Source organism: Phyllostomus discolor, chromosome 7 (genome assembly GCF_004126475.2).
Source record: "Phyllostomus discolor isolate MPI-MPIP mPhyDis1 chromosome 7, mPhyDis1.pri.v3, whole genome shotgun sequence".
Lineage (NCBI taxonomy): Eukaryota > Metazoa > Chordata > Mammalia > Chiroptera > Phyllostomidae > Phyllostomus > Phyllostomus discolor.
Window position 1 is genome coordinate 75,329,383 of NC_040909.2, and position 72,089 is coordinate 75,401,471.

Genomic DNA, 72,089 nt, shown 5'->3' on the forward strand with positions numbered 1-72,089 from the left:
CTTACGTTTTCTGGCAGGGATGCCCATAATAAGACTGTCCATATGTGGTCAAGTGTGGTCAGCTTTGGGGGAAATGGTGACCTAAGTAGTGTTGTCTTATGTGGTCCCATGTATTCTTCATGCACTTCCCTTGGTGCACGATCAGCAGGAAGGTCACATGTACTGAATAGATAGATGGTACATTTTATAAAATAGTCTCTATGCTAACTTCTTTTAAAAAGAAATGTCAATTTGCTGTTCTACTAGTTTATGTGTTCATTGGTTGATTCTTGTATGTTTCCTGACTGGGAATAGAACCTACAACCTTGGCATATTGGGTTAACATTAACTAACTTGAGCAACCCAGGCAGGCATATATGCTAACTCATTAAATGTTGGCATTTTAAGATTTTTACCACTTATTTAAAATAAAAATTCATTCCCATACATGATTTTCAGCTATAATCAAAAGACTTCAGCCCTGGCTGGCGTAGCTCAGTGGATTGAGTACAGGCTGCGAACCTTCAAACCATGCTATTTAGATCTGTAGATAGTTATTAAGTACTGGAGTGTGCCAAGTACTGTGCTAGTTTCCAAGTCACAGTTAAGAATAAGACACTCAGACTGTGGAGCTGCCTAAAGTCTTATTGTTTGCCTAGGAGGTAAATCTAATCATGGTTTGCCTCTGTATAGGGGAGGTTGATGGGGAAGCAGCAGAGCCATCATTAGTTCATAGGGAAGATCATTTCAAGTCTGAAGCTGCTAGAAGCTTACAGTTTAAGGAAGGAAAGTACTCCTCTTTCTGAGAAGCAGAGCCTGCCTTCTCAGAATGGGCTCTGGGTCTCGGAAAGATGAACAGGCTGGTGCCATCTCTGTCCTTGGGCTGCATCTCTTCCTGCCTGTTCTGTCCTACATTACCTAGATATATACCTGTTGCCATCTTAGCAGTTAATGTGATTTATTATCTGTCTATAAAAATTATTACATCATGAAGTTGTTCATTATAAAATACTGGAGAGGGCCCTGGCTGGTGTGGCTCAGTGGATTGAGCACCGGCCTGTAAACCACAAGGTCGCCAGTTCGATTCCCAGTCAGGGCACATGCGTGGGTTGTGGACTGGGTCCCAGTGAGGGTTGTGTCAGAGGCAGCCACACATTGATATTTCCCTCTCTCTCTCCCTTCTCCTTTGTCTAGAAATAAAATCTAAAATAAATAAAATACTGAAGAGTGGAAGCAAGAAAAAATTCCTAGTTCTAGAAAAGCCCAGCATTGTTAACATTGTAAAGTTTTCTGTTAAGGTTCATGTTCATGTGTTTTGAGTACATTTTACCTTCTTTAAATGTCTTCTGTTCATGTAACCATTTTGTCACCTGTGTAATGGAGTGAAAAAAACTATTTTAGTATCAGAATACTTATTCAGAAGACAACTTGTTTGTTTAGGGAAAAGAAAAAAAGCTTAAAAACTGAGTGAGAAAGATGACTTCTCAAAAGGATCAGCATGCAGAGGGTATACCACATGATGATTCTTCACTGAAGTCAGTCAGCAGAAACAACTTGGGCCAACATAAGAAGTGTAAGCACATCTCCCCATGCCGCTTCACTAACCTCACCCCAGGCAGAGTGATCTTGGAAAGATTGGGAAGGCTATGAGTTCCCTACTGTCGATGTGAAGGGCATTGAGTCAGTTTTATTTGAGTCTTAAAGGATAGGATGATTCTAGCTGATACCTGGGTTACATCACATAATAAATATACCCTTGGACAACAAAATGTATTGTAATTCTTTTCTTCAATATAGATTTAATTATACTGAAAGAGTGCAGCTTTTGGGAACAAAGGTAACTAAATGGCCATTAGGTACAAATGATAACCTTAGTTTGGAAACAGTTGTTAAAATGGTATTCTGATTTTTTTCATAATACTCTGTGCTTTTGTTGCTTTGAGAATTTCAAACCTTCAGAAGTATGAGAGTACAAGGAGCCAACATGACCAATTTGTGGTCAATATTATTTCAGCTGGACTCTAGCCACTTGCCCTCTGCTTTTACTTGGGAGCATCTCAGACATCATAACCTTAAATACCGAGTTTTGTAACTCTGTAAGATAAGGACTTAGAAAATATAACTGCTATACCATAATACCTAAACCATCTCCCCCAGCATTATTAAGTAGTCTGTTCAAATATCCAATTGTTTTGTAATCCACCTCCCCCCACACATTTTGTTTGGATTAAGATCTAAGTAAAGTTTGCACCTTAGTCACCAATTTTTGACATGTCTTAATACTTTAAACTGGCTCCTTTTTTTTTTCACTTCTTTTTTCCCTCCTTGCAAATTATCTGATGAAGAAACAGTTTGCCCTTTACACATTTTCATGGTGTAGATTTTCTGATTGTATCCCCAAGGTGTAATTCAACATATTTCTCCGTCTTCTGTATTTCCTATAAATTGGTGGTTGGACTTGAAGCTTCGATTGGGGTTTGATTATTTTAGAGAAGACTAATTCATAGATTATGTTGTTTGTCTTATCAGTTATTATGTAAAAAAATGCCCCTTAGCTCTGGCTGGGGTGGCTCAGTATATTGAGTGCCAGCTTGTGAACCAAAGGGTTCAAAGCTGAGAAAGGCAGAGAAACAGATTCTTCCCCTAATCCCTAGAAGGAACCAACTCTGCAGACACCGTGACTTTAGCCCAGGGAAACTGATTGCAGATCTCTGACCTCCAGAGCTGTAAGAATGAATGCATTTGCCTTGTTTTAAGCCACTATATTTGTGGTTATTTGTTCCAGTGGCAATAGGAAACCCATCTTTAGTCAATGGGACTGTCTTCAAATTGGTTACCTAAGATAGGTGTTTCAGGCTCATCATGTACATTTTCTGCCCCAGACCTAGAATCAACAATTTCTCCAGTCTTTGTTCCTTTTAGTGGGAAATAGTATTTCAAGACCACTATGGGCTTTTCCTCTTTTGTTTCCCCTCACTTTTTAAACACATTTCAAAATTATAGTAAAAAAAACAACAACAACAAAAATTTACCATGTTAACCAATTTTAATTGTGCAGTTTAGGATAGTTCAGTGTCATGCTAATTATATTTATGTTTCTATGTAACATCTCTAGAACATTTTTTTAAATCTTGCAAACCTGAAACTTAATACCCAAGGAACAACTCCCCATGTCTTCAGCCCCCAGGGTGTTTTTACCTTTAAAAATTGGGAAAGTCGTACAGTTCTTTAGTGAAAACTTTTACCAACATGTGCGTATTTTCCTCTAAACTTGTGGATTTTTATGCCTCAACTTCACATGCCATTGTAATCCCAGTGTCCTATGATTTCAAGTAGCCAAGAACATAAAGGACCAACTGTTTTCTAGAACTGAATAAGAGTTTTGAAATGAAACAAATGCCACACACGTGATAGTGACCATTTTATTAATACAGCTCAAAATACTTCCTGTAGCTACAGTTTGCTTAAGGAAGTGCACTCAAGCCTGGTGGCATCCCAGCCCCTGAAGCAGAACTACAGGTAGTGTCCATGTTTTGGGGTCTCAGGTGTTTAGGGTCTCCTCCAGCCTGGCTCTGCCCCATGGCTGAACCTGCTACTGAGCAGAAATAGTTTGCATGTTACTATTCAGTTCAGATCTATACACAGTGCTCTGAGCCACGAGCAATTGTTGTGTAAAGAACTTGTGTGGGAGAAGAGCTATGCAGATGGAAAGGGATGCCATCTGTTGGGATCCTAAAGGAGACCTACTGGCTGGTTTTGTTATTGTTGACTGGGAAATACCATGTTTTGTTTTTAAAGCTCTGTGCTCTCATTTGCATCAAGTGTTGGAAAAGAGTACATTCTAAATCATTTTCTTCTCTGCCCTTACAGGAAGTGCTCAAATACCACACACACACACACACACACACACACACACACACACACACGGACAATAAAGAGGAACACAGTTGAATTGGAACTAGGAAGTAATGTGACTAATAACTGAGTTCAATTTTTTTTCTACTTACTGGAAAGGAAGAGGCTGATGATGAGCTACTGATTCTCCTTGTATTTGTGAAGTTTTAGAGATATTAAATCATGTTCCCACTTATGCTCTTTTCCACCCTGTTTTCTTCCACATTTACTGAACCCAGAGAGCAGCACTGGATCTGCAACTCCTCTGATGCGAGTGTTTGGTATAGCTACTGCGGTAAGTACACCAGCAACAAGCAGTTGTAGTGTCAAGTATTTTGAGGCTGCGTTTTCACAAGAACCTCATTTTACTGTGGTGGAAACACAGGAAATGATCGCGTTATCTAGCTGCTGCTAGCAGCAAGAGTGATGGCTGGTGACTTCCTTGTGTGGCTTTTCTTGATGATCCTTTGCAGACCTCACCAGTCTCTAAACTGTTGTACTTAATCTCCATGTGCTTTTGTTGTTCCCTGTGGTAAGCTTTCCCCACCTTCAACCCAGTTTCACATTCCTCCCAGTTTCGGCAGAACTCTCTGCTTCTGAGCTTTGCCTCAGCCCCAAGACTGTTTCTTCTTGAGAAGAACAAACAGTCCTAGCTGACTTCTGGAATTAATTATTATTCTAAGCCAGCGATTTTCAACCAGTGTACTACAAGAATTTTTAAAACATGTGATACCTGACTATTTATTCAATGGCCCTGTCCTCTTTTCCCTTAGACTGTCAAATAAGAAAATGACGACAGCCAACACTGCAATAGCCTTCCTTCTGGTATAAATGAAGCAAAATTATACCTATTTTTTGGTCAAAAAATATAATATTTTTTGGCATGCCACAGAATTTTAGTAATTCGTGTGTGCCATGGGATGAAAAAGGTTGAAAATCACTGCTCTAAGCTGTATTATTATTACTTTTTTAGCACAGTATTGGCATATAACAGATACTCGAGGCTCTTAATTTGGATGTAAGCCTGGTTTTGTCATTTACTGGCTCTATGACCTTGAACAAAATACTTAGCCTCTCTGTGCCCCAGCTTTTTAGTTTGTAAAATGAAAGTGATTTTAGAACCTATTTTACAAGAATTGCTGTGAGATAAAATTTTTAGCACAGATCCACATAGAAACAGTCTTCATTACTTTTTAAAAATATCAGCCATATCCTAATGCTATTAACTATTTGGATCACTGCTCCCCACTCCCTTTCCCTTCTCTGAAAGCACAGCTTCAGGACTTCATCACTGTTTTTCTTCAGTGCTTTCTACTTCGTTGCTCACCATGGGTTGGTTAGATGGCTTTTCTGCCCACTGGCAATATCAGAAAGGTAGACAGGGAGTCTTCCCCAAATATTAGTTCTTTGAGATTCTTTTGGGAAAAGGGATTTATGGTTTAATCATTTTGTGGACAATTATAAGTATACATTGAGGCCTGAGAAGTTTTGCAATGTAGAAACCTATTTATTTTATTTTATTTTTGAATGTGTGTTGAGTATCTGTGAGAAACACTCCAGCAAATGCTGACATAAAGTTAATTCCAGGGAATTAACATAATTGACAGGTGTTAAAACAAGCTGAATTCCCTCTCAACTTGGCTCTGGACTTTCTTTGTTCTACAAGATCAGTGCCATTGCCCGCTTCCAAGAAGGCTTCTCAGTCCACTTGCCCCACATGTTAATTATGCTACCTTCTCTGTGATAAGTTTGAGAAGACCTTTATTAGTAACACTTCATATTATAAGTAGTTTTTAAGCACTTAGTAACAATGATTTGATTTGTCTTTTGATTTTTGTGGGAGGATCTTACCTCTTTCATTCGACTGCTGAGAGATCCCATGGTCCCTCCCTGCTGTCCCATGGATGGCAGGACTGAGAGACAAGCAGGGTTGTGTGTGTGTGTGTGTGTGTGTGTGTGTGTTATAAAAAGCTTGTCAGCTGCCACCTCCAACTCCACACCCCTCCCTTCTCCACCTCAGACAATCCACACTGGTTAAGAAGTCCCAAAATGGAGGAGGTAATTTTATAAAAATATGTCTTGGGGAATGTTTTTCCCCTCACACATAGGTCAAAGTAATTAAATACCTTCAACCTCCACCTTAACAACATAAAGACATTAAAATACTACATTATGGGGAGATATTTTTTTACTTGTCCAGCATCTTAAATTTTACTTTATTGTAGCAAGAGCATTTTACATAACATATACTCTCTTAAAATTTTAAATGTATAGTACATTATTGTTGACAATAGATACAATGTCTCACAGCAGATTCCTACAGCTTATTCCTTCCTTGTGCTTGACTAACACTTTATACCTGTTGATGAGTGACTCTCCATTTCCCTTCCTAATAGCCCCTGGCCGCCACCATTACACTATTTTTAAAAAAAATCCTCATCTATGGATATATTTAAAAAATTGATTTGAGAGAGAGAGAGAGGAAGGGGAACGAACCTGCAACCTTTTGGTATACTGGCGATGCTCCAACCAACCTAACTACCCAGCCAGGGCCCATTCCATTCTTTGATTCTATGAATTTGACTGTTTTAGATACTGCAGATAAGTGGAATCATATTGTATGTGTCCTTATGTAACTTATTTCCTTTAACATAATGTCCTCAAGATTCATTCATGTTGTAGCAAATTTTAAAATTTCCTTTTTAAAGGCTGAATAGTATTTCACTGTATGTATGTGCCACCTTTGCTTTATCTATTCATCTATCAATAGATGTTTAGGTTGTTTCTATACCTTGGCTATTATGAATAATGTTGAAATGAACATGGGAGTGCTAGTATCTCTTTGAGATCCTTATTTTAATTCTTTTGGATAATTACTCAGAAGTGGCATGGGTGGATCATATGGCATTTCACTTTTTCAATGGAATCTCTAAACTGTTTTCTATGATTGGTGGCACCATTTTAGCATTCTGAATAACAGTATATAAGTGTTCCAATTTTCCACATCCTTGCCAACACTTTTTTAAAAAAATAATAACCATCCTGACAGGTAGGTGACATCTCATTGTGGTTTTGATTTGTATCACCCTGATGCTTAGTGATTTTGAGCATTTTTTAATATACCTGTTGGTCACTTGCATCTCTTCTTTGGAGAAATGGCCACTCAAGTCCTTATCCCATTTTAAAACAGGTGATGAGGTTTTTGTTTTTGCTTTTTTTTTTTTTTTTTACAATTGAATTGTTGGAATTCCTTATATATTTTGGATATTAACCTTTTATCAGATATATGATTTGCAAATAATTCCTCCCATTTCTTTTTTTTAATTTTTAAAAAAAATTTATTTATTTTTAGAAATGGTAAGGGAGGGAGAAAGAGAGAGAGAGAGGGAAACATCAATGTGTGGTTGCCTCTCATGTGGCCTCCACTGGGTATCTGATCCGCAGCCCAGACATGTGCCCTGACTGGGAATCGAACCTGTGATGCTTTGGTTCGTAGCCTGAGCTCAATCCACTGAGCTACGCCAGCCAGGGCTAATTCCTCCCATTTCATAGGTTAACTTTTCACTCTGTCGATTGTTTCTTTTGCTGTGCAAGAGTTTTTATTTCATTTTTATTTTTATTTTTGAATCTTTATGGGCACTTTATTCAAATGGTCATCTACCTAAGAAGACGGTGGGTTGGTACCCCAACAGACCACCTTACACTCAATTTTAGTTAAGTATATTTTATTGATTGTGCTATCACAGTTGTCCCATTTTCTTTCTCCTCTTTACACCTCTCTGCCCTGCATCCTCCTCTCTCCAGCATTCCCCTTCCCCCAGTTCATGTCATTGGGTCATAGATATAAATTCTTTGGCTTCTCCATTTCCTATACTACTCTTAAGCTCCCCCTCTTTATTTTGTACCTATCATTTATGCTTCTTATTCCCTGTCCCTTTTCCCATTGTCTCCCCTTGCCTCCTCTCCACTGATAACCCTTTATGTGATCTCCATTTCTGAGATTCTGTTCCTGTCCTAGTTGTTTGCTTAGTTCATTTTTTTTGAGGTTCAGTTGTTGATAGTTGTGACTTTGTTGTCATTTTACTGTTCATAGTTTTGATATTCTTTTTCTTAGATAAGTCCCTTTAACATTTCATACAATATGGTCTTGTTGATGGTGAGCTCCTTTAACCTGACCTTATCTGGGAAGCACTTTATCTGCCCTCCATTCTAAATGATAGCTTTGCTGTATAGAGTATTCTTGGATGTAAGTCCTTGCCTTTCATGACTTTGAATACTTCTTTCCAGCCCCTTCTTGCCTGCAATATTTCTTTAAGAAATCAGCTGATAGTCTTATGGGAATTCCTTTGTAGATAACTGTCTCCTTTTCTCTTGCTGCTTTTAAGATTCTTTCCTTATCATTACTCTTGGGTAATTTAATTATGCTGTCTCTTGTTTTGTGCTTCCTTGGATCCAACTTCTTTCAGACTGTGCTTCCTGGACTTGCATGTCTATTTCCTTCACCACATTGGGGAAGTTCTCTTTCATCGTTTTTTTTAAGTAAGTTTTCCATTTCTTGCTCTTCCTCTTCTCCTTCTGGCACCTCTGTGATTTGAATGTTGGAATGTTTAAAGTTGTCCCAGGGACTCCTAAGCCTCTCCTCATTCTTTTGAATTCTTGTTTCTTCATTCTGTTCCAGTTGAATGTGTATTTCTTCCTTCTGCTCCAAACCATTGATTTGAGTCCCAGTGTCCTTCCCGTCACTGTTGGTTCCCTGTACATTTTCCTTTATTTCACTTTTCATACCCTTCATTTTTTCCTCTAATTTGTAACCATATTCGACCAATTCTGTGAGCATCCTGATTACCAGTGTTTCGAACTCTGCATCTGATAGGTTTGCTATCTCTTCATTGCTTAAATCTTTTTCCGGAGTTTACATCTGTTCTTTCACTTGGGCCATATTTCTTTGTCTTGGTGTACCTGTTATGTTGTATATGTTGTAAGGGGCAGAGCCTTAGGTATTCACTGGGCTGGGCAACCTACGTTGTTTTATTGTGGCACTGTATATGGGGGGGATGGTCAGAGAGGGAACATTGCCTCTTGGTTGGCTCTTAACCTGCTTTCAGTCACTTCCCCCACTACCTACAAGCAGATTGTGCCTTCTGGAGCTGATTCCTGGGTGGGTGAGCTTGTGTATGTTCTAGGATCTCCTCGGCCCCCCAGTGAACACTTCTGTGATACTGGAAGCTTCTCCTTCCACTGAAACTCCTACAGGTTTTTACAGCCATAGGTTTTGAGGCTTTTCCCCCCCACATTGGAACCTTGTGTTATGCAATCTGTGTCATTCCCCGGTTGTTCCTACCAGTTTATCTGCACGTAAATGTGAGACTGCCCAGTCTGCCACTCGCCATTTCATCTGCCTGGTCTGCCAGCTGCCTTGTTGCATGTTGTTTTCACCCCACCTGCCTATCTCTACCCCTCTTACCAGTCTAAATGTATGTTTCTTCTTTAACTCCTTGGTTGTCAGACTTCCATACAGTTCAATTTTCTGGCAGTTCTGGTTGCTTTTTGTTTTTAAATTGGTTGTTATCCTTCTTTTGGCTGTGCAAGGAAACTACTTATGTAGGTAGGGAGTTAGATATGCAAAGATGGAGGTAGATACACTCCATCTTGGATGGAAGCCCTGAGGAGTTTTTAATTTGATGTAATTCCACTTGTTTGTTTTTGCTGCCTATGCTTTTGGTGTCATAGTCATAAAAGCATTGTCAAGATCAATGTCTTGATGCTTTCCCCATAAGTTTTCTTTTAGGATTTTTACAGTTTTGAATCTTACATTTAGGTCTTTAATGCGAATTGATTTTTGTGTATGGTGTAAGTTAAGGATCCAGCTTCATTATTTTGCATGTGGACATACAGTTTTCCCAGCACCATTTGTTGAAGAGACTATTCTCTCCTCATTGTGCATTCTTGGCTCCCTGTCAAAATCCACTTGACAATATATGCATGGTTTTTATTTCTGGGATCACTGCCATTGGTTTATATGCCTGTCTGTACTATACCATATTGTTTTGATTTCTGTAGCTTTGTAATATAGTTTGAAGTCAGGAAGTGTAATGCCTCTAGATTTTTTTCTTTTTTCTCAGGATTAATTTGGCCCTTAGTGATCATTTGTGGTTCCATATGATTTTTTAAAAATATTTTTTTAGAGAGGGAAGGGAGGGAGAAAGAGAGAAGAGAGAGAAACATCAATGTGTGGTTGCTGGGGGTCATGGCCTGCAACCCAGGCATGTACCCTGACTGGGAATCGAACCTGCGACACTTTGGTTCACAGCCTGCGCTCAATCCACTGAGCTACGCCAGCCAGGGCCCCATATGAATTTTAAAGTTTTTTAAAAAATATTTCTGTAAAAATGCTATTGGGATTTTGACAAGGAATGTATTGAATTTGTAGATTGCTTTGGGTAATATGCACATTTAAGCAATACTGAGTCTTCCAGTCAACAGGAAATGTCTTTCCATTTGTGTCTTATTTAATTTCTTTCATCACTGTTCTATAATTTTCAGGATACAAGTTTTTTACCTCCTTAGTTATGTTTAATCCTAGGTATTTTACTCTTTTGGTGCTATTGTAAATGGGGTTGTTTTCCTAATTTCTTTTTCAGGTAGCTCATTGCTAGTGTATAGAAATGCAACTAATTTTTGTATGTTGATTCTTTGTCCTGCAATTTTATTAAATTTGTTGGTTAGTTGTAACAGTTTGTTTTTCTAAAATAGAAGCTTAAGGTTTTTCTCTATATAAAATTATGTTGTCTGCAAACAGGAAAATTATACTTCTTCCTTTCTGATTTAGATGTCTTTTATGTATTTTTCTTGCCTGATTGATCCAACTAGGACTTTCAATACTATGTTGAGAGTAGGTATCCTTGGCTTGTTGCTGATCTTAGAGAAAAAAGTTTCAGTTTTTCAATCTTGAATATGATATTTAGCTATGGCCTTTATTATGTTGAGGCCATTTCCTCTAATCCTAGTTTGTTGAGACTTTTTCCCAAAACAGAGTGTTGAATTTTGTCATATACTTTTTCTGCATCTATTGAGATAATCATGTAATTTTGAGGGGGTTATTTTTAAATTTTAATTATTTATTTATTTTAGATTTTATTTATTTATCTCTAGAGAGAGGGCAAGGAAGGGAGAAAGAGAAGGAGAGAAACAGCTTTGTGGGAGAGAATCATTGATCAGTTGCATCCTGCATGCATTCAGACCTGGAACCAAACCACAACCAAGGCATGTGCCCTAATGGGAAATCAAACCAGTAACCTTTTGCTTTGGGGGGTACTGCCCAACCAACTGAGCTACACTGGTCAGGGTAATTTTTATTTATTTTATTGTATTTTTTCCATTATCATTATTCTCCCTATATTCTCTTCCACCTTCACCCATCCTCCTCACTCCTGCTATCACCACTCTGTTGTCCATGTCCATGAGATCTTCTCTCTTTTTTTTCCTTTTTGCTCAATCCCTCTACCACCCAGCCTTCTCCCACCTTCAAAGCTGTCAGCCTGCTCTCTCTATGAGTCTGTCTCTGTTCTGCTTGTTAGTTCAGTTTGTTCATTAGATTCCACATATGAGTGAAATCATGTATTTGTCTTTCTGTGACTGGCTTATTTCTTTTCTTTTCTTCTTTTTAAATATTTTATTTATTCATTTTTAGAGAGAGGGGAAGAGAAGGAAAGAAAATATCAATGTGTGATTGCCTCTCCCATGCCCTGTACTGGGGACCTGGCCTGCAACCCAGGCATGTGCCCTGACTGGGAATTGAGCTGGCGACCCTTTGGTTCACAGCCCGTGCTCAATCCACTGAGTGACACCAGCCAGGGCCTGCCTGGCTTATTTCATTCAACATAAAGTTCTCTAGGTCCATCTATGCTGTTGCAAAGGGTAAATTGTTTCCTTTCCACAGGTGGGTAATATTCCATTGTGTAAATGCACTGTAGCTGTTTTGTCTACTCTTCTACTCATGGACACTTGAGCTGCTTTCATATATTGGTGATTGTAAATAATGCTGCAGTGAACATATGGGAGCATATATTCTTTCAAATTAGGGTTCAGTTTTCTTTGGATAAATTCCCAGAAGTGGAATTGCTGGGCCAAAAGAGCAGTTCCCTTTTTAATTTTTTGAGGTAACTCCATACTGCTTTCCACAATGGCTGTGCCAATATGCATTTCCACCAACAGTGCACAAGGGTTCCCCTTTCTCCACATTTTTGCCAATACTTGTTTATTGATTTATTGATGATGACCATTCTAAGAGTTGTGAGGTGATAGCTCATTGTGCTTTTAATTTGCGTGATGGCTATTGAAGTTAAGCATCTTTTCATATGTCTTTTGGCCACCTGTATGTCCTCTTGGGAGAAGTGCCTATTCAGGCCCTTTGCTCATTTTTTAATTGGACTATATATATTTTTTGGTGTTTAGTTTTAAAAGTTCTTTATGAATTTTGGATATTAGTTCCTTATCAGATGTTTCATCAAATATGTTCTCCCATTCAGTGGGTTATCTTTTTATTCTGTTGATGACTTCCTGTGCTGTGCAAAAACTTTTTAGTTTGATGTAATCCTGTTTGTTTATTTTCTCTTTGGTTTCCCTTGCTTGAGGAGATAAATCAGAAAATATGTTGCTATGAGAAATGCCCAAGATTTTACTGCCTATGTTTTCTTCTGGGATTTTTATGGTTTCAAATCTAACATTTAAGTCTTTAATCCATTCTGAGTTTATTCTTGTGTGTGATGTAAGAAGGTGGTCTAGTTTAATTTTTAGCCCATTTGTGGTTTTGCCTCCTTTGTCTAATATTAATTGGCTATAAAGGTGTGGGTTTATTTCTGGGCTCTCTATTCCGTTCCATTGTGTCTGTTTTTATGCCAGTACCATGTTGTTTTGATTACTATGGCCTTGTAGTATAGTTTGATATTAGGCAGCATGATTCCTCTAACTTTGTTCTTCTTTCTCAAGATAACTATTACACAGGGTTTTTTTTTTTTTGTGATTCCATATAAATATTTGGAATATTTGTCTTAGTTCTTTGAAATACACCATTGGTATCTTGATTGGAACTGTATTGAATCTGTAGATTGTTTTGGTAAGTAGAGCATTTTAAGGATGTTGATTTTTCCTGCCCATGAACACAGAATATGCTTCCACTTATTTGTATCTTCTTCTGTTTCTTTCTTCAGTGTCTTATAATTTTCCAAGTACAGGTCTTTTACATCCTTGGTTAAATTTATTCCTAGGTATTTTATTCTTTTTGAAACAATTGTGAATTGGATTGTTCTCTTTTTTTTCCCTTTTTTTCATTGATTATGCTATTACAGTTGTCCCATTTCCCCCCTTCTCTCCCCTTCACCCTGTACTCCCTCTCCCACCCACGTTCCCCCCCTTTAGTTCATGTCCATGTGTCATACTTATGAGTTCTTTAGCTTCTACATTTCCCATACTATTCTTGCCCTCCCCCTATCTATTTTCAACCTACATTCTATGCTACTTATTCTCTATAACTTTTCCCCCTCTTTCCTCCTCCCACCCCCCTGCTGCTAGCCCTCCATTTCTGTGGTTCTGTTCCTATTCTAGTTGTTTACTTAGTTTCTTTTGGTTTTGCTTTAGGTGTGGTTGTTAATAATTGTGAGTTTGCTGTCCTTTTACTATACATGTCTTTTCTTTATCTTCTTTTCTTAGATAAGTCCCTTTAGCATTTCATAAAATAAGGGCTTGGTGATGATGAACTCCTTTAATTTGACCTTATCTGAAAAGCACTTTATCTTCCCTTCCATTCTAAATGAGAGCTTTGCTGGATAGAGCAATCTGGGATGTAGGTCCTTGTCTTTCATGACTTGGAATACTTCTTTCCAGCCTCTTCTTGCCTGTAAGGTCTCTTTGGAGAAATCAGCGGACAGTCTGATGGGAACTCCTTTGTAGGTGACTGTCCCCTTATCTCTTGCTGCTTCTAGGATTCTCTCCTTCATTTTTACCTTGGCTAATGTAATTATGATGTGCCTTAGTGTGTTTCTTCTTGGGTCCAACTTCTTTGGGGCTCTCTGAGCTTCTTGGATTTCTTGGAAGACTGTTCCCTTTGCCAGATTGGGGAAGTTCTCCTTTATTATTTGTTCAAATAACTTTTCCACTTGTTGCCCCTCCCCTTCTGGTACCCCTATAATTCGGATGTTGGAACGTTTAAAGGTGTCCTCGATGCTCTTAAGCTTTTCCTCGATTTTTTGAATTCTTATTTCATCATGCTTTCCTGCTTGGTTGATTCTATCTTCCTTCTGGTCCACTGTATTGTTTTGAGACTCATATTCCTTCCTTTCACTATTGGCTCTCCTCCGCGTATCTTCCTGCATCTCTTTTATGGTAATCTGCATCCTTTCATCTAAATTGCGCCCAAAGTCAATCAATTCTGTGAGCTTTCTGATCACCAGTGTTTTGAACTGTGCATCTAATAGATTGGCTATTTCTTAGTCGCTCAAAAGGATGAGTCCTGGGGGACTGATCTGTTCTGCTGGAAACATGTCTTATGTCTTTCCATGTCTCTCCTTTTTTTTGGTCTGGTTGCTCTTGTTATGGTGAGGGGCGGAGCCTTAGGTGTAGGTGTTCACCAAGGCTGGGCACCCCAGTCGCTAGATTGTGACGTTATATGTGGGGGCGGGAGGGAACAATGGCGGTAGTTCTGTTCTCCTGGGCTCAGACCCTTCTCTGGGCTCCTGGGCTGCGAGCTCTGTCCTGGTCCACAATCGCTGCCCCACTGGGTCCACCAGCCGTAGCTTGCATACTCAGGGATCACTGCTGTGTTCTTGCGCCCTGGATGGCTGTCGCGCCGATTCTGCGCCAGATTTTCCCCGACCTCCGCGCACCGCTGTCCCGGGCCAGCCCTGCACCCGCCCGGCTCGTCGTCTCCTACCAGTCTGGATGTACGGGTCTACTTCAACTTCTTGGCTGTCCGACTTCCATTCAGATAAATCCTCTGTCAGTTCTGAGTGTTATTGTCTGTAAATTATTGTTGTTCTATTCTTTGTTGTGTGAGGAGGTACGGTGCGTCCATCTATTCCTCCATCTTGCCGGAAGTGGAAGATCTGTTTTCTTTTTTTTTCAAATATTTTACCTATGTATTTTTAGAGAAAGGGGAAGGGAGGGAGAAAGAAAGGGAGAGAAACATCGATGTAAGAGAAAACATCAATTAGTTGCCTCTCATACGCACCCCACCTGGAAACCCAAGCCACAACCTGGATAAATGCCCAGGATAGAAGCAGAGACCTTTTGCTTTGCAGGACAATGTCCAATGAACTGATCCACACCAGTAAGGGCTGGGATTTTTTTTCTTAATTTCCTTTTCTGGTATTTTATTATTGGCATATAAAATGCAACTGATTTCTGGATATTAATTTTGTATCATGCTACTTAACTGAATTCATTTATTAGTTCAAGTGGTTTTTTGGTGGAACCTTCAGGGTTCTCTGTATACAGTATCATGTCATCTGAAAATGATTACAGTTTTACTTCTTTCTTTCCAATTTGGATGCCTTTTATTCCTTCTTATCTCATTGCTGTGGCTAGGACTTCCAGTACTATGTTGAATAAGAGAGGTGAAAACGGACATTCCTGCCTTGTTCCCATCTTAAGGGGAGTACTTGTAGTTTTTCCCATTGAGTATGATGTTGGCTGTGGGTTTGTCATATATAGCCTTTATCATATTGAGGTATGTTCTCTCTTCCAACTTTGCTGAACATTTTTATCACAAATGGGTTCTGGGAGATGATCATGTAATTTTTATCCTTCATTCTGTTAATGTGGTGTATCACATTGATTGATTTTCATTTTTTGAAACATTCTTGCCTCAGAGGAATACATCCCATGTGATTATGATCCTTTTAATGTGTTGTTGAATTCAGCTTGCTAGTATTTTGTTGATGATTTTTGCATCTATACTTATCTGGGATATTAGTCAGTAGCTTTATTTTCTTGTGGTGTCTTTGTCTGGCTTTGGTATCAGTATAATTCTGGGCTCATGAAATGAGTTGGGAAGTACTTCCTCTTTTTCATTTTTTTTTGAAGAGTTTGAGAAGTATTGGTGCTAATTCTTATGTAAGTGTTTAGTAGAATTCACCTGTGATGTCATCTGGTCCTGGGCTTTTCTTTGTTGGGAAATTTTGATTACTCATGTAGTGTCCATACTAGTTTAAGATCTGTCCTGACTTTTTATTTCTTCAGTCTGTTGGGGATTCCCCTTGGAAAATTTGAGGGTTTGGATGCATGAACCAACATCTTCCTTCCTGAGTCAAGCTGGAGATGAGGGGATTTTTTTTCTGACTTTGCTGTGCCAGGCACAGGGTCTCTTTTAGGAGGCCATCCTAAATCTCCCTACCAACTTCAGTAAGTCTGGATTTGATTTCTTCTGGTACTCAGGAAACTTTCAATTAGTTTCTGACTTCTCACAAAGAGAATTTATTCATGAATTGTTGCTGAATTTGAATATGGGGGGAAGAAGTGTCTTGGACTTCCTACTCTGCCATCCTGCTGACATTCCTCTGCAGAGGGAGATATTTTTAACCACCTTCAACTTTTATCATTATATAATTTTAATGCTAAAGGCATCATTTGGAGGCTGAATTTTCTAATACTTTACTTACTGGGAATAATTTATTGATATTATCTTTATTCCATTTAGATAACATGGAATATCCTATTTCATTAATGCCTGAACCCTGTATAACATTGAAGGGAAGCAATGGATATTTGCATATTTCCTTCATTCCAAGTAAGTTCAAAGTTTTGTTTTTGTAGATCAGTTAAAAGGTTCAAAAATATCAATGACAAATAATTGTGTTCCAAATGTACATGTATCCAAAGTCTTTGTGTGTCAGTAGTCTAGGCACAGCTTCGCTGTGTCTGTTTCAGGATCTCCCACAAGGTTGCAATCAAGCTGTCTGCCAGGACCGGGATCTCTTCTGAAGGCTCAAACAGGGAAGGATCCACTTCAGTTTTCACATGATTATAGACAGTTATTCACTTCCAGTCTGGCTGTTGGCCAGCTCTCAGTTCCTTGTGATATGGGCCTTTTCAACTTAGCTTGTTGCCTCATCAAAGCCAGCAAAGGGGACAGTCAGCTAACAAGATAGAAATCACCATCTTATGTAGCTTAGTCATGGAAAAGTCACTCCACCAATTTTCTTGACCTATTTATTAGAAACAAGTCACTATGCTCATACTAATGGGGAGGGGACTACATAATGGCATGGGGGTAAAGTGGGAATAATTTGAGACTTCTAACAATCTAATGGGTATATCCTTTGTCAGCCATTATCTATTCAGATGATAAGTAAATTTAGGTTTCCACTAGTTAAAGATCTGTGTATGAGCAAGGCAGGACATATTTTTCTAAAAGTGACCTTAAAAAGGATGATTTGGGGATAAAAAAAAGACAATGTTTTTATTTTGTGTTGTCTTGTTTTTCCTCTCCATGATTTTAGTTGGGTGTTGGTGATACACTGGGCTGGACCTGAGTGTTTGGGAAAACAAATAAACCTTTTATCCTCTCATACCAGTTAGCTTTGTTGTATGTAAACCCTAGGATCCCAGGAAAGTTCAGCTCTCATCATCTGCATTGCCATTATTGTTTTCATCATCATTTATAGTATAGCTTATATTTGGAGCATATACTTTACAAAGTGCTTTCACATAAGTAAGTTTAAATAAAGATTCCCCCACCCCTGATTTTAGTTTTCCATTTTACAAGAAAAGAGGTAGCTGAGAACCCAGAAATAATGGACAAAATTCATGTTTTAATATTTCTGAATTTAATTGTTCTACTTGTATTTGGGTACTTCGTTTCTGCATTCATTTATTCTTAAAAAATGCATAGTCTATTTCAAGTAGTGTGATTGATACCAAGAACTCATAGATAAATAAGACATTCTCTTGACCTTCAAGAATCTCTCAGTGCAATTGGAAGGGCAGACCTGTAAAAACATGGCGTGGTAAGTGAAGTGACTATAGTGATGCTTGATGATAGTGCAGAGCAAAGAACAATCAACTCTATTCATTTGCCAAGGTTAAGAAGTAATTTTTTTTTCTAAAATTCTGGCTAAGGCTCTACAATTTCTCTCTCTTAGGTTTTGTTTTCTGGTCTACGTGGTGTGCTTTACCCCTAGATGTTTGGCAGAAGTGATTATTGACATTATGAATGACCTAATTTCCATGCAAACCCCTTGTCCTTACCCACAGGAAGCAAGTTGTATCCTTCAAGACCCAAGTAATAATAATACAATATGGTATCACTCAGGGTTCTCTGAAAAGCAGATGCCAAGAAGGAATTAAACATATAATAGATTTATCTGGAGAAACTGCTGATGAACAATGAAGGGAAGAGGAGGCCCAAGTAGGCAAGGAGAGGGTTCAGACTGAGGTACAGATCTGATGCTTTTGAAATGAGAGAGGGAAGGAAGGAGAATTTGGTAAGATTGTCATCAGACCAAAATGCATCCTTGAGATCCTCTCAGCCAGGTCAATGGGGAGCCTTAGAGCAAAGATTGCCTATCACAGGTGTCCCATGACAGGCAGGAAGGAATAGGCTGGCTCTAGTGTCCTTAGCAGTGCTCAGTCATTAGAGGAGCAACCTGCAGGGGGCTGGCCTCTGGGTAAGAAGGATACAAAAGTGCAACAGCTCAGGGCTGTCTGCCAAATACTTTCATTCCAGCAGGTTCTTTGGAAGGAAAGTTTGAGTAGCGCACCTCTGTGGCCACCACGGGTAACTTAATCATTTACTAAGTATGACATTTGTATCACATTATGTTAATTTAGTAAGAAAATAGTTATTCAGTTATGTTTTTATAGAGCTCTGCAATTATGACATGAGTTTATCTAGAACATGCTAGAATTTCTGTGAAAAATGTGGGGCCACATTATAGAAATCAACTTATTTTTATGTGCTATCTCTACTTCTGTTCAGTAAGAGCTATAAGTACAAATTGAATCAAAAATAGGTTGGAATGGAAATTATTTATTTTGAGACTGTATAACCTTGCTAGTAAATTATTTGTCTAACACTAACTGATTCACAAAAAAAGCTGGACCATAAGTCTCGTTAAAAATGATTTCTGGTAGTTCCTGGAGTTTTCTTAGGTGAGGTCAAAAACAGTGTTCTCTGCCCTGGCTGGTGTGGCTCAGTCGATTGAGCGATGGACTGCGAACCAGAGAATTGTGGGTTCAATTCCCAGTCGGGGCATGTGCCTGGGTTTCGGGCCAGGTCTCCAGTAGAAAGTGCTCATATGGCAACATGATATCTCTCATTGATATTTCTCTCCCTTTCTTTTTCCCTCCCTTCCTCTCTCTAAAAATAAATAAATAAAATCTTTTTTAAAAAAAAAAACAGTTCTCACACAGCAGCCACCAGTTTCTTGTCTCTCATCCCAACATGCACATGAATATCCCTAGCCTGCTGAACCATGAGAGTGTACCTCACATTAACCACCTTTCATGTGGCTGTCATGACCACAGTGGTGTCCAAGGGCAAGAAGCTTCTCAAGGTGTAAACAGCACTTTCTGGGAGTCATTGAAGACCAGGAACATACTGTATTCCATGTAGAAATGGAAGAAGGTCCCTTGTCCTACCTTGTCTTTGGACACCTCATCAGTACTGCTGATTCCTGTGTCTAAGGAATTTCCCATAAAAACAGCTCTTCAACTTATGCTCACATCTATGGTTTTTGAGATGTTTAGGCTAAAGTCCGTGGAATGGACCATGAACCACTGTTTGAAGCAGACCCCATTATGTTCTTTATACTTTACCATCTAAGTAGACAACTGGAGATAAATTAGGGAGTTTTGTTGTCTTTTGGGCTCAGAGTAATGAGGGCCTGCATTAAGACCATGGAAATGAGGACGAAATGAAGATTAGTAAGGTTTATTGAGGTTGGGAATTCTCATGCTGATTTGTGGATGAAGATGAGGAAATCAATTTAGGATTTGTAGGGTGAGCTAATGAGCAACATCTGAATAGAGATATTGAATGCACATATGAGACAGTACTCAAGAGGAAGGTTGAGACCAAAGATGACATTTTGGGAGTTAGCATCCTATGTGGCACTTAAAACCAGAGAGACTTTGCAGAATAAATGCTATTGAGGAGAACTGAGCATAGAACCTTAATAAAGAGGAGTAAATGAACAGAGAGAGGAGGAGTCAGAAAGGTTGAAGGACAAGCAGAATAAAGTGGGGGCAACACCACCAAATGGAGAGTTTTAAGGAAGGAGTTGACAGTTCTGTTACACACAGCCAAGTTCAAGTTAAAGGTACAAAACTTTTCCTTTGGTTATGGCTACATAGTGAGTTATAGTGATCTTATTAGGAAAATATTTTCAATGAGGTGGTGGTTATAATCAATTATTTTCATTATAAAAAAGATTGTACATGCTTTCTACTTGGGCAAACTGAGTAACTTATAAGAATTGAGCCAAATACAATGTTTACTGTGTTTTTTCATGTTAATTGGGAATATGGTGATCATGAAGCTACAATAAATAGCTCATCACCCAAGTTTTAATCAAAAGGTTTAATTTTGTTCTCCAAAATATCTGTCATCAAAGCTACTAAAAAGGGGGCATGAGTTGATTATCATGAATTCCTTTTCTTTCTTTGAACTTCCTAGCAAAACTGCAACAAGAACAGAAAATTTTATATCTTTCATTTGATAGTTTTTTTTAAAAAAATAGGTCCTTCTATTTTTAGTCATAGTACATAATTGTTATGATGGAGTATTCTCTTTGATTACAGTCTACCCTCAAAACTAGTTATCCTCTCAAAACTTCAGTTTCCTCAACTCCAGAACTAAGATCACAATACTCATATTATGGGTAGTTGTGATAATTGAATGAAATAATGTTGGAAAAGCACAGGGTGCATTGTATGTATATAATAAATGTTAATTATTATTTATAAAATAATCTCTTATATGAGAGAGTAATGGGATTTTTTTCTTTTTAAGGAAGAGACATTAAAAAGTTGTATTTCAATCTGTATTTATCTTTTAACACCTTGGAGTTCCCAACGCGCACAGAAGTTATTTGCCGAGGATCTGATGATGAATATTCATTTTGCAGAGCTCTAAAAGGAGGTAAGTGTGTAACTGATTGCTCTCAGACTAGAATATAATACTTTATGAGAATGTTATAGGAATTAAATACACTGAAAATATTAAGTTTCTTTTCTGATAATAATTCTTTATTTCCATTCAAAGTTTTTACTTTTAGCTGTTTAAATGACATTTTACAATTATGTTACTGAGTTCCTTGAGTGTGTTTGAAGGGCTATTAAAATTTTTATCTTCTTCAGATTAATATTGTGCATTTATCCTTGGTTATGAATCTCTTTTTCTAAACATTACACTTATATTTTTCTAAACATTACACTTACACTATTATGAAACTCACTAGATTTTACTATGCAGCTACACTGGTTTCTTCCATGTCTTTCTCCTTTTTTTTCCACCCTGGAATTTTTCACAGAATCATAAAATTTTAGAGTTTAAGACCTTAAGGTCGCTTATTGAAAACTCATGAATTTTTTCTTAATAATTTTTAAACTACTAAATAGTTTAAATAGTTTAAAAGGTTATAAATATCATGCTGTTACATTACCAAAATTAGAAATTATAAACAATAAAGAAGTCACCGAGTCATATTTCTAAAGTCATTTTGGAGTATTTCCTTTTATGCATGTTATTTATGTAGTTGTAAGTGTACTTGATTACAATTAAAACAATTTATTTAATTTTTTGGCTAAATAACCACATCCATGTGATTAAAAAATCAGACTATGAATATTTTACAGTGAAAGCTGTCCCTTAATGTGTTACACCCTGGTTCATTTAACTGTTCTCCTATTGGAAATACCATTAGTGTCCTTCTGGTATTTGTACTGTTATAAGTAATACTATAATTAATATACTTCTATATGTAATTTTTCTCACATTTTAGATTTGAATATTCCCATATTTAAAAGAAGGAATTGTATAGCTCCCAGAGAGATTTATAAGCTTAGTTTTAATAGAACTGTGCTTTTATTCATGTAAGATCAAATTGCTTTTCTAAAGGATTATACCAATTTATATATTGTACCAACAAAGTGTAAGTATAGTAGATTAATCCCTGTCTTGTTAACATTGGGTATTATTATTTAAAAGGATAAGAAGTTTTTTAAAAACTTTATTAGAAAAAACTTATACTTAATTTTTTAATTAACATTTTTATTACTATTGAAGTTGAATATTTTCTCATATAATTATTTATCATTAAGCTGTACCCACCTTGTTTAAAAAAACAACTTCAGGTAGTTTACATGCATATGTTAAATTTAGCAACATAGTATACACTAGGTATAGATGGCACCAAAAATGAAAAATAATTATAGGGAATTAATGGAATTAGAGTAATATAAAAATTTATAACAGAAAGGGCTTATACTTACTTTGAAAGGGACATCAGTTTGATTATATGATTGTACAACTGCTAGCAGTCTCCAAGAAAATAGTTTTTTGCCCTGATTGGTATGATTCAGTAGATTTGGAGTCATCCCACAAGCCCAAAGTTCACCGGTTTGATTCACAGTTGGGACACACGCATGGGTTGCAGGATAGGTCCCTGGTCAGGGCATGCAAGAAGCAACCAATCGTTTCTCTCCCTCTCTTTCTCCCTCCCTTCTTCTCTCTCTAAAAATAAATAAAATCTTTTAAAAAAGGAAATAGTTTTTAAGTAAATCAGTGTGCTTGCTGTGTGTCTCTCAGCCATCATCTGTCCATTTCTGTACTTTATCTGCCACCCCCAATCACATACAAGTCATGGAATTGACTTTGCTGGTGAATCTGGGCTCAGAGTTTCACAGACCTGAGTCAGTGTCTCAGCTTTCCCACCTACTAGCAGTCTGCCTTGGGTCACGGTCACCTCATCTTCCTCATCTGTAAAATGGGCACAGTGAAACTGATTTTACATGGTTTCAAGGATTAATTAGAGCTTGTGTATAAAATAGTGCTCAGAGTAAGAATTTAAGAATGATGTTATTAAATAATAAATATTCGTGTTGATTCCTTTTTTTTGGTCCTGATTTTCTAGTTCTGTCATTTTTACAAGTGAGGAAACTGATGACTGAGTGGTTCAGAACTGTGCCCAAGGTCATTCAGAAAACTAGTAACTGAGCAGCCTCCGGACTCTTAAGGCCTACTCTTCTACTATGCCATGCTTCCTCTATGGAAACAAATCCTCTTGGAATATTACTGTTTTTTTAAACAATTGTTCACGATGATTTCACATAATCTCTGGGGATTATGTTGACATTTTATTTGAATTTTTAAAGTTTCACCTCCTAGAGATCTCACATATGTCAGACTGAAACCAGTCTGCCTGCTTCTTCCTTCCTTCCCTCCTTCCCTTCCACAAACATCTGTTGAATCTAATTTGAGCAGGTCATAATTTAGACCCTGTGATCCAAAGTTGCACGATAGGGTCTCCATCTTCAGGTCTCTCTGTTCTGGGGAAGACAGTCATGGGAACAAAAATGACAACAAAATGTCATAAAAGCTAATCAAATTTATATGCTCTTAGTTTTAACTATATATGTAGTTATCAATTACTGTGATAGAAAAACTCAGATAAAGCTTCAGAGAGTATTTTGTTTGAGTCTTGAATAAGAGAGCAAGGAGGAAGGATGTTCCCAGGAGAGGAAAGAGTGTATGCAGACACACCTAGCCGAGAAAGGATGTGGCTTATTTGGAGAGTAGCTTTCTTTGTAGCTGGAGCAGAATGTGCTTGTGGGGAATTGCTGAAGATAAGCCCAGAACAGAGGGGCAGGAACAGGCATGTAAACAATGTGCAAAACACTGGTCTGCAGCTTGTCATCAGTGGTTAGGGATGCCCCACAGAGCTGTCCATTTCTGCAGATAGCAAGTGTCCATATAGAAGGCACAGGGGATTGGCTGGCAGGACACGTGGGTGGAAGGAAGAGCAGCTGAGAGATGGTGAGAGGCCATGAGAGCTGAACAAAGATGGTGGACCTGGAGTCAAGGGGAGGAGACCAGGAGAGCATACTGGGAGACAGGACAGGCGAAACATGCTGACTGAATTGACGTGGCAGGCAAAGATTAGGTAAATCAAGAACCAGTTGAAGGTCAGTGACAGGATGGATAGAAGTGCCATTATTGAAATGATATGTGCAAAAAGCATATTTTTAAACATAATGAGTTATGATTTGGGCATGTTGAGATGCAGGTAATTTTAGAACGTTCAAATTAACATGTTCATCTGGCGGCCAACTATATAGGCTCAGAGCTGAGGACATTCTGATTTAAGAAACATTGACGCTTTAAAGTTTGGGAATTAAATTAGTAAGTATCATACATATCTACTTTTAAAATAACTTTCCTTCTTATTATACCCTGCTAAAGGAGCAGCAATATCACATATGCATATATATAACTTGGGATGAAGCATATTAGCACTTGCCTGTGTATCACTTATTCACTTCGGGGCCTTAAAGTTTGCACCTCCTAATGCTGGTCCTGAGAGAAGCTTGCAGTGGCAGCGGAACCCCAGGACAATGGGAGCTAGGGTGTAAGACCTATTATTTCTTTACAATTTTGTTTGGGACTGCAGCTGCCAGTAGCAAAGTGTCAAAGGTGCAGCCATGCTACCAAAAAAGAAGTCACTTAGTGATGACCAAGACGTTTTTGTGTTTTGTTTGCAGAGACTGTGAATACATCAGTGCCATTCTCCTTCAAGGGGATACTATTCTCTAAGGTATTGTCCAAGAGTCATTTTGTACTTTCTTAATCTTTGGTGCTAACAGATATGTGAAGAATTTGAATAAATAATTCTCAACTCTTAAAAATTGTGACTCAAAATTAAGATATTCAAGATTTTTTTGCTACTTTTATTTGGTTTGGGATATTTTTCCATTTCTTTCTAAAGCAGTGGTCCCTGAACTTTTTGGCACCAGGGACCAGTTTCATGGAAGACAATTTTTCCATGGATTGGGGTGGTGGTGGAAAATGGTTTCAGGACAATTCAAGAGCATTACATTCAAGTTCACCACCTGCTGCACGGCCCAGTTCCTAACAGGCTTGGACACATCCTGGTCCACGGCCCAGAGGTTGGAGACTCCTGTTCTAAAAAATGTGGAAATATAACAAAGTTACATGAAAGAAAGTTCGTTTTAATTTCATGTTTCTTTTGTAACATACATGACTAAAAAGTAATGCAAATGTTCATTATTAATATGTTAAATGATTTTGGGGCATATGCATGGTATAGCTGCTGCCTAGAACTCTGTCTCCATGAGTAATAACCATGTGACTTTAGATGTTTGCATTAGATACTTAGCAATGAAATTTTGCACATTTCACTTTTGGTGACTAAAAATAAACTTAATGCATATTCTTAACTGATTTTGTTTACAATTTATATCTAATGTTTGGAAATCTCATAGGTTAGTCTCAAAAAATTGTTAAACATGTTCATAATTAGGAAATAAATGTTTGCTGAATTTAGACATACAAAATTTCATATCACTAAAAGACTGAGGAAATGATAACCCATCCAGTTTAAATGATTCTTTCCTAGTAAGAAAAATGTTTATAGAAGTCTTGCAAAATAGAGGCATCTAACATTTTATATTACTTGTGTTTCTTATTCCTCATTTTAGGGACGATACAGATTTGTTGTGGAAGCCATCGCAGGGAATACTGAAGAAATGCTCTTTTGTTTGAATTTTACCATCATACACTACCCTGATATCAATTAGGATAAATCTAGTATATTTTTATTATTCCAAGATTTCATTCTTCACTTAATATTTTTTTTATTTTTGCGTAGTGTGTTAGTTTGCTAAGGCTGCCATAACAAATACCATGCAGTGGGTGGCCTGAACAAAGAAATTTATTTTCTCACAGCTCTGGTGGCCAAGAACCTGAAACCAGTGTGGGTGGATTTGGTTCCTTCTGAGGCTTCTCTCTTTAGATTATAGATAATCTTCTCCCTGTGTCTTCACATGGTCTCCCTCTATGTGAGTATATGTCCTAATCACCTTTTATCATAAGGACACCTGTCATATTAGATTAGGGCCCATTTGTATGACCTTAGTCACCTCTCTAAAGATCCTGTCTCTAAATCCAGTCACATCTGAGGTACTGGGAGTTAGGACTGCAGCATAGGAACTTTGGGAGGACAAGTCTACCCATAACACACAGGTAATGTAATCTCTCCCATTGATCAACTTTTCTCCATTTCCTGCCTCTACTCTGGGGCAGGTTACCTGTGTTTCCTCCTGACTGATTTCCCTGTACCTGGTCAAGTGCCTCAGGTGATATATTCTTCACAAAGGCAGTATCAATACTGCTTTCAAAATACAGGTCTAGTCATGTCACTACAAGGCAAATGGAACAAAACAAAACAAAAATGAACAAGGCTCTTCCTGGGGCTTTTGATTCATTTTGGGATAAAGTTGGAATCTTTGTGAGGACCTGGCAGGCCTTGCCCATCCTTTCCCTTTCCAGTTGCTTCTCTCATCACCTTCTCCTTGCTGTCTGTGTTCCAGAATGTGCCATTGTCCCTCCCATTCCAGAACCTTTGCCCACATAGTTCCCTCTGCCTCAACTCCATTCCTCCACTCTATGCCACACTCACCCCTGCGCCTCTGTAATGCATGTGGATCTTTCTTGGCTCTGGTGCTACTTAGGGAATTATCAGCAGATAGTGTGGGGTTTACTTCATACACTTTGATACAGGGAAGAGGCCATCCTGAGGAAAATCATAGAGAAGTCATATAATGCAGAGCCTTGCTGCCAGCCTCCTGTGGTCCTCTTGGTTCCCCAGGCCCTTTTTCTCCACCTCTATCTCACCCAGGCAGGGCCAGCTTTCTCTGGGGATGTGCTTTTGTAGACCTGTATCCCTTCCTTATGGCACCTAGCACTTATTTTGTTGTTATTTCAATTATCTACTGGACTAAGCTCCATGAGCCCAGTCAGCGTAGTCCAGTTTTGCTCAGCACTCTTGACCCAGCACCCAGTACAGAAACTGGCTTGGATTTGTACTGAATCCATATTTGTCGAATGGATAAATGAATATTTCCTTCTTGTAAAATATCCAAATAATACAAAATTATAGAAAGCAAAATATTCATGCAATCATTCTACTAATATTTATTGAGTATCTGCTGTATGTCGGGCCCTGTTCTAGATGCCAGATATGCAGAATTTAACAACCAATATAAAAAAATCCCTGCCTTTATGGAGCTTATATTTTTATGGGAAGGGACTGAAAAAAACCCAAGTAAATGGTATAGTACTTTAGAAGCAAACATGCTATATGATATGAAAAGCAATATAGCAGGATAAGAGGGTAGAGAATGGGAGAAGGTGCTGATGGCTGTTTTAAATAGGGGGGTTAGGAAAGGCCTTCCCAATAAGGGGATATTTGAATGAGTCAAGTGAGCAAAGCCACGTGGCTCTGGGAGCAAAGGTATTGCATGTTGGGAGAGCAGTTTGTGTCAAGGTCCTGGGGTCAGAGTGTGTCTGGTGTGTTTGAGGAGGAACAGGGCACTGTTCAAGTGAAATGAGTGAGGAGACATAAAGTCAGAACAATGTGTGTGTTGGGGGGTGGATAGGCATGTGCTGTAAGGTTTGATAGGCTATTGTTAGGTCTTTAGCTGTTGCTCTGAATGAGATGGAAAGCCACTGGAAGGTTCCATGCAGGAGGATGACAGCTTGCATTTTTAAAAGGCTTATGCTGGCAACCATCTGCTTGGGCAAGGGAAAAAAAAAAAAGAGAAACTTTTTGCAGGAATCTAGGTAGAAAAAGAAGGAGAAATTTGGGAGGGTTTTCAAGTAAGCCAGGTAAAAGATAATACAGGAGATGGTGAGAAGTGATCTCTGCAGGATATATTTTACAGACAACTGCAAAACTACTTCTGCCTGTGGGTTGGATGTAAGATATGGAACAAACTGAGGAATCAGGGATGATTCCAATTTTTTTTTCTTGAGTGAATGGAAAGATGGAGTTGCTGATATTTGAGACAAGAAGTCAGGAGGGAATTGGTTTTTAAAATACAGCTTTAAAAAAAGACAATTTCACAAACATCAGACATCACTTTTAATCCTTGTTATTACTTCTTTGAGGAGATTGATTTTGAGATGTATATTAGACATTTAAGTGGAGATTTTGCAAGGGCAGTGGATAAATGAGTCTGAAGTTCAGGAGAGAGTTTTGGGCTGGAGATAAATATTAGAAAACTGTCAAAATACAGAGAGAAGGAGTGTAGGTAGAGGAAATGGGAGGTCTAAGGACTGAACCCTGGACTGCTTTTGTCACCAAGAGATTGGGGATTTAAGAGGAACCAGCAGGAGAGGAGTGGCTGGAGGGAAACCTGGAATGTTGGTCTAGTGGAAGCAGGTGAAGAAACTGTTTCAACTGTTTTGATATGCTAAGTTAAATAAGATGAAGACTAAGTGTTATTCTTTAAATCTAGAAATGTGGAACTCATCTGTGATTTTTTAAAAAAGATTTTATTTATTCATTCTTTTTAGAGGGTAAGGGAGGAAGAAAGAGGGCAAGAAATATCAATGTGTGGTTGCCTCTCATGTGCCCCCTACTGGGGACCTGGCCCACAACCCAGGCATGTGCTCTGACTGGGAATGGAACCAGTGAACCCTTGGAGTGCAGGCCAGCACTCAGTCCAATGAGCCACACTAGTCAGGGCTCATCTGGGATTTGATGTCACCAATAGAGAGCCCTCTAAATTTCCCAAGCATGAATTCCAACTGTGTGCCTCCCAAATATGGGGGTCACATATTAAGCCCTGTGAAATCTCCCCTCTCTCAGATTGAGGTAGATGTGAAGGTCCTTTCCCACCTCTGTTTCACCCCTCAAGGGGTAGGGTTTGGAGATGAGGCTCACAGCACAGCTTTCCCCAAAACTCCCTCCACAAATCTTTAAGATCCTCCCTTGCATGAAAAGGTAGCTTGAGCTTTTTATATACTTGCTGTAAATACTAGATATGCTTCATATATTTTTATGTACTTGGTATCTGATAACCCATTCCACTGCTTTTGAACACTTAAACTCCAAGGGAGTTCAAGAGTTGTAGGGTGGGTCACCAGACACTTCCTGTTCCCTGATTTTGTTTTGGTATATGCCACATCCCCAGCTCCAGGGGTCAACCCTGATTGGCTAGATCAGCCAGTGTAAGGTAGTGGGGTATTCCCCAGGGGATTTTACTGGCTCATGTTGGACACATGAGTGAAGCTGGCTCAATCAGACTGCAGCAAAGGACTAAAATTCCTTGGCTGTCTCACTGTATGTAAATGAGGGGGGATGTTGATTCCATTTCTGCTGACAATCATCCATCTCATAACCATAAGGGGAACCAGGCTTAGAATGAAAGAGAAGCTAATTTTAAAGGAGAAGTGAGGCATTTATAACATACATACACACATACATTTATATATATTATCTCATTTGCTGTCTTTTAGTTTGATTTATGGATACCAAAGAGCCACCTTGATTTTATTGACAGTGCTTTCTTACAGTGTGGGTGATGACTTTGCAGAGGTGCAAAGTCTTCCTCTAGGAAGAGGAAGGCCAGCTGACTGGATTGTAGTATCTTGATGATCACCACATTCTGGGGGCATTATCTTCAGTTTTGATGGTAAAAACAAAACACAATGAAACAAAACCCCTCAATTTTCTTTCAGCTCAATCAGACTTCATCAGCATTAGTTTGGATACAAGTTTGGCTCTTGGGCTAAAGACCCTATGTGCAGTGACTTAAATCAGACAGCAGCTCATTTCTGTCTCATCTAGGACTGCTCTGGGGCCTCGAGGACCCAGAAACCTTTTATCTTGCCCTGGTCTGAATGGTCCAAACTGACTCCTGACTATATCTGAGAACTAGATAGCACCTTTCCATTAACAACCCCACTTAAAGACAACTTTATAGCCTTGGCTGGTGTGACTCAATGGATTGAGTGCTGGCCTGTGAACCAAAAGGCTGCCTGTTTGATTCTCAGCTGGGGCACATGCCTGGGTTGTGTGCCAGGTTCCCATTTGGAGGCATGTAAGAAACAACTGATCCATGTATCTCCCACACAACAAAGAGAGGGAATGTTTCTCTCTCTCCCTTTCTCCCTCCCTTCCCCTCTCTCTAAAAATAAAGAAATAAAATCTAAAAAAATACACTTTTAAAAAAAGACAATTTTATAAATATCAGCATCACTTTTAATTCTTGTTTATTACTGGCCTTTCATTGTTCATAAAGAGTTAATGACTTACAAAAAATATCCCTTATATATTGTCCTTGTGTTCTTTCTCTTGGAGTTGTTTTAGGGCTTTAGCATAATTGCTCTTTAAATTACTTCACTGTATTTCATAGTATTCTAACTGGCCGAGTGAATCTCAGATCTCAATTCATCCCATATGCCCCACTATTAAGAAAACAAAAGTTTATGGAGCAGAATTTTCCCTTACACCTGAACTATGTCAAGATCTCATATTTCTCCTTTCAGTTTCTCTCTGCCCTGTTTAAATAATTGGTTTCACCTTTTAATGATTCCTTGCTTGAGCTTTAAAAGAGTTGTTCCCAGTGATTTCCATGTTGTCCATGGAAAAGTAAATTTCATTTGTGAAGTTATGAAGTAATTTGCAGCTATTACATTATGCTATCTTTCTGAAGTTATTTTAAATTCACATCCTTTGTTCTTTTTAGTTCTTGTCTCCTCTCTAGTGAGTAACTATAATTGTTTTTAGAAATTTCCCCTACAAACATAATTTAAAGCAATCCTAAAAATAGCATTTCTTTTATTCTGATTAGTTTTCAGCAGCATCATAAGCATATCATGCATGGAAAACCCTGTGGATTGTGGAAATGGTCAGTTCCCTCACACTGATTTTTTTTAGGGATTAAGAAAAGAGCAAAAGAGAACCAGAGGCATAGAATCAGTGAACAGATTGACAGCTATAAGTGAGAGGGGTGTGTGTGGGGGGGTCTGATTGAAGGAAAGTGAAGGGATTAGTCAAAGAAGGACCCATGGACATGGACAATAGTGAGGAGACTGACTATGGAAGTGTGGGGTGGGCTGGGTGGACAGGGGCAAAGGGAGGAAAGGTGGGACAACTGTAATAGCCTAAACAATAAAAATTTTAAAGTGTTAAAAAAAAGATAAAAGGAAAGAAAAGATCAATCACGATCATAATGGTTTAATTGTGTGTCCCTGGGCAGCTGAGCCTAAGAGATTGACATGGATTGCTGTTTTGCATAGAGAACTGAGGTGGCCAATTTTTAAATGAGCCAGAAGGCCCAGATTCACAAAGCCAGGGATGCTGAGGACATGGCTCTTCTGAGACTGGTCCCTTGAGGCCAGAAGGTTCAGGTCAATCTTGCAAGTCCTCCCACAGAGCTACATTAACATAAACCAGTCCTGATAATACTTTAAGATGAACATAATTGGAAAATTTTAGATAATGTATTTTCTTTTGCTATTTTTAATTTGAAATGGTTCTTCAAAGGGTGTTGACAAGTTTAAAAAAACAACAGGTAGAAGGGTCTGTGGAGCAGTTCTGTAATTTAAAATTCTTTTTTCTTTTTTAAATTAGAAATTATCAGTCATGGGGATGTAAAGTACAGCATGGAGACTAGAGAAGCCAAAGAAAACATATGCATGATCCATGGGACAATGGTGTGGGGATTGCCTGAGGGAGTTGGGGGCTGGGTGGAGGGGGTAAAGAGGGGAAAATTGGGACAACTGTAATAGTATAAACAATAACATATAATTAAAAAAATTAAAAAATAAAAATAAAATAAAATTAGAAATTCTCCTTAGATTAAAAAAAATCTTAAGCCCTGGCTGGCGTAGCTCAGTGGATTGAACGCGGGCTGGGAACCAAAGTGTCCCAGGTTTGATTCCCAGCCAGGGTCATTCCTGGGTTGCAGGCCATAACCCCCCCGCAACCGCACATTGATGTTTCTCTCTCTCTCTCTCTCTCTCACTCTCTCTCTCTCTCTCCCCCCCCTCCCTCCCTTCCCTCTCTAAAAATAAATAAAAATAAAATCTTTAAAAAAATAAAAAAAATCTTTGCCTCAAATAAAAAATAATGCATTTCATTGTAACAATCTGACATGGTGCACAAGTGCATGGAGCCACAAGTGACATCCCCTTTTGCTTCTTTTTTGGTACTGCTGTCCCAAAACCAACAGCTTGGTATGTGAATTTTCAGACTTTTGTGTCACATGTATATCATCTTATATATGCTATTTTTATACAAATGTACATTTCTGAATCTGAAGTTACTGTATATTGTTTTTAATTTGAATTTGGGAAATACTTCCAAGTTAGTACGTAGAGATATATCTCATTTTTAAAATGGCCACATAAATTACTACTGTTTGGCTACACTGTAATTTAGCAACCAATTTTTCTATAGGATCTATAGTATAGGATATAATATAGATGTAGAATATAGTGCTAAACAGTATACTAAAGTGATCCTGGATTGGATCCTGGCCCAGACAAAAACTGCTTATTAAGGAAATTATTAGGTCAGTTAATGAGATGAAATGTGGACTATAGATTAAATTCAAATTTCTTATCAAATGTCTCAAATTTAATAACTGTACTGTGGTTAGGTAAGAGAATATCCTTGTTTATAAGGGGAAAAGGGGCATGGTGTATGAAATCTACATATCTTGAATATTTTAGAATAAATAAAATATATGCACATAAATACATTTTATATATGTTCACATATACACATATAGAGAGAGGGAGAATTCTAAGGCAAATGTAGCAAAATGTTAAAAATTGGTTAATCTAGGTAGATGAGAGTTTACTTGCAGTTTTTCTGTAATTTGAAACTAAGTCTGAAATTATTTAAATATTTTAAATAATCTAGAAATACAATTTTAAGATTAATTTAAAAAAAGAAAGGGGCACTGGTATTATAACTTTTAGTCAAACAAACAGAATTTGATATGTGGACTAACTCAAAATTCTGCTTTTTTATACAAAAGCACCAACATGTTCTTAGGTAAGTATACCAACATGTTAGGTGTACTTACCTAAGTACAGCACTCAGGTAAGATGAGAGACTTAGAATGGAGTAGGTGTAGCACAAATGCTATTTCTGCACCCTGCCCTTCCCTTTCCATGATTTCTTTCCACACTATACTATTCAAAGATGGAAATTTTCAGTGCTTTAGAATAAAAATCAGGTTGTGGCCTTATAGGCCTTTTCTTTGGGTCAGTGCCTTTGACTGTCACCAATCGCTGCTGCTTCCAGTGCTGTGCCAGCCCCACATGTCATTCTCCAGAGTCTGGCCTGTCCCATCAGCCATGGGTGGGCTTCAGAGCATGATTGGGCAGTGCCCTCTATCACTGGACTAGTCCTGGTATCCAGAGCGCTCACTCCACAGTTGGTTTTTCACTGGAAGCCAAGGAACATTGGCCCCAGACCTGAAACTACTGCTGATCCAACCTTGGGCTTTACTTGCCCTCCTCTGCCACATGGAGGGTTTGGACTGGATCAACTCTCATGACCATGGTGCGATGAAATAGAAAACCTAAAATGGGACTTCCCTCTCAAAGAATTCTTTATTTTCTAATTTTTGTCTTGGGTGTTATATGCTCTTACTGCTTAGTTAAAGAGGTTGTGTAGTGTGAGTCAAAGATTAGAGATGAACCCAAACCTTTATATCCTATTTTAAAGTAAATTTTTGTTCACAGAGAATAGTAGATTATTAGGAATGCAATAAGACTTCAATTTGACAAGCCACTGAATACAAGACAGCTGAAACATATGAGACAGAAGTCATTTCTTCTTTTTGTTAAAAGTAAGTTAATGTGGTAAATTCATAAATGTTTAAATGGGATAATTTCTCAAATTAAAAAAAAATGGTCACCCTTAATTTTTCTTGGCAAAAGGAATTATAAGGCAGCATAAGTCTGTGAGCACCTTAGTTTCTGATGGGCCCCAACCATGCTTTCCATATGCTTTGGCCCTTCCCCACGTGCACCGCACTGTCCTGATCACTAGCTGTTTCTTTTTCTCATGTTGATTGTCTCACAGGAGTGCTGTCTCACAGGGGTACTGTCTGATGATCTCTGTTCCCTAATAACTGCATCCAGATTAGACGCGATTCTCCATTCATTCAAAATGTCTGTGCATGCTGGCACTGTGCTTGATGCAGAGATGCAAACAGAAAACACTTCCCTGCTTCAGGGTGTCCACTGGCTTGTGAACCCAGAAACTAGAATTTTACTTGTTTAGAACCATATGAATGGAATTATATAATATGCATTCTTTTACCTCTGTGTTCTTTTTGATCAACACCATGTTTGTGAAACTTATTCAAGTAGTTGTAGTTTGTTCATATTCTCCACTACAGACAGGGTTGCCATGAACAGTCTTGGCTGTCCTGGTGCTCACAGGGGTGCCATACTGGGCAAAGGCACAAATATTCTTTCTTAAGTACTGCAGATTTATCCAAACACCAACCCTAACCCTCTTCCAAACTAGGGAAATGTATTTAAAACACCAATCTGATCATCTCATCTGCCTGCTCAAATCATTTTAATGATTTCCTGCTATTCATAGAATAAAGATCCACATCTTTAATATAGCCTCCGAGCCCTTCAAAGCCAGCATCAGCTTTCACTATTACTCTTACACTTTCTCTAGTTTCTACAGCTACTGTGGCTGTATTTCAGTTCTTTAAACAAGGTTCTTCCAGGTCACTCCTACCCACTCCACCGTCTAGCCTGGTTAAAGCCACTCATCCATCAATCTGAGCTCTAGCCTCAACTCCTCAGATAAGCCCACCTCCTCCCCAGCATGGGTCATGAGCCTTTACTGTGTCTTCTCATAGAACTATCTTCTTTTTAGAGCGTGTATTAGTTAGAACATAGATCTGTCACTATAACAAAAACCCTATTCACTGTAATAAGATAGTTTTTTTTTCCTCATAATACACTGCATGCCTAAGCAGCCCAAGGCTTGTCTGGAGGCTCTGTGATGTTGGGAGCCCAGAATCCCCCTACCTTGTTTCCTTGATATCTGTAGGTTGTTGTCCTTACCAGCATGCTCTGGGGTGACTCTCCACTGTACTCACAGTCCAGCCTGTGGGAAGGACAGAGAGGAAATACCCATTCCTTTTAAGTGCATGACAGGAATTGCACTTGTTACTTTTACTCTCTTCTCACTGATCAGAACTTGTTCCCATGTCCACACCTTGCTGTAAAGGGGGCTGGAAAAAGTAGTCTTTATTTTGGCTTCCATACACCTGGCAATAAACCTGGAGATCTGTTACTGTAGATGGAGTGAATGGGTATAAGGATACCTAGTGGTTTCTGTGGCAAAACACGTAACCCAGATTTCAATGATACATTAATTAGTGTGATTATTTGATTGATATATATCTAGCTCACTACATTGTAATCTCTATAAAAGCAGGGACCATATCTGGTTTTACTCACCATTGTATCCTTATCATCTATCTCAGTGCCTGGTACATAGTAGGACCTTAATATAAGGGTGAACAAAAGTAGGTTAATAATACTACTACTAATAAATAATACAATAATCAAGAAATAATAACACAAGAATAAACTCTGTGTTTTGTGTTGTCACAACCGTAAACATACTTTGCCCACCACTGCATGTATTTGTTGAATGTATGAATTAATATACTGGGTTTCTAGTGACCTCTTGGTTTTCCTACCTCACACTGGACTTTCCAGCTAGACAAAAGCACTGGTGGTGCCTAGTAATATTTGTATTATCCTTTAAAAAAGTCCTGGTATGCGAATCCAGTCATCACACTGTTTAAATATCTTTGATGACTTTTGAGATTTTACATATTTTCACATACAGTATTCTCATTTATATTTCTTGTTTTGGGATTTGGTGTGACCAGTTCTGTGAATATCCCTTGAGGTGTGCTGACAGCTTAACATGTAGATTTATTGCCTCAAGGCAATAAAGTCCAAGTTAAGCAGCACAGTCAGAAACTTGCTTGATGAGGAGTAGAATCTAGAGTAATGCCTGAATAAGGACATTTATGGAATTCTACCTAAGTACAGTTTCTCACACCTGAGTTTTCCACAGAAGTTGGGAAGCAAAGTGTTAAAAGTTACATTCTCTCTGTAGAATCTGGAGGGATGGTGTGATATTGTGAATTATAATAAGAAATATAGATTTGATTTTCATCCCCCTTTCTGACACAGAGCTCCTAAAAGCCTTGGAATTTCTTAAGTGATAAGAGCTATAACAATGTCTTGATTTTCAAAACAAAGCCCTTTCAACCACACCTGAGTTTCTGTTACTGAGGTAACTTTTGGAAAGCCACTAAGGATGAGGGCTTGTTGTGAGGCAAGCCAACCATGTGTTTAGATTGGAACTTTGAGCCCCACCACCTCACCTCTGGAGAATGGAGAGGGGTTGGAGATTGAACTGATTGCTAAAGGCTAATGATTCAATCAGTCATGCCTATGTAATGAAGCCTCCATAAAACCCCAAAAGGACTGGGTTTTGGAGAGCTCCCAGCTTTGTGAACCACAGTGTAACCAAGTACAGCTTGCTCAACTCCACTGGGACAGAAGCTCCTTTGTCACCCTGCCTGATGTATCTCATGTCTGTTGATTAGTATTCTTTAATATCCTTTGTAATAAAGTGGTTATATAGTAAGAAAACCAGTTTCTTGAGTTCTGTGAGCCACCCTAAATAATTAATTGAACCCAAGGAAGGGGTCATGGGAACTTCAGATTTTTTGAAAGTTGGTTGGGAGCACAGGTCAGGAGCACCTTTTTGCAATTGGTATCTGAAGTGGGGGCAGTCCTGGGGGACTGGGGCCCTTGATCTGTGGAATCTGATGCCATCTCCTGGTAGATAATGTCAGAATTGAGTTAAATTTGTGGGGCAACTGGGTCCATGTCCTCTGAGAACTGAGTTAATTGCCTGGCAGTATAGAAAAAAACTCATATCATAGATGGTATTTTAAATTTCTATTTACAGAAATATCTAAGAGTTTTAGCAGTCAGTAAGGATTAATGTTGTATTGATAAATTAATTAGTTTAATTAAGATGGTGTTAATGATGCCTAAGCCACCCATAATTACCCAACACACCAACCACCACCAGCAAATACAGATGTTTTGCTTATCATCTATTAAGTGATAATAACATAAAAATATAAAATACATTTAATAAAGTCACACTGAATAAAGCTATATGAAAAAAATATGCGAGGGTGGTGGTGGTTAAAATATCACTATTTTCAACATTATTTTAATAATGTTGTTTCCTTGTTAATGAAGCTAAATCATATTATAATTACTTCACCAAACCATAACCACCAAAAACAATTGTTAGCAATGCTCTTTAAAAAATACATAAGACCTACAAGATATTGGTAATAGAGAAAAGAAGAGGGAGCTGTTCTAAACATAAGCAAGTATGTGGTCAATGTGCAGAAAACACATTTTCCTGTATAAGACCCAATTATAACTCTGAAAGCCAAGAGAGGAAGCAATAATTCAAGGCAACGGAAGTGAAGAGCTTCTATTTCCTTAGCATTTTTGAGCACGCCTGATATGGCCTAATGAGAACAGCATGCTTTCAGACAAAAGGTACATACCAGGCGTCTGTGTGAAAATAACTCAGGATCAGTACAAGTCCAGCAACGGAGACTCAGTGGTTTTGCTCTGGTATAACTTGGGTATCATGGAGAGTAGCCTCTTGATAAATTGTTCAGTGGCTGATCAGAAATGCATTTGACTGTAGGTGTTCCAATGCAAACATTTCCTGTTAATTATCTAGTGTAAAAAGCATCTCTCTTACAATGCCAAAATCCTTAATGGGGTTCAATTTTACTCACTTCTCAATTCAAGTTACTGAGTTTTCAAGTTCAAGTACTGTTTATTTATACAGCTGTTTAGAGAGGCTGAATGTGCAAAAAGGACAAAAGAAAATAAAAAGATAAAAGGAAATATTTGGTAATATGGTTGGTGAGATGAAGTTATTTTGGAGAAGAGGGGAAGATTTTGGTAGATGGGTAATTTTGGACAGTAGGAGGATACCATTTGAGTGAGTGTGTGTGTGTCTGTGTATGTGAACACCAGGGATGGGTGTGGTGGGGTGGCAGATAACAGGGGCTAAGAAAATAAAGTAGAAGTATGACATAACTACGTCACTACAATTGCAGTTAAAGAGCTGGTGGTAGCCCTGAGTAAACAGATGTACCCCTATGCTATAACCTTGAATTTAGCCCTATTTGCCTTGACCAGGCTGACCTGTTTCTGACCCTTTCTTGATGTGATAGAAACCTCCCACTCTGGTAGTGGAAGGAAGAAGGGCTAAAAAGACACAGGAAGGGAAAATGGTGGATGGGAGCTCAGAGCTTATAGACCCTATCTTTACCTGGAAACTAGGCACTCCTGGGACAGGGTTATAGTGGAAAGCCCAACTACAAAAGAAGGGGAGAATGGCACAGTAAGCAGTGGAGCATGGTGACCAGAGAGTTTGGTGGTGGCAGGGGTTCTGGATATTACTAGAAATGCAGGTGCCTGGGAGTGGTGGGAACTTGATTCATGGGGTGGGAACTTGATTCATGGAGTGATACCCAGAACATCAACTGTATCAATTTAAGGGATTACAAATTCAGGTTCCTCAGGGGCCAGACAGAACAGGCTGGGTATAAGATAATAGGGAGGCATTTGCTTATGGTGACTAAGAAGGCATATGCAAATTTAAATTTACCATATGGGAATACTTGACCAATGAGTTTGGATCTTCTAATTTTTCAAGAGAAGAGGTAAATTTGGATTTTTACACAAAAATTTAATCACAAAATGTTGGCAACTGATTTAAAAAAATTTAAAAGCACCACGTGGGACATTATTGTACCTGCCAAACAACCCTTGTACATTTATTCTATAGCCCCTGAAACTCAACACATCAAAATGGAACTCAATCTGTATTCCTTATTTTACCTAAAGATGCTACTGACTGGCAGGAACTCAAAGCATCAGCTTCAACTCCTCCCTCTCCTTTCTTCCTCACATCTATAGGTGACTTAACCATGTGGATGCAGTCTTCTGAAATCTGGTGATTTTTAGTGAGAGTTTAAGAAGGAGAAATTGCAAAGATTTCACATTTCCTTTTAGCTTTATGAGAAGATGTGAGAGGAAAAAAAATTAAGCTACCACCATGAGAAGAAAAAAAAGACATTTAAGGGGGATATACAGAGGTAAGGGCTTACTTTATGTTATTTAATATAGCCTTGATTTCTTTAGGAAATAATGGGTAAAATCTACATTTCATGAGCAGGCACTTCACAAAAGAGATCAACTCAATGGCAAAAAAGAACATGAAAAACTGATCTGCATCTTCAGGAAAATGCAAATTAAACCAAGATGAGAAACTACTGTATATCCCTTCCCCACCTACCCCCCGCACTGGTTAAAATGAAAAAGATGGACAATGACCAGTGTTGGGGGCAGGTGTGGAGCAATTAGTCCTCTCCTATGCTGCTGGTGGGAGTGTAAATTGTTAGGAGAGGTTCAAGCTAACTACCACATGAAATTTATAATCAAGCAGTTGTACTGAGTATATGCCTAACAGGAATAAATGTTTAGTTCACCAAACTACACGGCAAAGAATGCTCATTCCAACTTTATAACAGTCCCAAACTGTAAATAATCCAAACACTCATCAATAGCTGAATAAGAGAATAAACTATGATGCATGTATATAATTTTTTGTGCTTCCATATACCTATTTACACAATGGAGCACTACATGGCAATAAAAATAAACTGCTACTAACAACAACATAGACAGTTCTCACAGTCATAAAAGTGAGTGAAAGAAGTAAGACACAAAACAGTGCAACTATATGATTCCATTTACATGAAGTTCCAGAACAAAGGGGAAATCTAATCTGTGCGGATGTCAGAATAGTGTGGTTTATAGGAAGACCATGAAGAAGCCTTTTGAAGGTCTCAAGAAGCCTTTTGGGGTGCTGGCTATGCTCTGTATTTTGATCTGTGTAGTGGTTATAAAGGGGTAAACATTTAAAAATCTTTTGAGCTCTACAATGAAGATATGCACCCTTTATAATATCTAAGTGATAATAATAAAGCACTTTAAAAATTTTTATGTTACTCATGGTTACATTCTTTATTGGATTTGTGTGTGTGCTCTATTGGATTTATTGTGATTAGGTGCTTCTGAGACTAAGCAGATGCAGCCTAATAAGGCACAGTCATATGTGAGTTTTATGTATAAATAATTATAATAAACTTAACTTTCTAGGCTTACCCCCAGCACTTCCTAGCATATACTGTACATTCCTGCCAAATTGGATTACTCATTCTTCCTCCAACACCCAATCCTTCTCACTTCTTTGTCCTTGCTCATATTCTCTGTATACTAATTTTTCCTAAGTTAGATCTCATTCTAAATGAACTCAAAGAGCTTGTTTTTGAAAGAAATCAAATTTTGTCAGACCTTTTACAAAATGAAGCATCTCAAAATCTTGTCTTATCATTTATTTTAAGTATATTTTATTGATTATGCTATTACAGTTATCCCATGTTTTTCTCCCTTTATCCCCCCCTCCACTCTGCATCCCCCATCCTCTAGCATTATCCTCCTCCTTAGTTCATGTCCATGGGCTGTACACATAAGTTCTTTGGCTTCTCTATTTCCTATACCATTCTTAACCTCCCTTGTCCATTTTATGTCTACCATTATGCTTCTTATTCTCTTTACCTTTCCCCCACATTTTCCCCCTACCCTCTGATAACCCTCCATGTGATCTCTATTTCTGTGATTCTGTTCATGTTCTAGTTGTTTGCTTAGTTTTTGTTTTTGAGGCTCATTTGTTGATAGTTGTGAGTTTATTGTCATTTTACTGTTCATAGTTTTTATCTTCAATTTCTTAGATAAGTCTCTTTAACATTTCATATAATAAGGGCTTGATGATGATGAACTCCTTTAACTTGACCTTAACTGAGAAGCAGTTTATCTGCCCTTCCATTCTAAATGATATCTTTGTTGAATAGAGCAATCTTGGTGTAGGTCCTTGCCTTATGTCACTTCAAATACTTCTTTCCAGCCCCTTCTTGCCTGTAAGATCTCTTTTGAGAAATCAGCTGATAGTCTAATGGGAACTCCTTTGTAGGTAACTCTCTTCTTTCCTCTTGCTGTTTTTAACATTCTCTCTTTATCTTTAATCTTGAGTAACTTAATGATGATATGTCTTGGTGTGTTCTTTGGGTCCAACTTCTTTGGGACTCTCTGGGCTTCCTGGACTTCCTGGAAGTCTGCTTCATTCTCCATATTGGGGAAGTTTTCCTTCATTATTTGTTCAAATAAGTTTTCAACTCCTTGCTCTTCCTCTTCTCCTTCTGGCATCCTTATGATTCTGATGTTAGAGCATTTAAACTTGTCTCAGAGTTTCCTAAGCCTCTCCTCATTTTTTTTGAATTCTTGTTCCTTCATTATGTTCCAGTTGGATGTTTATTTATTCTTTTTGCTCCAAATTGTTGATTTGAGCCCCAGTTTCCTTCCCTTCACTGTTGGTTCCCTGTATATTTTCCTTTATTTCATTTCATGTAGCCTTCATTTATTTCTTCATTTTGCAACCCAGATCAATCAATTCTGTGAACATCCTGATTACCAGTGTTTTGAACTCTGTGTCAAATTGGCTGTCTATCTCTTCATGGCTTAGCTCTTTTTCTGGAGTTTTGATCTGTTCCTTCACTTGGGCCATATTTCTTTGTCTTGGTGCACCTATTATGTTGTAAGGAGAAGGATCCTTATGTATTCACCAGGGCAGGGCAACCCTCTTTGCTGTGTTGTGGGGGAGGGATCAGAGAGGGAACAATGTGCCTCGCTTGCTCTGCTCAAGCCCTATTTTCCAATGAACTCTCCTGTCAGATTGAGAGTTGCTCCTGCTTTTGCAAGCCCCACAGGATATTACAGCTAGAGACTTTGAATCTTTAGTTTCCTGGTCAACCAGCCCTGCCTTGCCTGAGCTGCCAACAGTCTTGCCACAGGTCCTCGTGCTCAGCTGCCCATCTCCACCCCTCCTACCAGTCTGGATGAATGTTTCTTTAACTCCTTGGTTGTTGGAGTTCCATGCAGTTTGATTTTCTGGAAGTTCTGGTTGGTTGGTTGTTTGTTTTTTAATTGGTTGTTATCCTTCTTTTGGTTGTGCCAGGAAACGGAGCTCAGCTTGACTGTTTTAGACTTCTAGTATGGCCTGACTGCTTTATCATTTATTTTTTGGTAAAACCCAGATTTTCATATATTTGGGCTTTCACAAAATGAAAAATCATGTGATCTAGAACTATTCACTGATAATAGCTAACTAATAAAAGTTAATAGGAGTATTAAAAGCTATTAAAAACAATAATTCTGAGAGTCAGTGTAAGGTAGAGGAAGGAGCATAGACTTTGATCTCAGATGGATATGCCTTTGATTGTTTTTGCCACTTACCAGATGTGGACTCACCCAGGTCAGTCAGGGTTTTTGTTCCTTTTTTAAAAGATTTCATTTAATTTTAGAGAGAGGGGAAGGGAGGGAGAAAGAGAGGGAGAGAAACAGTTGCCTCTCACTCACCCCCAAATGGGGACCTAGCCCCCAACCCAGGCATGTACCCTGACCAGGAATTGAACCAGTGACCTTTTGGTTGGCAGGCTGGCATCAAGTCACTGAGCCACACCAGCCAGGGCAATTAAGATTTTTTTATTTAAACATTTTTTTTTGATAAATAGTAAAAATTACAACAGAATAGTGGATCAACAAAATGTGGTATACACATACAATAAAATATTATTTAACTATGAAGAGGAATTAAGTTCTGATACATTATATAATGTAAATGAGCCTTACGATATTATGCTAAGTGACATAAGGTGAAATAAGTGACAAAAGGACAAATATCACATGCTTTTGTAATGAGGGGACACACCCCCATGAAATGGGGAAGGTGTTTGAGCTGCCCATATGTAACTGGAGACTTTGCCCCCTTGTTGAACATGGTGGCCAAAGAGGGGAAAAGGCAAACATGGCCGATGCTAATCCTCATTGGTTGGAAAACTGGGCATTCTCACTGCCTTCTGATGCACATGGGGTTCTGGGAGAGGACTTTTGAAACCGAGTGTACTGGAAAGCAAAAAGTCAGTTGGTTCTTTCTTCTTTTCTGGGTGGGGGACATGTTAACAGTGGCCAATAAACAGAGGCCTGGGGGCACAGACTCCAAAAGATGCCTGAAGCTGGTGAGTGACTGGAGACAAGCTAAGCCACCTACATTTATGCCACTTTTGGGTGGGAAAAGAGGTTCCTGGTGCAACCTTGAACTGAGCTGGCAAAGGGTGATGGGGTGATTTTTCTTTGGGTGTCTTAGAGGAAAAGTGCTTTGAGTCAGAAACTTGCTGTTTTTCCAAAGACCTTGATGATAATAGTCAGCACTGTGAACAGATTTTTGTTACTGTGTTATTGAACACAATTCTGAACATACATAGTAGTTGTAATGATAAATATTTAAGTGGCTATTCTTGCTGAATTTTCCTTTCCCCTTACTTTTTTTTGCCCAGATATTTTAGGCAGAAACTTGCCATCAAATAAAAGATTCCTTTCTTTTCCACCAAACTCTGTTTTTGAAGATTTGCCTGGTAGGCAGCTAGTGTTAGGACATTTCTACTGGCTAGGTTCAGTATTTCACTCACATGAGGTACCAAAAGTTGTCAAATTTATAGAGACCGGAAATAGGACAGAGGTTACTAGAGACTGGGGGAGTGGTGAGAGACAACCATTGTTTAATGTTTATTGTTTAAGAGTTTCTGTTTGTGGAAGTTCTGGCCAGGATGTGGGCATAGATAGAAATGCTTCACTTCCTTGCACAACCAAAAGAAGGATAACAACCAATCTAAAAATAATAAACAAGCAGAACTGCCAGAAAATCAAACTGCATGAACTCCAACAACCAAGGGGTTAAAGAAGCATTCATCCAGACTGGTAGAAGGGTGGAGACAGGCAGCTGAGCAGAGAGGCTGTGTGGCAAGGCAGCAGACTGTATAGGTGAGATGGAGCTGGCCAAGAGGACTCGCAACAAGTCAGCAGACTGGGCAGGCAAGGCAGGGCTGACTGGACTGAAAATTAAAGACTCAAATCCAGCTGTAAACTACTGTGGGGGGGAGCTGCTAAGGTGGGAAAACCTTCTAGTCCCATACAAGAGAGTTCATTGGAAAGTGGGGCTAGCTAGTGCGTCAGAGCAGAGCAAGTGAGCTGCATTGTTCCCTCTCTGACCCCTCCCCCACAGACAGCACCACAATTCAGCAAAAAGGGTTGGTGAATACTGAAGGCCCTGCCCCCTTACAACTTAACAGTTGCTCTGAGATAAAGAAATATGACCCAAATGAAAGAACAGATCAAAACACCAAAAAAAGAGCTAAGCCACAAAGAGATAGACAGCCTATCTGATGCAGAGTTCAAAACACTGGTAATCAGGATGTTCACAGAATTGATTGAGCTGGGTTGCAAAATGAAGAAAGAAATGAAGGCTACATGAAGTGAAATAAAGGAAAATATACAGGTGTGTTGCCACCCTTCAAGGCCAGGCAGGTTCATGGTATTCGTGCAGATGGAAAAACATTCACAGAGCCTTTGGGATGTCTGGCATGCCTTTATTCGCAGGTGGGTGAGTCACACACACTGCAAGCTGTGTGTCTATCTGCATGTCTCATGTCATGGCCCTTGCTCTCCAGTGTGGCACCCATCATGGCACTTGTCCCCTTGTGTGTCTCTCATCATCACCCCCAGCAGGGAGTCCCTACCTGTTTAAGTACTAGAGAGGAAGAAAGCTGGAAAACTGCCAGAATGTTACATAACATAATATAATTCTGCACATGCGAGCTCACTTCATGTTATAGAAACAGTTTATTGGACCCAGTCTCAAGGCTATCAGAACACTAGTTATCAGGCCCCTCCAAGGCTATGGGAACACTGCTTCCCTTAGCTACCCAGACACCTGGATGAGGAAGCCAGACTGCGTCCACTTACTCTACAACAGGGAACCAACAGTGAAGGGAAGGAAACCAGGGCTCAAATCAATGATCTGGAGCAGAAGGAAGAAATAAACATCCAACTGGAACATAATGAAGGAACAAGAATTCAAAAAAATGAGGAGAGGCTTAGGAAACTCTGAGACAAGTTTAAATGCTCTAATATCAGAATCATAGGGATGCCAGAAGAAGGAGAGGAAGAGCAAGAATTTGAAAACTTATTTGAACAAATAATGAAGGAACACTTCCCCAATCTGGTGAACCAAACAGACTTCCAGGAAGTCCAGGAAGCCCAGAGAGTCCCAAAGAAATTGGACCCAATTAGGAACACACCAAGGCACATCATCATTAAGTTACTCAAGATTAAGATAAAGTGAGCATCTTAAAAGCAGCAAGAGAAAAGAGAGAGTTACCTACAAAGGAGTTCCCATTAGACTATCAGCTGATTTCTCAAAAGAAAACTTATAAGAAGAAGGGGCTGGAAAGAAGTATTTGAAGTCATGAAAGGCAAGGACCTACATCCAAGATTGCTCTATCCAGCAAAGCTTTCATTTAGAATGGAAGGACAGATAAAGTGCTTCTCAGATAAGGTCAAGTTAAAGGAATTCATCATCATCAGCCCTTATTATATGAAATGTTAAAGGGATTTATCTAAGAAAAAGAAGATAAAAAACATGTATAGTAAAATGACAGCAAACTCACAGTTATTAACAACCACACCTAAAACAAAAACAAAAACAAGCTAAGCAAACAAGTAGAACAGGAACAGAACCACAGAAATGGAGATCACTTGGAGGGTTATCAACAGGGGAGTGGGAGAGGGAGAGAGGGGGAAAAGGTACAGAGAATAAGTAGGATAAATGGTGGGTAGAAAATAGACAGGGGGAGCGTAAGAATAGTATAGGAAATGTAGAAGCCAAAGAACTCATATGTAGGACCCATGGGCATGAACTAAAGGGGGAAATGTGGGTGGCAGAGGGTGTGCATTGTGCAGGGGAGTGAAGAAGGAAAAATGAGACAACTGTAATAGCATAATAAATAAAACATATATTAAGAAAACTATGAACAGTAAAATGACAACAAACTCACAACTATCAACAAATGAACCTAAAAAAATGAAAACAAACAACTAGAACCGCAACAGAATCACAGAAATAGAGATCACATGGAGGATTTTCAGTGGGGTGGGGGAGGGGGAGAATGGGGGGAAAGATACAAGGAACAAGTAGCATAATTGGTAGGCATAAAATAGACAGGGAAAGGTTAAGAATGGCATAGGAAACAGAAGTCAACGAACTTATATGTACAACCCATGGACATGAACTAAGGGGAAGAATGCTGGCAGGTTAGGGGGTGCAGGGTGGAGGGACGATAAAGGGGGAAAATTTGGGAAAACTGTAATAGTATAATCAATAAAATATACTTTAAAAGAGTTTCTGTTTGTGGTGATAAGAAGAAGTTTTAGAAATAGATAGTGGTGGTGGTTGCACAACATTCTGAATGTAATTAATTCCACTGAACTGTGCACTTAAAAATAGTTAACATGGGAAATTTTATGTTATACGATGAGGTCTGACCAGAAAAATCCAGGAATTGTTAATATAACAAGAATGGTTATCACAACATTAATGTAATAAGGACAGTGGACTGGAATGCTTGTGCATGAACAATGGCAACTTCACTCTACTAGTCAGTGGGGGTGGTAGACACCGGCAAATGAGCACATGTACTGTGTGGCTGTCACACTCAAAATAACTAAGCGAGTAGAGCAATGAACTTGCATCAAATTTTACGTTAAGTTTGAACACTCCTCTGTGGAAACTATTTGGATGATTCGGAAGACCACAGCTATGGGCAGGCAGATGGTGATTGGCAGCTTCATCATGACTACGCACTTTCTCATGCATCACATCTCATACAGAGTTTTTTGATGCAACAGCAAATCACCCAAGTGAGTCAGGCTCCCTACAGCCTAGATTTGGTGTCCTGTGACTTCTGGCTTTTGCCAAAACTAAAATCACCTTTGAAAGGGAGGAAATTTTAGACTATTGATGAGATTCAGGACAATATGACAGGCCAGCCAATGAGGATTGGGAGAACTGTGTGAGGTGCCAAGGTGCCTCCTTTGAAGGGGACTCAGGCATCATTATACATAGGATATATTTTTCTTGTATCTTCTTCAATAAATACTTCTTTTTCATATTAGATGGCTGGATACCTTCTGGACAGACCTCATTTATTTATTAAAGATAAAGAGTCTTTAATAAGTAACCAGAATACCATTATTACACATGAAAATTTAGCAGCATTTCCTTTACATTATCAAATTTCCAGTCAAGTTTCACTGATTTTTACTGTAAGCTTTTAATTTTATATGTGGTTTATTTGAATCAATAATGTTGAATAGGTCCATATGTTACAATTGTTTTCGGGTGCCTCTTAAGTCTTCTTTTAATCTATAGATTTCCCATTATGCTCTTTATTTTTCCTTGCAATTTGTGGAAGAAATTAGATGATTTATCCAAGAGTTTTGTTGATTGCTTCCCTGTGATGTTTACTATGTTCCTCTGTTCCATAAAACTGTTAGCTCTGAAGGTGTGGGCTTGAGTTTAGAGTGGAAATGCCTTATTGGTGGTGCTGTGTCTCCTTTATCAGGAGACACAAAATGCTCTGTTCTCAATGAGCAACCCTTAATCTTACCTCAATCCATCAGCTCGTTAGAGGTTGCTGAGTGGTTATATTTCAAGTATATCATTGCTTCTTGTGGCTTAGCTAGAATACTTTTTATAAAAAGAAACATTTCCCATCAATATTTGACTATCCTGAAATGCAGTTTGTACAGGAAAGGCAGAATAAAGACTTGATTCTTTCTGTTTATTAATTTTTAAAGAATTGAACCCTAAGAAGATTTTAGAGGCTATATTCCCCCTCCACTATCCAGTTTCTCCTCTTCCCTTTGGTTCCTCTGAAATCTAGAATTTCTCTGTCTCTCTCAAATTTACCTTTGTGGGGCTTTGGAGAACACAATTACAGATTCATTCAAACTAGAATGTAAGTAGCTAATAACTTACAGTGTGACTACTCCAGAGAGATTTCCTATTGAACTTGTATCAATGTCTTAAGAGAAGTGAAATGAAACTTCTTAGATTAGACTAACCTTTATATATGCCAGCAGCTGTAGTAAAGAATTTAATATATTCTCATATAATGCCCATAACAACCCTATGAGTAACGTATTCACATTATCCCCATTTACCTGCTGTGGAAAACAAGGTTCAAGTTGTTTAAATAACTGGCCAGCTAAAAAGTGGAGGAGAAACTAAAACCTGGGTTGTCTCTCTTCAAAGCTGGAATATTGAGTCCACCTCTTTGCTCTTATTTCAGGCTTCAAGACGTGGAGGGGAGGGATTGTGCAGAGGAGCTGCCAGCTTCTCATTGTGTCATTGGCGAAGGTGGAGCCTGGTGGTTTCAAAACCAGCCTTTGTTACCTGGAGTGTTAATTCTTGAGTGGTTCTCTGCGATTGTAGCAATAGTGATGCCTATGCTGGTCAGGATCCTGTTCACTTTTGCAACTTCTCCTCCCTCTTGTTCAGCAGTTATAGGCACTCGGGCCTGTTCCTCAAACAAGCCAAGCTGTTTTCATCTCAGGGATTCACATCTCCCTCCCTTTTCCTGGATCTCTAAGTGCCTGGCCACCTGTTGACATGCAGGTCTCTGCTTAAAAGTCACTCTCACAGCGAGATTTTACTTGGCCACCTAAAGTAGCCATTTCCTACCTTCCTATCATTCTTTTCCAGCTCTTATTGCCTTCCTGAAGTATCTGCCATCTCTCCCTGCTAGAATGCAGAGAGAACATGGCCAGTGCTGCTCAGTGCTGGGTCTCTGGAACCTGGCACGAGGTAGCTGAATGGGGCCTTTGTTGGAAGAATGCGGCAGTACAGACATCTTTTGCTCACTGCACCCTGCACGGAGGCCTGTCTCCACCCCAAATCCATCACTGCTGCTTCCAATGAACCACCATACCTACCACAGCTGGATGTAATCTACTCTCCCATCTGTTAAAGTCAAGGGTTCCCACCTGTTGTATATATGCAGTAAAGCTGAACAAAAATGGCCAGTTTAGTTCCAGTTACTAATGAGGCTGAGAGCCAAGGTGATTCACATTTTAACTAAAACCTGTTTGTTCAGGCTCAGTGAGTTTCCTCTGATGTAAGATTTATTGTGATGGGAAAGGAAAGAGACAGGGAATGAATGTGTTCAGTCTGCTTTCATAGTAGCTCCAATGGCCTCAGTTTTTTTAAAAAATTAATCTTTATTGTATTTTTCCCCATTACCATTTAGTCCCTTTATACCCTCCTGCCCCCAGCAATAACCACACTGTTGTCAGTGAGTCCTTTTTCCTAAATCCCTCCACCCCCTAATTTCCCCCACATAGCTGTCATCTGCTCTCCATCTATGAGTTTGTCTCTGTTTTGCTAGTTAGTTCAGTTTGTTCATCAGAGTCCACATATGAGAGGAAATTGTATGGTACTTGTCTTTCTCTGACTGACTTATTTCACTTAGCCATCCATACAAAGGATAAAATTTTCTTTTTTATGACCTAGTAAAATTCCATTGTGTAAATGTCCCATAGTTGTTTTATCCACTTAGCTACTGATGCACATTTGGGCTGCTTCCATATCCTGGCAATTGTAAATAACACTGCACTGAACACAGGGATGTTCACGTTCTTTCGAATTAGTGTTTTGGGTTCTTTCAGATATCTCCCCAGAAGTGGGATCATTGAATCAAAAGGCAGATCCATTTTTAATTTTTTGAGGTATCTCCATACTGCTTTCCACAGTGGCTGCACCAATCTGCATTCTCACCAACAGTGAAAAAGTTTTCCACTTTCTCCATATCCTCACCAGCATTTATTTGTTGATTTATTGATGATAGGCATTCTGACAGGTGTGAGATGATATCTCATTGTTGATTTAATGTGCATTTCTATGATGATTATTGATGTTCTTTTTAAAGTATATTTTATTGATTGTGCTATTACGGTTTTCCCAATTTTTCTTCTTCTATCCCCCCCTCTGCTCTGTACCCCCCAACTCTCTAGCATTCTCCCCTCTTAGTTCATGTCCATGGGTTGTACTTAGAAGTTCTTTGAATTCCCTGTTTCTTATACCATTTTTACCTCTCCTCATCTATTTTATGCCTACCAATTATGCCTCTTATTCCCTGTACCTTTACACCCCTATTCCTCCCTTCACCCTCCCCACTGAAAACCCTCCATGTGATGTCCATTTCTCTGATTCTGTTCCTATTCTAGTTGTTTGCTTAGTTTTTGTTTTCATTGTTTTTCTTTTTTTCTTTTTTTTAGGTTCATTTGTTGATAGTTGTGAGTTTGTTGTCATTTTACTGCTCATAGTTTTTGATCTTCAATTTCTTAGATAAGTCTGTTTAACATTTCATGTAATAAGGGCTTGGTGATGATGAACTCCTTTAACTTGACCTTATCTGGGAAGCACTTTATCTGCACGTTTATTCTAAATGATAGCTTTGTTGAATAGAGCAATCTTGGATGTAGGTCCTTGCCTTTCATGACTTCAAATACTTCTTTCCAGCCCCTTCTTGCCTGCAAGGTTTTTTTTTGAGAAATCAGCTGATAGTCTTATGAGCACTCCTTTGTAGGTAACTCCCTTCCTCTTGCTACTTTTAGGATTCTCTCTTTATCTTTAATCTTGGGTAACTTAATGATGATGTTCCATGGTGTGTTCTTCTTTGCGTCCAATTTCTTTGGGACTCTCTGGGCTTCCTGAACTTCCTGGAAGTCTGTTTGATTCACCAGATTGGGGAAGTTTTCCTTCATTATTTGTTCAAATAAGTTTTTGATTTCTTGCTCTTGTTCTTCTCCTTCTGGCACCCATATAATTTGGATATTGGAATGTTTAAAGTTATCCCAGAGGTTCCTAAGCTTCTCTTCATTTTTTTTTGAATTGTTGCTTTTTCATTCTGTTCCAGTTGGATGATTATTTCTTTCTTTTGTTCCAAATTGTTGATTTGAGCCCTAGTTTCCTTCCTGTTACTGTTGGTTACCTGAATATTTTGTTTTATTTCACTTCAGGTATCTTTCATTTGCTCTTTCATTTTGCTATCCAACTCAATCAGTTCTATGAGCATTTTTATTACCAGGGCTTTGAACTCTCCAGCAGATAGGTTGGCTATCTCCTCATCACTTAGCTCTCTTTCCGGAGTTTTGTTCTGTTCTTTCATTTGGGCCATATTTCTTTGTCTTGGCACACCAGTCTGGTTGGTCTGGTTGACTGTATCTTTAATTCCTTGGTTTTCAGATTTCCATGCAGTTTGATATTCTGGCACTTCTGGTTGTATGTTAATTTTAGATTGGTTGTTATCCTCCTTTTGGTTGTGCGAGGAAGCAAAGGGTTTTACCTATGCCTCCACCTTGGCTGGAACTCCTCATGATTAGTGATGTTGAGCATCTTTTCATATGTCCTCTTTGGAGAAGTATCTATTCAGGTCCTTTGCCCATCTTTTAATTGGGTTATTTGTTTTTTAGTGTTGAGTTGTGTAAGTACTTTTTACATTTTAGATATTCACTCCTTATCAGATATGTTGGTGAATGTGTTTTCTGATTCACTGGGTTGTCTTTTTATTTCTTTGATGTTTTCCTTTGCTGTGCCAAGTTCTTTGGTTTCCCTTGTCTGGGGAGATATATCCAGTAAAAAATCTCTACACGCATTATTCAAGATTTTGCTGCTTATGTTTTCTTCTAGGATTTCTATGGTTTCTGATCTAACCTTTAAGTCTTTGATCCATTTTGAATTTATACTTTTGTGTTGTGTAAGAAGGTTGCTGGGGTCCAGCCTCAGCAGGGCTTCAGGGTCCCCAAAAGATGCACGGCTCAGGCGAAGAGACTGGAGCGAGACACCCAGTGGGGTGCTGAAGGACAGCCAGGCTTTTTGGGCCTGACTGACTCACCGAGAAAAATCAATCCTTATATTTATAGGGGAGGTTATACAACATTCAATGCATCGTGTGATTATTAAAACAGAAATGGTAACCATAGAAATAATTTTGAAAAGTACAGAAGGTTTTACAGATCAATCATGTTAAACAAAGAAATAACCGAAAGGTACAGGAGGTCCCACAGATCAACCATATTAAACAAAGGTTATTTTGACCAAGAGAGTCATTAATCAGATAGCCAATGAAGGTATACGGGCACAAACTTTCAGGTGCCAATTAGTAACTAGGTGTCTATTAAGATTCTAGGGATTGGTGTAAGTTAAAATGGTGCAAGGGGTGATTTATAGGTTATTTGGAATTTAGCTATTGTCCATTGAGGTTAGATTTGTCTAGGTTAGGTAACTGGATTTTTGCCTAGGTTTTTTGATTTATACATCTTGGGGGGGCATGTTTTGTATTCGTTTCCATGTATTGAGATTATTATATTCAACTAGAACTCCTTGCTTCTTTACACTCCTGTCCAGGGTATGGGAGGGGTAGTGGCTCTAATAAATCTTAAGCTTTTAAGTGGTGACTCTTTTGGAAACTTCCTAGCAGTAGCTTCCTTTAGTGTTTTGGCAGTTGGTCTGCCCATAGTTTAATTTTGTCCTTAACTTTCCAGGTCGGGGGAGCAGGCAGCATTAGGGTTGCTAGGGGTCTCTATTCTGTGGTCAGCAAGTCATTTTGCACAGAATCAGTGGCATCATGCAGATTTTTTGTTATAACACACCGGTATCTAAAAATCCTACCACCTATTGCCAGCAGGGACAGGCATACTGGAAGAGATAGACAGGAGATCCGGCCACAGTCGCCTCTGCTGTGCAGATGCGGCTCATCCGTCCCGACTGTGTCAAGAGGGTTGGCTGTTGGTTGGCCTCCAACGGAAAGTGGTCTAGTTTCATTTTTCTGCACATATTTGTCCAATTTTCCCATCACCATTTATTGAATAAACTGTCATTAGCCCATTGTATGTGCTTGCTTCCTGTGTTGAATATTAATTGACTATAAGTGTGTGGGTTTATTTCTGGGCTCTCTATTCTGTTCCATTGATCTATGTGTCTGTTTTTATGCCAATATCAGGCTTTTTTAAAAGATTTTATTTATTTATTTTTAGAAGGGAAGGGAGGGAGGGAGAGAGAGAGAGAGAGAAACATCAATGTGCGGTTGCTGGGGGTTATGGCCTGTAACTCAGGAATGTACCCTGGCTGGGAATTGAACCTGGGACACTTTGGTTCCCAGCCCGTGCTCAATCCACTGAGCTACGCCAGCCAGGGCAATATCAGGCTTTTTGATTAATATGGCCTTGTAGTGTTGTTTGATATTAGGTAGCCTGATTCCTCCAACTTTGTTCTTCTTTCTCAGGATTGCTGTTGCTAGGCAGGCCTTTTGTGATTCCATATAAATTTTTGAAATATTTGCTTGAGTCCTGTGAAATACATTATTGGAATCTTGATAGGAATTGCATTGAATCAATTGATTGCTGTGGGTAGTATGGGCATTTTAATGATGTTAATTCTTCCTATACAGAAACACAGTATGTGCTTCCATTTATTTGTATCTTTTTGAATTTCCTTCTTCAGTGTCCTATAGTTTTCTGTGTACAGGTTATTTACATCCTTGGTTAGGTTTATTTCTAGGTATTTTATTCTTTTTGAAGCAATTGTGAATGGGATTGTTTCTTCAGTCTCATTTCTGTTAGTTCATTATTGACATATAAAATGCTACTGATTTCTGGATATTAATTTTGTATCCTACTACTTTGCTGAATTCATTTATTAGTTCTAGTAGTTTCTTGGTGGAATCTTTAGGGTTCTCCATGTACAGTATCATGTCATCTGCAAATGATGACAGTTTTACTTCTTCCTTTCCAATTTGGATGCCTTTTATTTCTTCTTCTTGTCTGATGCTGTGGCTAAGACTTCCAGTACTATGCTGAGTAAGAGTAAAAGCAGACATCACTATCTTGATACCAACCTTAAGGGGAACACTTGTAGTTTTTCCCCATTGAGTGTGATGCTTGCAGTGGGCTTGTCATAGATGGCCTTTATTATGTTTAGGTGTGTTCCCTCTATTCTCTCATTGCAGAGAGTATAAATCATAAATGGTGCTGGGTTTTATCAAATGCTTTTTCTGCATCTATCGATGTGATCATGTGGTTTTCATCCTTCATTTTGTTAATGTGCTGAATCATGTTATTGATTTGCAAATGTTGTATCAACCTGGCATTCCCGGAATAAATCCCACTTGATCATTGTGTATGATCCTTTTGTTGCATTGCTGTTTTTGGTTTGCAAATATTTTGTTGAGGATTTTAGTATCTATATTCATGAGGGATATTGGTCTGTATGCTTTATAGTATCTTTATCTGGTTTTGGAATTAGGATAACGCTGACCTTGTAAAATGAGTTTGGGAGCCTTGTCTCATGTGAATTTTATGAAATAGTGTGAGAAGGAGAGGTATTAGTTCTTATCAGAATGTTTGGTAAAATTCACGTGTGAAGCCATCTGGTCCAGCGCCTTTGTTAGTAGTTTTATTTATTTATTTATATTTTTAAAATTGCTTCAGTTTCACGAGGTGTAATCTGTCTATTCACATTCTCTGATTCTTCCTGATTTATTTTTGGAAGACTGTATGTTTCTAGAAATTTATCCATTTTGTCCTGGTCATCTGGTTTGTTGGCATATAATTGTTCATAATATTTCCTTACAATACTTTGTGTTTCTTTGGTGTCAGTTGTTATTTCTCCTCTTTCATATCTGCTTTTATTTGTTTGGGTCCTTTCTCTTTTTTTCTTGATAAGTCTGGTTAAAAGTTTGTCAATCTTTTTTTTAATATATTTTATTGATTATGCTATTATAGTTGTCCCATTTTCCCCCTTCACTCCCCTCCATCCTGTACACCCTGTCCCACCCATATCCCCCCCTTTAGTCATGTCCATGTGTCATACTTACAAGTTCTTTAGCTTCTACATTTCCTATACTATTCTTACCCTCCCCCTATCTATTTTCAGCCTACAATCTATGCTACTTATTCTCTGTACCTTTTCCCCCTCTCTCCTCCTCCCACTCCCCTGTTGCTAACCCTTCATGTGATCTCCATTTCTGTGGTTCTGATCCTGTTCCAGTTGTTTGCTTAGTTTCTTTTAGTTTTGCTTTAGGTGTGGTTGTTAATAATTGTGAGTTTGTTGTCCTTTTACTATACATGTTTTTTCTTTATCTTCTTTTCTTAGATAAGTCCCTTTAACATTTCATAAAATAAGGGCTTGGTGATGATGAACTCCTTTAACTTGACCTTATCTGAGAAGCACTTTATCTGCCCTTCCATTCTAAATGAGAGCTTTGCTGGATAGAGTAATCTGGGTTATAGGTCTTTGTCTTTCATGACTTGGAATACTTCTTTCCAGCCCCTTCTTGCCTGTAAGGTCTCTTTGGAGAAATCAGCTGATAGTCTGATGGGATCTCCTTTGTAGGTGGACTGTCCCCTTATCTCTTGCTGCTTCTAGGATTCTCTCCTTCATTTTTACCTTGGCTAATGTAATTATGATGTACCTTGGTGTATTTCTTCTTGGGTCCAACTTCTTTGGGGCTCTCTGAGCTTGTGGATTTCCTGGAAGTCTATTTCCTTTGCCAGAATGGGGAAGTTCTCCTTTATTATTTGTTCAAATACGTGTTCAATCTGTTGCTTTTCCTCTTCCCCTTCTGGTACCTCTATAATTCGGATGTTGGAACGTTTAAAGATGTCCTGGAGGTTCCTAAGCTCCTCCTCATTTTTTTGAATTCTATTTCTCCATTCTTTCCTGATTGGTTGTTTTTTCTTCCTTCTGGTCCACTCTACTGTTTTGAGTCCAAGTTTCCTTCCCATCACTATTGTTTCTCCGTGCATCTTCCTTCATCTCTTTTATGGTAAACTGTATTTTTTCATTTAATTTGTGCCCCAAATCAACCAATTCTGTGAGCTTCCTGATCACCAGTGTTTTGAACTGTGCATCTGATAGATTGGCTATCTCTTAGTCGCTCAAAGGATAAGTCCTGGGGCATTGATCTGTTCTTCTGTTTGAGACGTATCTCTCTCTCTGTCTCTTTTTTTTTGGTCTGGTCGCAACTGTTACGGTGAGGGGCGGATCCTTAGGTGTAGGTGTTCACCAAGGCTGGGCACCCCAGTCGCTAGATTGTGACATTGTATGTGGAGGCAGGGGCGGGGGCAGGGGTGGGGGTGGAGGCGGGAGGGAACAATGGCGGTTGCTCCGTTCTCCTGGGACCTCAGTCCCTTCTCTGGGATCCTGGGTTGCATGCTCTGCCCTGGTCCACAATCGCTGCCTCACTGGGTCCGCCAGCTGCTGCTTGCATACTCAGGGTCCACCCATTGTGATCTTGCATGCCCCAGATGCCTTACACGCTCCCGGTTGCCTTATGCGCCCAATTCACCCTGTTCTCTGCATGCTGAGACCTGAGCCCGGCTGCTCCTCTCCACCCCTCCTACTGGTCTGGATGAACGGGTCTACTTCAACTTCCTGGCTGTCCAACTTCCATTCAGATAAATTCTCTGTCAGTTCTAGGTGTTATTCTGCCTCTAAATTGTTGTTGTTCTAATCCTGGTTGTGCATGAAGGTATGGTGCGTCCACCTATGCCCCCATCTTGCCGGAAGTCCGAAGTTTGTCAATCTTTTTTATCTCTTCAAAAACCAGCTCTTAAATTCATTCATCGTTTGTATCCTTTTTAAGACTCTATTTCATTTATTCCTGCTCTGATCTTTATTGTTTTCTTTGTTCTGCTCACTTTGGGCTTAAAAATTCCTTCAAGTGGGAAGTTAGATTGTTTATTTGAGCTTTTCTTTTTTTTTTTTCTTTCTTTTTTTTTTTTGTATAGGCCTGTAATGCTCTGAATTTCTTTCCAGTGTCCCACAGATTTTGGATTGTTCTGCTCTCATTTTCATTTGTTTCAAGGTAATTTCTTTTTTAAATTATGTTTTATTGATTATGCTATTATAATTGTCCTGATTTTCCCCTCTTTGCCCCCTCCACTTAATGCCTCCTGCTCCCTCAGGCAGTCTCTCCACCATTGTTGATGTCCATGGGTTATGTGTATAAGTTCTTTGGCTACTCCATGTATATGCTGTACTTTACATTCCCATAGCTATTCTGTAGCCACCTGTTTGTATTGCTTCATCTCCTCACCTATTCTGTAACCGCCTATTTGTACATCTTAATCTCCTCACCTCTTGACCCATTCTCCCCTTCCCTCTTCCCATCTGGCAACAGTTTGGTAACCAACTTCTTTTCTCTTGCTTTTAAGAGTCTCTCTTTATCTTTAACCTTTGGCTTTTAAAAAATGATGTGTCTTGGTGGAGTGGGCCTCTTTTCATCCACCATAATTGGGACTCTCTGTACTTCCTGGACTTGCATGTCTGTTTCCTTCAGCAAATTAAGAAAGTTTTCTTTCACTGTTTTTTTTTTTTTTTCAGATTTCCAATTTCTTGCTCTTTCTCTTTTCTTTCTGGCACCCCTATGAAGTGAAAGTTGGGCCTCTTAAAGTTGCCCCAGAAGCTGTTTATACTATACCATCTTTTGGATTCTTTTTTCTTTTTGTTGTTCTGCCTAGTTGCTTTTTGTTTCCTTATGTTCTAAATCATTGATTTGATTCTTGGCTTCATCCATTCTACTGTTGTTTGCCTGTAAACTGTTCTTTTTTTCATTTAGTGTAGCCTTTGTTTCTGACTGTGTCTTCAAGGTATCTTTTGATTTCTTCCTTGATCTCATTGTTGACCCACTCACTGTTTAATAACATGTTACTTAGATTCCATGTCTTTGTGTGTTTTTCAGTGTTCTTCTTTGATCGATTTCTATTTCAGACCATTATGGTCAGAGAAGATGCTTGATATGATTTTAACCTTGTTAAATTTATTTACACTTGTTTTGTGTCCCAACAGGTAGTCTATCCTAGGAAAAATTCCATGTGCATTTGAAAAGTATGTATATTCTGCTGTTTGGGGTGAAATGCTCTGAAGATATCAATGAAATTCATTTGTTGTAGTGTGTCATTTAAGGCTGCTGTGTCCTTGTTGATTATCTGCCTGGAAGATCTATCCATTCAAGTCAATGAGGTGTTAAAATCCCTTACTATGACTGTATTTCTGTCAGTCTCTTATTTTATGTGCATCAAGATTTGTTTCATGTATTTAGGTGCTCCTATGTTTGGTGTGTAAATGTTTACTAGGGTTATATCCTCTTGTCGGATTGTTCCCTTTACCATTATGTAGTGCCCTTCTTTGCCTCTTACTTTACCCTTGGTGGGTTTTTAAAAATTATTTTATTGTTGTTCAATTATAGTTGTCTATTTTCTTCCCACCCCTTCCCCTACACTCTGCAAACCTCCCTCCCTCCCTTGCTTCCACTCTCCCCTTGGTTTTGTCCATGTGTCCCCTATAGTAGTTCCTGAAAACACTTATTCCTTCTGTCCCCTCCTCCTTCCCCTCTAGCTATTGTTAGATTGTTCTTTTTTCAATGACTCTGGTTATATTTTGTTTGCCTTTTTCTGTTGTTGATTATGTTCCAGTTAAAGGTGAGATCATATGGTACTTGTCCCTCATTGCCTGGCTTATTTCACTTAGCATAATGCTCTCCAATTCCATCCATGCTGTCGCAAAGAGTATAAGTTCCTTCTTTCTTTCTGCTGTGTAGAATTCCACTGTGTAAATGTACCATAGTTTTTTGATCCACTCACTTGCTGATGGGCACTTAGGTTGCTTCCAGCACTTGGCTATTATAAATCATGCTGCTATGAACACTGGGATGCATAGGTTCTTTTGGATTGGTGTTTCAGGGCACTTAGGGTATGATCCCAATAGCAGAATTGGTGAATCAAAAGGCAGTTCCATTTTCAGTTTTCTGAGGAAATTCTATACTCATTTCCACAGTGACTGCACCAGTCTGCAGTCCCACCAACAGTACACTAGGGTTTTCTTTTCTCTGCATCCTCTCCAACACTTGTTCGTTGGTTTGTTTATGTTGGCCATTCTGATGGGTGTGAGGTGGTATCTCATTGTGGTTTTAATTTGCATCTCTCTGATGGCTAGTGATGCTGAGCACCTTTTTACATGTCTCTGGGCCCTCTCTATGCCCTCTTTGGAGAAGTGTCTGTTCAAGTCTTTTGCCCATTTTTTAACTGGGATTTTTGTCTTCCTGGAGTGGAATTGTGTGAGTGCTTTATATATTTTGGAGATGAAGCCCTTGTCCAAGGCGTTATTGGCAAATATGTTTTCCGATATGGTTGGCTCTCTTTCATGTTAATGCTGTTTTCTTTAGCCATACAGAAGCCTTTTAATTTGATGAGATCCCATTTGTTTATTCTTTTCTTTATGTCCTTTGCTTTAGGGGATATATCCATGAAGATGTTGCTGTGTGGAATGTCTGAGATTTTCCTGCCAATGTTTTCCTCTAGGACTTTTATGGTGTCACAACTTATATTTAAGTCTTTTATCCACCTTGAATTTATTTTTGTGTATGGTGTAAGTTGGTGATGAATTTTCTTTCTTTCTTTCTTTTTTTTTTTTTTTTTTTGCATGTAGCTGTCCAGATGTCCCAACACCATTTGTTGAAGAGGCTATTTTTGCTCCACTTTATGCTTCTTCCCCCTTTGTCAAATATTAATTGACCATAGAGACTTGGGTTTATTTCTGGACTCTCTATTCTGTTCCATTGGACTATATGTCTGTTTTAATGTCAATACCAGGCTGTTTTGATTACAGTGGCCTTGTAATATGGTTTGATATCAGGTATTGTGATCCCTCCTGCTTTGTTCTTCTTTCTCAAAATTGCTGCAGCTATTTGGGGTCATTCATGGTTCCATATAAATTTCTGAAATGTTTGTTCTAGATCTGTGAAATATGTCATTGGTACTTTATTTAATAGGGATTGCATTGAATCTATAAATCACTTTGGGTAGTATGGACATTTTGATGATGTTAATTCTTCTAATCCATGAGCATGGTACATGCTTCCATTTGTGTCTTCCTTAATTTCTTTCTTCAGTGTTGTATAGTTTTCTGAGTACAGGTCTTTTACTTCCTTGTTTGGGCTTATTCCTAGGTACTTTATTTTTCTTGTTGCTATATCAAATGGGATTTTTTTCCTCATTTCTGTTTCTGCTGTTTCATTGTTGGTATACAAAAATGCCTTTGATTTCTGAGTATTGACTTTGTATCCTGCTGTTTTGCCAAATTCATTTATTAGGTCGAGCAGCTTTTTGGTGGAGTCTATAGGATTTTCTATGTAAACTGTCATATCATCTGTAAACAGTGACAGTTTTGTTTCCTCTTTTCCAATTTGATTGCCTTTTATTTTTTTCTTGTCTGACTGCTGTTGCTAGGACTTCCTGTACTATGTTGAATAGGAGTGGTGAAAGCAGGCATCCTTGTCTTGTTCCTGATCATAGTGGGAAAGCTCTAAGTTTTTGTTCATTGAGTATGATGTTGGCTGTGGGTTTATCATACATGGCCTTTATTATGTTGAGGAATGCTCTCTCTATTCCCAGTTTGCTGAGTGTTTTTATCATAAATGGGTGGTATATCTTATCAAATGCTTTTCCCATATCTATTGATATGATCATGTGATTTTTGTCTTTCATTTTGTTTATGTGGGGTATTTGTGGTTTTAGTGTTTATGTCATTTTAATTCTGCTCTGATCTTGCTTATTTCCTTCCTTTTATGTACTTTGGGCTTTCTTTGTTGTTCTTCTTCAAATTCTTGTAGGTGTAGGGTTAGATTGTTCATTTGAAATGTTTCTATCTTTTTTAAGTAGGCCTGTATTATTATGAACTTCCCTCTCAGGACTATCTTTACTGTGTCCCATAAGTTTTGGGTTGCTGTGAGTTCATTTTGTTTGTTTCCAGAAACTTGTTGATTTCTTTCCTAATCTCATTCTTGACCCATTCATTGCTTAATAGCATGCTATTCAATCTCCATGATTTTGAGTGATTTGGGTTTTTTTCCTTGAAGTTGGTTTCAAGTTTCAGTTCCTAATGGTTGGAGGAAATGTTTGATAGGATTTCAGTTTTCTTGAATTTGTTGAGGCTTGTTTTGTGTTCTATCATGTGATCTACCTTTGAAAATGTTCCATGTGTGTTTGAAAAAAAATGTGTGTTTAGCTTCTTTGGGATGAAGGGCTCTATAAACATCAGTTAAGTCCATTTCATCTAGGGCATTGTTCAATATCTTCATTGATATTTTGTTTGGAAGATCTGTCTATTTTTGACAGTGGGGTGTCAAAATCTCCTACTATAATTGTGCTGCTGTCAATATCTTTCTTGAAGTCCTCCAAGATTTTCTTTATGTATTTGGGTGCTCCTATGTTGGGTGCATATATATTTACTATGTTTATGTCTTCTTGACAGATTCTTCCTTTGAATATTATGAAGTGACCTTCTGGGTCTCTTTTTATGGCCCATTTTTTGAAGTCTATTTTGTCTGATATGAGTATTGCTACTCTGGCTTTTTTTTTTCCTGTCCATTTGCTTGGAATATTTGTTTCCAGCTCTTCACTTTCAGTCTGTGTAGGTCTTTTTTTTTTTTTCTGATATGGGTCTCCTGTAAGCAGCATATGTGTGGGTTATGTTTTCTTATCCATTCAGCTATTCTATGTCTTTTGATTGGGGCATTTAATCCATTTACATTTAAGGTTATTATTGATAGGTACTTATTCATTGCCATTTTTTTTGTACCTATGTTACTCTCTCTTTCACTGTTTTTCTTCCTTTTCTTAAGGCAAATCCTTTAGCACCTTCTGCAGAGCTGGTTTGGAGGAGGTATATTCTTTGAGGCTTCTTTTGTCTGGGAAACTCCTTATTTGGCCTTCTGTTTTAATTGAGAGCCTTGCTGGATAAAGTAGTCTTGGTTGCAGGACTCTGGTTTTCATTCCTTGGAATATTTCTTGCCATTCCCTTCTGGCTTGGAGTGGTTCCATTAAGAAGTCAGCTGCTAGTCTTTTGGGGCTCCCTTGTATGTTACTTTCTGTTCTTCCCTTGCCGCCTTTAAGATTCTCTCTTTATTTTGGAATTTTGCCATTTTAATTGTGATGTGTCTTGAAGTGGGCCTCTTTGGGTTCCTCTTGATTGAGATTCTCTGTGTTTCCTGGATTTGTGTGATTTTTTCTTTCATCAAATTAGGGAAGCTTTCCATCATTACTTTTTCAAATAGATTCTATCCCTTGCTCTTCTTCTTCTCCTTCTGGTATCCCTATTATACGGATATTATTACATTTCATGTTGTCCTGCATTTCCCTTAACCCGTCTTCATTCTTTCTGAGCCTCTTTTCCTTGTCTCTCTCTTTCTGGGTGTTTTTTTTTTTTACCTTGTCCTCCAGCTTACTGATTTGAGCCTCTGCGTCACCAGTCCTGCTTTTGATTCCTTCTACTGTGTTCTTCAGTTCAGAAATTGTATTCTTCATTTCCTCTTGGCCCTTGTTGATAGTATCTATTTCCTTTTTCAAGCTGATATCATTTGCAGTGAGTTCACTGTAGTTTCCCTGTAGTTTTTGGTAATTCTCTGTGAGTTCATTGAACTTCCTTATAACCATTGCTTTGAACTCAATGTCTGATAGTTGAATTGCCTCTATTTCATTTAGCATTCTTTCTGAGATGTCCTCCTTTCCTTTTATTTGGGGATTGTTTCTCTGTCTTCCCATTGTGTATGAGACTCTTCTTGTTAGCCCTGCTTCTTAAATTGATCTGTTCTGTCTCCCTGCATTTATGGTGTGAACTTCTATGGTAGAATACCTGTGAAAATCAGTGGTGCAGTCTCCTTGATCTCCTGAACTCACTGATCTTGGGCTTTCATTTCTGTTGGCTCTGTGTTTGTCTTTGGGTTTTAATTGTTGTTGGATCTTTCTCTGCTGGGTCCTTCCTACCAGCTGGTTAACTGAGGGTCACTCTGTCCACCACCTCTTGTATTTTGTTGTGCATGTGTTGAATCTGGTTCTTCCATGTGTACAAGGTTTTGAGGATTCTCTCTGGCTCTTGTTCAGTTGTTTGTTCTGGGTAATTTCTTCACTATTTAATTGTATTTCCAGATAAGTCCTCGGGTTGAATTAGTGTGGCTTCCACTCCCTCCTTCACCTTCTTCTGTTGTTATCTGTTGGTGGTTCCTTTGTTGTTGGGTTTTCTCTTCCAGCAGGTATCCTGTTGTTCACGGCTTCCACCTACTCCCATGCCACATAAAAGGTAAATTTGAATTAGAACTGGGATCAAGGTGTTGATTGATTTCCATTCTGGAGTTCTGTCCACTCACTCCTGCTACTTCAAAGCAGATCACTTTGTATCTGTCTCAGGAGCCATTTTGTTATAAGACTGCTCAAGCCTTTTTAGTTGCTTCTCTGTCTATAGTGAGTGTTCTGAGGTGCAGTATATGGCTTCTCAGGTACTGCATCAGACAATGCAGTAAGCTCTGCCATTTGAGGTGCTGTGACAACAGACTACCTTACTTTTGTTTGCCATCCTTTATTTCTGTCTCAGTTTGCTTTTTCTCTCACTCTGGATTTCTTGGAATAATGCCCCAGTTTTTTTTATTTGTTTGTTTCTCACCTCCACTAGAATATAAATTCCAATAGTCAATGGATATGTCAATCATGTTTATTTTCATGATCCAAGAAATTCCCAATTTCTGTATTGAGTAGTTGCTCAAGTTGAATGCGAACGAATACCAAAACCAGGATCTGAACTGATTTCATCAGAGATAGGTAGGATTATGTATTCTATGTCTTTGTTTTCACCTCTTCAGAATAGGCCTAAAAAGAAGTAGCAGGAGTCTGAATCCTCTCCCAGTTGAAAGTTATGTTGTTCACTCTGCCACTGAGTGGCTGCTTCCTACAAGTGGGTTTTTCATGGTTCACCGGGAAGGTGAGGCCTGTGAGACCAGTGGCATCTCAGAATGTTCAGAAGTGTGGGGTGCAGCAGGTGAGCAGTCATAGGAGCCTCTGCTGCTATCAAGGCCACTGCTGTGAGGACTAGGACATTTGTGAGGACAGACAAAAAAGGAAACAAGCACTATGAAAATAACAAGCAGTCCCTCTAGCCTTGGTTTTAAAGTTTATTTTGTTGTTTAAGTACTGCTATTCTGGTTTTCTTTTCCTTTCCATTTGCCTGAAATGTCTTTTTCCATTCCTTCACTTTTAGTTTGTGTGTATCTTTCGATCTGAGAAGGGTGTCTTGATCGAGACAGTATATATATGGGTCTTGTTTTATATCCATTCAGCTATCCTATGCCTTTTGGTTGGAGCATGTAAGCCATTTACATTTAAGGTGCTTGTTGATAGATAACTATGTAGTGCCATTTTATTGTTAGATTGTTTTCCTCTGGTTTTTTTTCTTTCTCTTTTTCTTCTTCTTCTGTTTAACAATTCTTTTTTAAAAAAAGATTTTATTTGTTTATTTTTAGAGAGAGGGGAAGGGAAAGAGGGAGATGGAGAGAAACATCAATGTGTGGTTGCCTCTCACATGCCTCCCCACTGGGAACCTGGCCTGCAACCTAGGCAGATGGCCTGACTGGAAATCGAACCAGTGACCCTTTTGCTGACAGCCCACACTCAACCCACTGAGCTATACCAGCCAGGGCTTTTTCTTCTTCTTCTTCTTCTTCCTTCTTCATCTTCCTCCTTCTTCTTCCTTCTTCTTCCTTCTTCTTCTCCCTTTTGTTGACAGCCCACACTCAACCCACTGAGCTATACCATTCTTCTTCTTCTTCCTCCTCCTCTTCCTCCTCCTCCTCCTCCACTTTAATTTTTGCTGCAGTACTGGTTTCATGTTAACAAACTCTGTTAGCTTTTTCTTGTCTGGGAAGGTTATTTCTCCTTCAATTTTAAATGATAGCCTTGCTGGGTGGAGTAGCCTTGGTTGTAGGTCCTTGCTTTTTTCACCTTGAATGTTTCATGCCACTCTCTTCTGGCCTGAAATATTTCTGTTAAGAAATTAGATGCCAGCCTAATTTGTGCTCCCTTGTAGGTAGCTACCTGCTTTTCCTCTTATGACTTTTAGGATTTTCTCCTTGTCTTTAAACCTTCTCATTTTAATTATGGTGTGTCTTGGTGTAGGTCTCTTTGGGTCCCACTTGTTTGGGACCTCAATTTTCTGGACCTGTGTGATTTTTTCCTTCACCAGATGAGGGAAAGTTTGAGGTCATTATTTTTTCAAATAAGATCTCAGTCCTTTGCTCACTCTCTTCTCCTTCTGGTATTCTTTTTTTTTAAATATTTTATTTATTTATTTTTAGAGAGGGAAGGGAGGGAGAAAGAGAGAGAGAGAGAAACACCAATGTGTGGTCGCCGGGGGCCATGGCCCACAACCCTAACCTTAACCCCAACTGGGAATCGAACCCGCGATGCCTTGGTTCGCAGCCCGCACCCAATCCACTGAGCTATGCCAGCCAGGGCATCCTTCTGGTATTATGATGCCAATGTTGGTACATTTCACATTGTACAAAATGTTTCCTAAGCTTTCCTCATTTTTTAAAATTCTTTTTTCTTTTTGCAGCTCTGCCTGGGTGTTTTTTTTTTTTTCTGCATTGTCTTCCAAAACACTGATTCTATTCTCTGCCTCACGTAACCTACTGTTCATTTCTTGCAGTGTGTTATTTATCTCAGATATTGTGCTCTTTATTTCTGGCTGGTCATTTTTTATGGTTTCTATGTCCTTTTTTTGTGTTGTTGAGTATCTTTAAAGTCATTACTCTAAACTCACTATCTGATAAATTGCTTGACTCCATTTTATTGAATTCTTCTTCTGGAGAATTCTCTTTTTCTTTCATTTGGAGTCTGTTTCTTTGTTTTCTCATTTTGGCTGCTGCTTTGTATTTTCCTCCTTAGATGTTTAACTAATCAGCTATTAAACTGATTAGCCATTAATCTAATCAATCTGTAATCAGCAGTAAAAAGCACCACCGGGTGGAGCAGAGTAATTCCTGTGTGCAGGGCTATTGTTTTCCCATTAGGCTGATGCCACTTAGAGAGGAGTGCTTTGCTTAAGAAATATGGCTTCCACAGTATGGGGCATGACTCAGTACAGGGATCCTGGTAGCTGTTCCTTCAATTCTCTCCTCAGAGCCACCTGCCCCAGACTCTCCTCAAGCATCTCTAGTTCACTCTGCCCTTCCTCTGCTGGAGCCCAGGGTAAGTGGCTGCAAACAAAATTTTGTGCATTGGCCCTTTAAGAGGCTCTCTGTGTCTCTAGTCATCTCTCCCTGGGGGACAGAAACCCTGCTGCTTTTCACAGCTGGATATTATCTGGGTTTCTTTTTAAAAAACATATATTTTATTGATTATGCTATTATAGTTGTCCCATTTCCCCTCCTCCGTTCCCCTCTACCCTGCACACCCATTCCCACCCACATTCCCCCACTTTAGTTCTTGTCCACATGTCTTAAGTTCTTTAGTTTCTTCATTTCCCATACTATTCTTGTCCTCCCCCTACTTTCTACCTACCATCTATGCTACTTATTCTCTGTACCTATTACCCCCTCTCCTCCTCCCACTTCTCTGTTGCTATCCCTCCATGTGATCACTATTTCTGTGGTTCTGTTCCTGTTCTAGTTGTTTGCTTAGTTGTTTGTTTTTGTTTTCATTTTTTCTTTTAGGTGTGGTTAATAACTGTGAGTTTGCTGTCATTTTACTATACATGTTTTTTATCTTCTTTTTCTTAGATAAGTCCCTTTAACATTTCATATAATAAGGGCTTGGTGACGATGACTTCCTTTAACTTGGCCTTAACTTAGAGGCACTTTATCTGCCCTTCCATTCTAAATGAAAGCTTTGCTGGATAGAGGAATCTTAGATGTAAGTTCTTGTCTTTCATGACTTGGAATACTTCTTTCTAGTCACTTCTTGCCTGCAAAGGTCTCTTTTGAGAAATCAGCTGACAGTCTGATGGGAACTCCTTTGTAGGTAACTGTCTCCTTATCTCTTGCTGCTTCTAGGATTCTCTCCTTCATTTTTACCTTGGGTAATGTAATGATGATGTGCCTTGGTGTGTTCCTCCTTGGGTCCAACTTCTTTGGGGCTCTCTGAGCTTCCTGGACTTCCTGGAAGTCTCTTTTCTTGGCTAGATTGGGGAAGTTCTCCTTTATTATTTGTTCAAATACGTGTTCAATCTGTTGCTTTTCCTCTTCCCCTTCTGGTACCCCTATAATTTGGATGTTGGAATGTTTAAAGATGTCCTGGAGGTTCCTAAGCCTCTAATCATGTTTTTGAATTCTTGTTTCTTCATTCTTTTCTGCTTGGTTGTTTCTTTCTTCCTTCTGGTCCACTCCATTGATTGGAGTCCCAGTTTTCTTCCCATCACTATTGGTTCCTTCCATCATTATTGTTGCATTTTCCTTCATTTCACTTAGCGTAGCCTTCATTTTTTCATCTAATTTGTGACCAAATTCAACTAATTCTGTGAGCATCCTGATCTGCTTTGAACTGTGTATCTGATAGGCTGACTATCTCTTTGTCTCTTAGTTGTATTTGCTGTGGAGCATTGATCTGTTCTTCCATTTGGGCCATTTTTTTGGTCTTGTCATGCCTGTTACATATGAGGGCGGAGCCTTAGGTGTTCACCAGGGCGGGGCAACCCAGGTGGCTGGGTTGTGATGCTGTACGTGCGGCATGGGTCAGAGAGAAAACAATGGCATGTGCTCTGCTTTCTGCTGGATTTCAGTCCCTTCCGCCACTTCCCCCAAGCAAACTGGGCCCTTCTTGTGCTGATTCCCGTGTGGGTGGGTTTGTGTACATTTTAGGACCCTGTGGGCCTCTCTAACGAACTGTTCTGTGAAGCTAGGAGTCTCTCCTAGCACCTCAACACCCACAGGTATTTTCAATTGGTGTTTTGAGGCTTTACTTCCCCATGCTGGGACCCTGGGTTGTGTGGTCTGTCTTGCTCCCCAGTTTCACCTGGTTTATCTGCGCACAAATGTGGGACCTCCCGGTCAGCCAGCTGCCTTGCAGGCCACGGCCTGCTCCCCAATCGCTGCTTTGCTGGGTCTGCCACTGCCTCCCCGTGCCCCAGGGTCTGCAAGTCACCACTTTTTTTTGGTGCAACCCCTCTCCAGCTAGCCACCGACTCTGCCCCTCCTACCTGTCTGGATGAATGTGTCTATTTTAACTCCTTGGTTGTTGGACTTCCATACAGTTCTATTTTCTGTCAGCTCTGGTTGTTATTTTGTTTCTAAATTGTTGTTGTTCTTATTTTGGTTGTGCAAGGAGGCACAGTGTATCTACCTATGCCTCCATCTTGGCTGGAAGTCTTATCTGGGTTTCTTTTTTTTTTTCCTTAATCTTTTTTTTTAATATATTTTATTGATTATGCTATTACAGTTGTCCCATTTCCCCTCTTCTCTCCCCTCCACCCTGTACCCGCCTCCCTACCCACATTTCCCTCTTTAGTTCATGTCCATGTGTCATACTTATGAGTTCTTTAGTTTCTACATTTCCCGTACTATTCTTGCCCTCCCCCTATCTATTTTCAACCTACATTCTATGCTACTTATTCTCTATACCTTTTCCCCCTCTCTCCTCCTCCCACCCCCCTGCTGCTAACCCTCCATGTGCCCTCCATTTCTGTGGCTTCTGTTCCTGTTCTAATTGTTTACTTAGTTTCTTTTGGTTTTGCTTTAGGTGTGGTTGTTGATATTTGTGAGTTTGCTGTCCTTTTACTATACATGTCTTTTCTTTATCTTCTTTTCTTAGATAAGTCCCTTTAGCATTTCATAAAATAAGGGCTTGGTGATGATGAACTCCTTTAACTTGACCTTATCTGAGAAGCACTTTATCTGCCCTTCCATTCTAAATGAGAGCTTTGCTGGATAGAGCAATCTGGGATGTAGGTCCTTGTCTTTCATGACTTGGAATATTTCTTTCCAGCCCCTTCTTGCCTGTAAGGTCTCTTTTGAGAAATCAGCTGACAGTCTGATGGGAACTCCTTTGTAGGTTACTGTCCCCTTACCTCTTGCTGCTTCTAGGATTCTCTCCTTCATTTTTACCTTGGCTAATGTAATTATGATGTGCCTTGGTGTATTTCTTCTTGGGTCCAACTTCTTTGGGGCTCTCTGAGCTTCTTGGATTTCTTGGAAGACTGTTCCCTTTGCCAGATTGGGGAAGTTCTCCTTTATTATTTGTTCAAATACGTGCTTCAATCTGTTGCTTTTCCCCTTCCGATTCTGGTACCCCTATAATTCGGATATTGGAACGTTTAAGGGTGTCTTGGATGCTCTTAATCTTTTCCTCAATTTTTTGAATTCTTATTTCATCATGCTTTCCTGCTTGGTTGATTCTATCTTCCTTCTGGTCCACTGTATTGTTTTGAGACTCATATTCCTTCCTTTCACTATTGGCTCTCCTCCGCGTGTCTTCCTGCATCTGTTTTATGGTAATCTGCATTCTTTCATCTAAATTTCGTCCAAAATCCACCAGTTCCGTGAGCTTTCTGATCACCAGTGTTTTGAACTGCGCATCTGATAGATTGGCTAATTCTTGGTCGCTCAAAAGGATGAGTCCTGGGGGACTGATCTGCTCTGTTGAAAACATGGTTTTTTTTTCCCCCTGTCTCTCCTTTTTTTTTTTCCGGTCTGGTTGCTCTTGTTACGGTGGGGGGCGGAGCCTTAGGTGCTCACCGGGGCTGGCCACCCCAGTCACTAGATTGTGACGTTATATGTGGGGGTGGGGTAGGAGCGGGGCGGGAGAAAACAATGGTGGTAGTTCCGTTCCCCTGGACTCAGACCCTTTTCTGGGCTTCTGGGCCGCGAGTTCTGCCCTGGTCCACAATCGCTACCCCTCTGGGTCTGCCAGCTGCAGCTTGCGTACTCAGGGATCACCGCTGCCTTCTTGCGCCCCCGGATGGCTTTTGCGCCGATTTCGCACCAAACCTTCCCCCGACCTCCGCGCGCCGCCGACCCGAGCCAGCCCCGCGCCCGCCAGCTCGTCTTCTCCTACCAGTCCGGATGAACGCGTCTACTTCAACTTCTTGGCTGCCCAACTTCCATTCAGATAAATCCTCTGCCAGATCTGGGTGTTATTCTGATAGTAAATTATTGTTGTAAATTATTGGTTTTCTAATCTTGGTTGTACGAGGAGGTACGGTGCGTCCACCTATTCCTCCATCTTGCCGTAAGTCCCTTATCTGGGTTTCTTTATGGCTCTAGTGCTGAAAGCTGGATAGCTCAAGTGGGGATTTAGACCCCACACTTCTTGATGGGAATACCCCGGCCACTGAAATATCGCTCTAGAACTTCAGGTGCCACCTATGGGAGCCCATTCAGCCCTCTTGCAACTCCTCCACACTTCCTAGCACTCATGGTGTGGTGAAGTGGTTTCTTTTGTCTGTCCTTTGTTATAATGATTCTCTCCAACTAGTGTTATTCTCGATGATTTCTCTAGAATTTAGATGGAATTCCAGATTGGTCCTGGGAGGAGGTTAGTGTAGCTTCTACTTACTCCTTGCCACCTTGGATCTCCTATGGCCTCAGTTTTGAAATGCAAAACCTGTCTTAGCCAGTATGGGCTGCTGTAAGAAAATACCATAGATGGGTGGCTTGAATAACAGACATTTACTTGTTACTGTTCGGTAGGCTAAGAAATCCAAGATCAGGGTGCTGGCAGGTTACTTCCTCATGTGAGATCATCTTGCCGATAGAGAAAGAGCTCTGGACTATACTTACTTATTAATTTTTATTATTTTAAAAATATTTTATTTATTTATAAAGGGGGGAAGGGAGGGTGAGAAAAATCAATGTGTTGTTGCCTTTTACATGCCCCCTACTGGGGACCTGGCCTGAATTCCAGGTATGTTCCCTGACTGGGAATTGAACCAGCGACCTTTTGGTTTGCAGGCTGTCACTCAATCCACTGAGCCACAACATCCAGGGCTATTTTATTATTATTTTTCAATTGTATTTTATTAACTATGTTATTACAGTTTTCTCAGTTTTTCCTCCACCACACACCTACCAACTCCCTCCAGTAATTCCATTGCCCATGTGCATGTATCAAACACATATGTTCTTTATTTACTCTATTGTAAATAAATATTACCCAACAGCTTGGGTGGGCCCAAAAGTTGTGTGGGGCAGGGCCTCAGGAAGTCATCAGGGTGGGACAAACAATGTGAGCCAGGTTGATAGAACCTCAGATATGGTGCCTGCCTGCTGGCTCTGTGGCTCTGTGTGGGGAGAGCTCAGAAAAGGGACAGTGGCCTCTGCCATCATGTCTGTTGGTACACTGCTATCCCCCATCTCTTGTCCTCATGCCAGACAAATCAGTTCCTCCCCATATGTCTTTGGTACCTTTCAACCTGTTGCCTCCGAGCTGGAGCTCAGAGGGAGTGAGTCTAAGAATGTTTCTTCATGGGCCCTTTAAAAGGAACTACCAGGGGTCCAGCAGTTTTTGTCTTCCACAGCCTTAGTCCCCACTGGTTTTTACAACCAGAATTTATGGCGACTTCTTTTCCTGGCACTGGAACCCTGGTCTGGGGTACTTGGTATGGGGCTGGGACACGTCATTCCTTAGAGATCTCTCATGATTTTTATTTGCCACATATGGATGTGGGGTAGTCCGATCAACATCTCCACACTCCTACCAGTCTAGATGTAGTTTCTTCTTTAATTCTGTAGTTGTAGGACTTCCATTCAACTCAATTTCTGACGGTTCTGAATTATGGTTGTTCTATAGCTCAGTTGTTGTTTTGATATGGTTGTGTGAGGAAGTGTGCCATGTTTGCCTACACCATCAGCTTGACCAGAAGTCCGGGTGATAATGATTTTGTAGTTTTACAGGATATTGCTCTTATCTGCACACATATGAAGAGAGAATGAGCAGAAATAGCAAAACACCAAGAATTGTTTGATCTAGGTGGAAGGTGCAAAGGTTCTCATTGCATTGTTTTCTCAGCTTTTGCTCTGAAATAAAATTGTCATGACAAAATATTGGAGAGGAAAAAATATCTCCTCTCTTTGCTCAGCTGCCTGGGACTCCTGTGGCTCAATGAGTTGGAAGGGAGTGCCTGAGTCCTGCTCATTCCACTGCTGTCCAGCTCACCTCAGGACCCCGCCTATCTGTCTTCTTGTAT

At 39.2% G+C, this 72,089-nt stretch overlaps 1 protein-coding gene and 1 long non-coding RNA gene across 3 annotated transcripts; one reads left to right on the forward strand and one right to left on the reverse strand.

Moving 5' to 3' along the window:
* Nucleotides 1–221: 221 nt before the first annotated feature.
* LOC118501686 lies at nt 222–636 on the reverse strand. The gene is made up of 2 exons (XR_004904320.1): nt 502–636; nt 222–452 (listed from the first exon to the last, which is right to left on the reverse strand). It is a non-coding gene; the product is annotated as an uncharacterized LOC118501686 (long non-coding RNA).
* Nucleotides 637–1,117: 481 nt separating this feature from the next.
* Nucleotides 1,118–25,710, forward strand: LY96 (lymphocyte antigen 96). 2 transcript variants are annotated; one of them, XM_028518661.2, is made up of 5 exons: nt 1,131–4,168; nt 16,565–16,654; nt 20,879–21,007; nt 24,628–24,680; nt 25,585–25,710. In XM_028518661.2, exons 1-5 carry the CDS (start codon nt 4,057–4,059, stop codon nt 25,681–25,683), a joined length of 483 nt encoding a protein of 160 aa, XP_028374462.1. In that variant the 5' UTR covers nt 1,131–4,056; the 3' UTR covers nt 25,684–25,710. The 2 variants fall into 2 exon arrangements, with proteins under 2 accessions (XP_028374463.1, XP_028374462.1); XM_028518662.2 differs by lacking the exon at nt 16,565–16,654 and having other exon boundaries at nt 1,118–4,168.
* Nucleotides 25,711–72,089: the final 46,379 nt, after the last annotated feature.

Excerpts from the sequence above, each read along its gene's own strand:
- LY96 (XM_028518661.2), top strand. The coding sequence starts at position 4,057 with ATGTTCCCACTTATGCTCTTTTCCACCCTGTTTTCTTCCACATTTACT. Across the intron at positions 21,008-24,627 it reads TTGCAGAGCTCTAAAAGGAG|AGACTGTGAATACATCAGTG; the intron begins GTAAGTGTGTAA and ends TTTTGTTTGCAG. Across the intron at positions 24,681-25,584 it reads AGGGGATACTATTCTCTAAG|GGACGATACAGATTTGTTGT; the intron begins GTATTGTCCAAG and ends TCCTCATTTTAG.